This window comes from Spinacia oleracea, chromosome 2, assembly GCF_020520425.1.
Source record: "Spinacia oleracea cultivar Varoflay chromosome 2, BTI_SOV_V1, whole genome shotgun sequence".
In the NCBI taxonomy this organism is placed as follows: Eukaryota; Viridiplantae; Streptophyta; class Magnoliopsida; order Caryophyllales; family Amaranthaceae; genus Spinacia; species Spinacia oleracea.
The window spans coordinates 89,012,776-89,084,245 of record NC_079488.1 but is presented as its reverse complement, the minus strand read 5'-3'; the positions used below and the strand labels follow the sequence as shown (position 1 = coordinate 89,084,245).

Here is a 71,470-nt window from a genome sequence, read left to right as displayed (position 1 = left end):
AATATATATTTTCTTTCGAGCCCCCAAGCATTCGTGCTTGACGGTCATTTCTTGTCAAAGGGGTTCCTTGGGGATATGCATTCTGTAGTGTCCTTGATTGTGTTTGGGATTATGCTCGTAAGTGCGAGCGACCTTTGTAGTGGTGTGCTACTTTTGACAAAGTCGTGAGGTGCGACTTTCAGTAAGGAAATCGGCAATTCTCGAGTCGAATGGATACGGTAGGGCCCAATAGAAGTTAGGGCCTTTTTTGAGCCTGGGTTCATTTTCGGCGCCCATGCCTGGGCGTTAAAGATTTCGGCACCCAGCGCTGGGCGCCGAAAATGATTTCTGGCGAGGTTTCTTGATGACACAGTTGGCCTCTTGTTCGTTCGTTTTCTTTTTTTCTTTTCTTCTAGAGATTCTATTTTTGGAACGAACTGTTCATTTGAGATCACCGTTGATAGGTGAATAACAATTATTTCTCGAGAAACCGTAGCCGATTGGTGGACTACAGTGTTTGTCGTTTTTGGGCGATTATTTAAAGGGACTGTCACTCTTAAGGCGTGCAGTTATTGCAATAGTTGGGCGAGTCTATATGGCCCGAGGAACATACCTTGAGGCGTATATTTTGGTCGTTCGTATAGATTTTTCTTTTGAACGCGTTCGTGAATGTTCGATGATGATATGAATGTGCGAATGAGCGTTCATAGAATGGCCGTTGTGTGCGGTCCATTAATCAGTTTGTTTGAATCATTTTTTTTTAGCAATGACTGATTTTGAATAGTTTGCTTAGAAGCTTGATAGGGTTCAGGCCCATTCATGAAGTGGGCTCAAGCATCGTGCCCTTCTTGATCGTTCAAACATTTGCTTTGAGATTTTTATTTTGCTATGGTCGTTTTCGTAGCTTAGAGCCCCCAAGTATGCATGTTGGGATGCTTTCCTTTTGGCGTACGATTTTTGTAGGTTCTTTCGAGACATATGCCCTGGGGTTCCGCTCGTGTGGGTGCGAGATATCCCTTCCGTGGTAGGTAATATTTTGCTACCTTTAATCCTTAATGTAGAAGTCGTGTGGCTTGCCTTTTGAATTTGGGCGATAGGTAGTCTTTACCTCTTTTACACGTGCTCTTGGTCGTGCCTACATTAGTGCAATATGCCTTACTCTCTTTTTTTTAGACTTGCACCGTGGGATGGCTGAACTTATGGTGCAACGTAGGTTTGTGTGGCCTAACAACATGTATTAGAACATTTCTCCAGGTGTTGGGATATCATTGCATTGGAGTATTTCATCACGCCTCGTTCAGGTGCTCGAACAAGTGTAGCACCTTCTGCGTGGGTTTGCACGGCTTATTACTTCGTTCGATGCGAGGATTCATAGATGTTTATTTCTTGTTTTTATATCTGGGCAAAATTTGACAAGCAGAAAGATTCAGCGCCCAGGCTGGGGCGCTAAAGATATCGGCGCCCAGCTCTGGGCGTTGAAAATGATTTCTGGGTATATTTTGACAGTTCTTATCCTTGATTTTTTTTTCTTTCGCTTTCGCTTTGGAACGAGGTAGACTATGTAACGGGCGCTTGTAGGGCGAGCATTATGTGCATTAGTTTGATCGGAGTTTTGGTGACTCACGATTTTCCGTTACCCTTGTTAGCGGGGTGACTTTATATATTCTAAGTAGTTCTTAGAATTTGGGAGGGGTTGTAGCCATTCTAAGGTTCGTTTTACACGATTAAGCTTAGGATTGTGCCCCTATGATGTATGTATAGCATTAGCGTCGAGAATTTGCGATAAAATCGTCATTTCGAGCATTTTTAGAGTGTTTTTCTCAAGCCCCAAATTGTAGATACGGGATTGGCTTGGTGCTATAATGCTTGGCATACGTCTTTTTGGTTTCATGGTGACATGGACCATGAACAGTTTGAACCAGACTCGTTTAGTGCGAGGCACGTTCGAGTAGTGATTTGCTACTTCTCTTGTAAATGTCGTATTGTGCGACATTGCCATGGTCAAGGTAGTCACATGTTGAAGTGTGCCTTGACCAAAAGCTAGGTGCCTTTCTTTACCCATAATCATATTTAGAAATCCTTTTGACTCACTTGCAACATCGAGATAAACACATACTTAGCTTAAACCAACGACACTTTATTATGTTCGAAGAAGTCTTTTGAAAATTATTTGAAATCCGAGTCCTACTGTGTACAATCCGAGGTGTCCTAAGTAAGTTTGACTTATAGAAGGGTTCGTACAGGATTACATGAGTGAATACTGTTACGATTTTTGGAATGCTGTCTAAGGATTTGCTGGAAGCCAGGGTGCAGGCGTCAAGATGTACTTGTGCCCGTTTGGCATATGCTTTAGGCTTTTAGGGCCATCTTTTCCAGAATTGCGGGAATATAAACCGTTTTCAAATTTTAGATTTACTTGGTGTATGTCTGCATAAAAGGTCAAGGTATACTTAGTTCTTTCCCTAGATCTTTCATTTCAATTTTAACCCCCAGTTGCTGTTATGTCTTCCCATTAATGATGCTTTCAGATTTCGATTTTTAGATGCCCGTGTCATACGTCTGAGTAGGGTGAGCCTTGGTTAAGTTCCAAGTCCTATTGACAATGTCTGGTTTTTTTTTGTTTTTTTTTTTTAGGAGATTCGCAAGCATTTGAATTACCATGAACGGGTGCCCTGAGTTCGAAGGAACGATGGGGCGATGCCGTAGAACAATCCTCTTTATTGCAAGCTTACTGCCTTTATTATTTGTGGGCGATTATGACTGTGTCTAGTGGTGAAAGAAGGTCTTTAAGCGAACGACCATGTCTGGTGGTGAAAGAAAGTCTTTAAGTGAGTTAGTTCGCTTTTAGGGAGGGTCAAGTTGAGTATTTTAGAGGTCATGGACGCTTGCGCTAGCCCCCATTCAATTGAGGCAAAGCGGTCTTTTGAGTCTTGGCTAAGTGCCTAGGAGTGTGAGTGCTCCTTCTGGCAAGGGTACGTGCCCTTTATTATTTTTCGATGTGTGCTCATTAATTTGGGCATCTTGATGACTTGGATTCTTCCTTTGATTTAAATTTTTCTTTCGACTTGGATTGCAAGTAATTAAATTTCAATAAGGGACTCTATTCCTTATTCTTGTTATTCTATAGGCTTTAATATTTTTGCAAATTGGTTGGACCGAATCATGGATTGCCTACGTATCCGCCTTAAATAGATTTAATTTGGAATCAGGTCTTGCGTAGTTCTTAGCCTAGAAAATGGTTTCTTAGAATGCCGATTTTAAACAAGTACGTTCTGAGGTGGAAACATATTATTTGAAACGGTAGAATGAGTGAGGTTTATTATTATTTTAATTGCTGTCTTGCCGTAAGCCAAAAATTTGTTTTATATTTTTTTTTGAGTACATGTATTTCTTTGGTGGTACGTATATCTGAATACGTGTTGTACCCCCCCAAGTGTTCGTTATTGTTCCGTGTATGTGCGGATAAAATGACGAGCACTTCTGGACAAATTTTAGCAGGCAGAGAGATTCGGCGCCCAGGCAGGGGCGCTAAAGATTTCGGCGCCCAGCTCTGGGCGCTGAAAATGACTTCTGGGCGGATCTTTTTTGGTGCGCTAAATGATTCTTTTCCTTTTTAGACTAACTTTAGAGGCGCTTTGCAAAGTTTCTTTTTTATTATTTATTATTTTTTGTACTTTTCATTTATCTTTTTTTTTTTTTATATTCGTGACTCAAGACGGTTTGAAAGATGCATGGGTTGAATGAGATAGGATAATTTGTATAGGTATTGGTCAAGCATGAGGATTATATTTGCTAGGGCTCACAATTTGCAGCCCCGAACTAGTGTCATGAGTTTACATCAACCAATGCCAATGAGTAGCATGGGGACGGCTCAAGGGAATATCAACAGGATGCATTCAAACAAGTTATATGGTCATTATGCTAATGGTGGTGTAATAATGGGTTTGGGCTTTGGAAATAACGGGTATGACGCACGTGTCAATGGCCGTGCGTGGTTTGCGGTTGACAACAAAGTTCAAGAACAAGAGTCGAGGTAATGGTTTCTTGGGTTATGGCAATGAGAACATGGATGGGTTAAATGAGCTGAGCAGGGACCCCAGAGCGAAGGCGTCTAAGAGCATAAGGATTGGAAAGGGTAGATATCGTAGAATCTTATGATTTGGATTGGTTGACTCGATTCTTTTCCTTCGTTTACTTGGGTAAATGTTACACTTTGGGAGGTACGGGATAAGTATTCCATGGCTCGTTTTTTTCGTTCTCCCTTTTCTTTTTCTCTTTTTTCTTTTTGCTTGGGATTTCTCCCCAACATAAATCCTTCAAATTTTTTATTTGGGCTAAAAGGTAGATGGTTGTGGTCTTTGAATCACGAGGCGAGACTGAGTGAGCCTCGTTTGGTAGGCCTATAGTGGACCTTTAATTTTAGCGGGCCTAGGGTGGACCTTTAGCTTTAGTAGGCCTAGGATGGACCTTTTAAATTGTCTTACTTTGCAAGCGTAGTTAGTCGTTTCTTAAAATGTGCAAATAGCGTAGATTCAAAATGTTGCTTCTACCTTATTGAAATTTAACGAAAGAATTACATCGAAAATAATTTTTACTTCTTTTCAGATTCCAATTTTCGGGATTTAATTGGAAGTTGTGATTTAGACTCGAACTTTCATTAATCTTTCTGATTATAACCCGTGTATGAATACAAGGAGGTGGCCTAGACTCAAAATAATGACGTGGCGTAAGCCTATAACACTTGACCAAGCGACTCTCAGACTTAGGCTAATTGGACCATACCTTTCGTTGGTCGACACTTTAGATTTTAACCCTTGGGTGTTCATTTGTCATGCGCCATTTTGCTTAATGTTGGCAAGGTAGTTAATTGGGGATATCGAATTTTCATTTTTACAAGGCTAGAATCATTAGTGCGGCTTCTCTCTTAGTGTGTATTGCTTTTACCCTAATGGTAGCCTTATGGTATGCCGATTTGGGTATTTTCATGGTTGGTCATGTTGCATTCATGGAAAATTTTTAGTCCGTACTTAGGAGTATTTCAAGGAGCGAGTGGCTCGAGAGGACTATGATGGTCGTGACCCAATGTGATCATAAGCCTTGAGGCCATTAATTTTTCTTGCCAATGGTATTGACACCTTAGGTTCACTTTGGGGGTTGTGCGACTATGGGGGAATGATTTTCAGAATGTGACTGTTTCCATTTTGCAAATACTATAATATATTATTTTTATTGGTGGGAGAGAGTATTGAGACCGTAGATTCTTAGCAAGGGATGACAATTACATATGGGTGCTTATTGATTTAAATGTTAGGAAGGGAGACTAAATATGGTTTAACCTTTTAACTTGCAGAACGACACCAAGCATTAGGACCGATTCTATGGATAAGGCAACTAAGACTTAGGATTTAGATTGTACTTTGGCATAGCCTAGTCTAGACTCGGATTTATTTTTTATTCGAACATTATTTTCCCTGAAAACTTCATTTGAACATTATTTTTTGAATACTTTGCCCATGTGACATTCAAGGTTTAATTAGCATGCTCGGTTTTTGGTGTCGAACATCGTCGTCGTAGGAGGCCTAACAACGACACAAAGAGTTATTTATTTTTTTATAAGTCGCTTTTAGAATCGAGTGCTTTTTCATACGCCCTCGTAGCAATTTTTTTTTTTCACGAAAAGTTTTTTTTTGCTACATATTTTTTGCGCGGGCACCGAGGCTGCTGCGCCGGACCAAAAGGCCAGGCAGCAACTTCAGCGCCCAGCTAGGGCGTGAGAAACTCTGGCGCCCAGCCAGGGGCGTTGAAAATGCGTCCCTGGCTGGTTCTCGTTTTCAATTTTCGTCTACTTTTGTTTAAGCGACTTTGATTTTGCGTGCTTGCCTTATAACGTCCTTTACGCGTTGTGCAGCGTTTGTGGGATTCGTTACAGGTCATCCCGAGCGTCGCTTATTTTTGTGGCGATCGTTCGGGTCATAACACGTATTTCGGTATAACTCTTTGGCAAATTGGTTTATGAATGTTTGGGCAATTTTTAAGGTCGTTGGTTTTTCTAGGATAGTTTGTCACACACAATCATATATTTCGCTACACATAACTAACATTTCATCATGAGGCAATAATAATATGTCATGTAGTTTATGATAGGCTTCTATGGGTAGTTATTTGCGCCTGGCTTGGTACCGCTTCTATCGTAGATCCAACATATACCCCGGTCGAGGTAGTGTCTTCAGCAGACGAATTTCGCTCAAGAGGCCAACCCGCAAGTGCAAGCCAAGGGGGCATGCAGGCGAGAGGGACCTAATGGGCGAGCGATTGGGTTTGGGACGGGTGTACTACTAGCGAAAGTGCCGAGTGGACAACATTCGAAGAGTATGCACCCCCAAGTTAGCGATGGGTATCCTTAGTCCCAACTCCCAAGATGAAACACAAAGGGAGCCAAGATTCGTTATGCGGTTCTGTCCGTTCACATTAATATGTTGATTTTCAGGTCGTCCCAACTTGATTGGGAAATAAACGCGGGGTAGGATCGTTTCACCCTTCGGCTATTTTGATTACCTACAAGCACGAGTATTTCCTTCACTATCCCCAGTGGAGTCGCCACTGTGAGGGGGTCGAAAAAGCACGAGGCTAATGCGTGACCTCGTCCCTCGTGGGTGTGACGCTTCTTTTTGTCAAATCAAGTGTAATTAGATTTCCTGTGAGTTTACACCCAATTGACTAGTAATATAGGAGTCGTCATTCAGTTTTTAATGACAATGAGAAAAACTGACAAAACCCGGTTATCGTGACATAAAGGGAGTGCAATTATGTTTGACCACGATGGTCGTAGGTTCCCTTGTGATCCCTGGTGGTGGGGATCACTCAACGTACACCCGCAGGGTAGAGATTGAGGGTTCGGGGGACTGTAACTACCGAGAGGAGTACTCGCTCTTCGATAACTCCAGAGGCAGGATATCCTTACTAGCTCAGCATAAATAATTGAAGGGACATGCGTTAACTATTAAACTAATCTGAGTTGATTTTAACAATATGCAACATATAAGACTAGATCGAGCGCGATTATCTGATTTAGATTGTTTTAAGGGACCTAGCATGATAATCCAATTTCCCAAAAATATCATATTTATTAAGCGTGATCGAACAATCAGATTTAGTTAGTTTAACAGTTCATAAAAGGGCGAGGAAAGCAATTAAACCATGGAAAAGGGACACATTACGACGCACCCTTGAGAGGTGCGTCACGGTTCTCAGAAAACTAACCACTTTGACTTTGCTATTTCTCCTTTTATTTAACGAATCTCAAATTATGGGACGGGATACGTTCTGTTCGATTTATGGATCGATTGCGACAGAACGCGTGATCAGTTTTGCAGCGTGAGGCTTAGGCTTAGGGGTTTAGAGTCAATACTCAGAATATAATTGTGTGTTGTTGTTGTGTCCTTTTCACGTCGAACTTAAGGCCCTATTTATAGAAAAGAGTTCGTGGAAAGATAGAATTACAGAACTCTAATCCACGAGGAATTAGGAAAAAACACGTACCAAGTATTTTCAGCGCCCAGGCCTGGGCGCCGAAGATTTCGGCGCCCAGAGCCAGGCGTTGAAAATAGGGTCTGGGCTGTTTTTCTTAGTCAGATTCGGATTCCTAGAATCCGGAGTGTATGAGACTTTAATCGAGTCTTTTAGTGCGTATTAATTTTATGACGGAATGCGTCTGGGCCCGTTACGAACTCTAGGCTCGTTAGGATTTTAATTAATACGTGACTCTTACTTCCGAATCATATTAGGAATAGGATTCTCTCGCAATTTCTATCTCATTTAGGATTTATGTTGGAGTGCAACACCTAATTCTGACAGGTTTCTATCTTTTATGACTTGCCACTTTTAACAACTACCCAGTACGGCAGTTACTATTTTTAGCAGGTTTCCATAAATAGCAGGTTTCTATAAATAGCAGGTTTCGGGTGAAATGAAAAGGGGTAATGAGATTCGTTATTTTATTGGAGATGCGTTGTCAAGTGGAGATTTACGTTTTCATCATCGAACCTTCCCTTTCGGGAATGGGGACAAAAGTAGGTGTCTACAGGTGGCGCTCTAATATTTCAGCAAATATGCCTCCTTTATATATATATATATATATATATATATATATATATATATATATATATATATATATATATATATATATATATATATATATATATATATATATATATATATATATATATATATATATATATATATATATATATATATATATATTAGATTAATTAATTAAAATATCTATGTGGCACCTAATTAATTATCTACGTGGCACTCGGTTTTTTTAATTCAAAACTAGATTAGAAATCTTATTTTTCATTGGACAAAGCCATCTATACTAATATATTAAAAGGTGTTCTTGAGAACGTATACATGTCACGTATTTCCCTCCTTAATACGCCACATCACCATTAATCATCATCATGACATGTCATTGACAATTAAAAAACATGTAGCAAGGATCGAACACCATACCTCTTTGTTAAATGTTGCACTTCCTACCATCTTAACCAACTACAACTTATATTATATTTTTTCTATATAAACATATATGTTCTTTTTACAATAAATAACAAATTGAATACAAAAAAAGGGAATGATTACTTCATTTATAAATGTACAATTATTATTTTCCTAGATTAAGCCTCAAAAATAAATAAAAATCCTGGGGTAAGAGAAGAAACATTTACGGTGGTTGAGTAATTATAGAACAATATACATGCACACGGGTGCACCGTGAACTCTCTCTCATTTTCTCCTTATATGTGAGGAGAAAATGTGATAGGGACCACCAATGGGTATAAAAGTTCCATTGGGTGGACGATGTACTGATAATATCCAGAGTAATGAATCAACTAATGATGAAGAAAAGGATCCGAATTTGTTTTGATTTTCGGATGTGGGGTTTCAGCTTGGTAAGGTTGCTAATCGGCCACTAATCTTGTGTCACTCCCATAATTCTATGACGACATCATTTATGTGGGAACATATTTACAACAAATAAATCCGAATAAAAGTCAAAACCCGGGGCAACGCCCGGGCCACACACTAGTTAGTAATCCTATATGGCGCTCTAATAGTTCAGCAAATATGTCTCCTTTATATATTCTCTGTTTCGTAAATATCGCATCAATTTATTTTTTACATTATTTACACTACGACTTTGGCCGTCTTTGTGATTTATAAAGAAAATTGTAGTAACGTGGGGTCATATTAGATTCGTATAGATATATATTTTATAAATATTATTTTTTTATAATTTTTATTTACACACGATAAGATATAAAGGAGAGTTTTTTGGAGAGCATTCGGAGCGCCACTTAGAATTTCTACGTCATCAAATATATAACTAATATTATTATTATTAAAATAAAAATAGATAAATAAAGGGACCCGGTAAAAGATAATAAATATATAACTAATATTATTATTGATTTATTAAAATAAAAATAGATAAATAAAGACCCAATAAAAGATAATAAGAGGTGAATTTAATAGGAGTCAACTACTGGTAAAAGGGAATAAGAGATCATTTTTGCTAGAAGTCCAAATAGATAAATAAATACTGGAGTAGTAAATTAATAGATAATAAGAGATAAAAGTAATAAGAGTCAATTATTGGTAAAAGATGATAAGAGATAAATGTTGCTATGAGTCCAAATAGATAAATAAATACTTCGTAAAAGATAAAAAGAGATAATTTTTACTAGGAGTTAATTACCATGCTCTATATAATGCAACTACATTGCAAAAAAAAAAAAAAAAATCATTAACGAACGTCTTTTAAGGAAATATTCTACGACAGAATGAGAAGGGGACTTAAAATGAGAAGATTGAGAAGCAATCTCATGCGTTCAATTCAATCGGATCTAATGGCTCTTAATATCTAATTCAACTAGTCTTATATGCACGCGATATGTGCGGAATTATATAAAAAAACTTAAAATTGTATTACTATCAATAAATATAAATATTAGATTAAAAAAAATGTTCACAAAGTTCAAATGAATGATCTGCAATCATGACTTGCTGAAATTTAGTTTCATCTTCAATGTCGTATAAGTTTGGATGATTCTCTAAATTTTCTAGAAAATAAAATTACGTAATTAGTATAATTCATACCATAATTCTTAGTATTTACTAGGATTACAATATTACCTTCGTAGTTATGTTCGTGATTATATAGTTCTTCTTCAATTACACAATTTAAATCGATATTCAAATCAATTAAATTAGCCTCCATAGTTGAAGCTGCTGGAGGTAGATCTCTCAAAACGGTTACTCGAGTCGGGTCCGGGTCTGGTCATCTCGGGTCTCGGGTCATGATCTGGTCGGGTCGTGTCGGGTCATTTATCACACGGGTTCAGGTCAGGTTCGATCAGGTTGATTTATTGTCGGGTCATGTCGGGTTATTTTTTCATTTCGGGTATAGGTCGGGTTCGAATCGAGTTTTATTTTGGTTAGGTACAATTTGGGGTTCGGGTCATATCGAGTCGGGTTTGAGTCGGACATGTAGCAGTTACTTTTGAGTTCGGGTCAAGTTCAGATCGGATAATTATCAGGTCGGTTAACATTCAGGTCGGTTCACTCCTGGGCACGGGTTAAGACTGCGTCCGATTACTATTAGGTCTAGTTAAATTTTATCCTTGTAATTAAATTTTCTTATATTGTAAAAATTAATGATTAATTTATTTCAAATTTGAGTTTTATTAAACCAAGTCATTGTGTGTTTTTGTCAAGTCAATACATATAAAAAGTTAATATGGGATTACGAGTAACTAATTGATTTAGTCATCTCAACATTTTAAAGCGTAAATGTATAACTATACTATGGAGTATTAATTAAACATAGGTGAAACGCGTCTTGTATGATTTTACAAACTAGCAAATAGGTTAAGTTTAGTCAAAATTATTGTATATAACTATATACGTTCAAGTTAGTTTCTTCTAAAAAGAAGGGTTCGAGTTTATTTTAACTAGTTGTTGGGACCGTGCGCGCACGGTCCCCCAAGATATACAAATTCGTTTGGTTAAAATACTATGCAAAAGACAAACATTTAAAATTTTATGATAAACGCAAGAAATATAGTAAATGTTAGGAAAACTACTGAAGTACGATTGCATGTAATAGACAATAAGAAACCACAGATACGTTTGCAATGTAGGTAACATTAATTGATAGTTTTGAGGTACAATATTAAGCCAAAGGTGTATGGAATTTTCTATGAACATGAGATTTCAAACTCCTCCATGTTCCTCAAAAAAACCCAACCACAGTACCTAGAGTTACTAATAACAAGCTTTTTAAAGCAATGATTCAGAAAACCAAGGAATCCTTGCGAAAGGCATACACATGGTCGTTAAACACATTCGTGTAAACGATATATTTTACACTTGCATCTTAGCAAGAAGCACCATGGACAAAAGAGAGGAAGAAAACCTTCATTCCTCAGCGATGTCTTGTTTCAAAATTGCATTGCGCTTGGAGATGCGGAAAAGCTCTTGCCGACCTCAAAGGTTTGTTCATTAGTCTGTAATAAAAGATAACACCAACCCAACTGCAGAATCGGAAACCCCAATAAAAAATCCAACGGCAGATCATCATAACCTGCAAATTACAGGTAGAGAAAGCAGGACATCAATTCAACATAATCAGCAAGCTAGTCCAAGGCAGCTATGGCTAAAATTGAACCAAAACCAGAGAAATCCAATGATGCAAATATGCAACTGATTTATTTTTACAGCGGTAACACGTGTATCGGAAAAACTTAGTGGCCATGGAAAATAAAATATCTTTCCTGACCTTGAAAATCAATCCAGGAAAATAGTTATCACCAAACAGAGCAAACATTTTCATACTTGATAGCATACCTGAACTCAATCCAAAAAGTATAACAATTGGGAACAAAATGAGATTAAGAAAAACATACATAGGATTAAAGCTCACATGGAAAAAATGGTATGCAACATCTACATCATAATTGAGTTTGAAAAAAAAATCATAAAAAGCCACAACATAATGTGATATCATTGACCTGACTCCTCACTATTAATTGAGTTGTCATAAGTTTAATGTAATTCACTAGGGTCAAAATATGGCAAATGATCGATATTATTGTGGGAGGGGTTAAGGAATGAATTAGATAACGCAAAATCAAACAATAAAACCAATTCAAGTATTGGAACATCAGATAAGCAATGACGGCAAGATGACGATCAGTACCTCAATATATTTGAAAATGCATGTAGATCGACCATTCACCTTGCAGCAAGTAGATTTTTGCATTATGAATTACTCGATAACATTGGACCAAATCAAAACCCTTTAAAGATAAAATTTGATACACATGTAATAGAAGGGGGCGGGGGAATGATGGGAGGTCGAAACATTAGTGTTAGCTTTAAGTTCTACTTCAGGATTTTAATTCATTTCATTTTCCTTTACCTCAATATGTTCAAAACAAATAATAGAAATACTAATAAATACGACAGTACATAAGTACTTGTAATATACAGATATATCTTTTGTCTTAGAAAAGAAAGAGAATATACTTCAGGAGGGAAACTTGGGAAAATTGTAGCAGAATACTGATCTATTGCAGATTTTGACAGAAATTGACAGAAATTGGATAATTTTCGCAAAATTCTTCCAGCTTACAAACTGAGATAAATTGATTTGAGCAAATTCGATCAAATTTTCGATTAAATTAGGGGTTATTAGGAATTAAGGGAGAATCAGAAGAGAGAGAACAACGATTTATTTTGGGGTAAACAAATTAGGGATTGTAGGTTTTATCATTTTGGAAACAAATTATCATTCAAAAAAGAAAGCAGGATGTGAGTAGGAGGAAATAAGATCGAAGAAGATAAGTAAGAGAGAAGAGGATATGAGAGGTACCAATGCCATGGGAGAGAGAAGAGGAGTATAGGTACCAGGAAAGGAGAACTCGAGAAGCAACCAGAAAAGAGAAAGGATACTGAAATGGACAGTTGTCCGTGTTTTTAAAAAATGGGGAAAAGGGAAAAAGGGTGAAACAGTAATTACACTGTTCTTAAGAGAAAATGACTTTTTTCATGAAGGAATTCAAGGGTATGATGGTAACTCCACTATTCTTAAGAAAAATTGAGGGCAACTCTTGCTTTTTAAAGGGTTAGGATATAGCCTATAGGATATAAAAGGGCAAGTGTATAACTACCACTAGGTTTAAAACCGATACTGGTGATCAAGCCATGTGAGAAATATTCACCATCAAGATTATTAAGCTGTCAATTAGATTATATTCGTAGTTCGACTGTTGAAAGTATAAGGCTGCAACAGTATAACACTATAATGATTAACGTCTACAGGCCTATAAGTTTAGTAATAGTAGCTATACTAGTTAGTTATAAGCTACTTATATTAGTTACATTTTTAGGGGACTTACAACAGTTAACTAATTTGTAGTTTCTTATAGACTTTGTAGTCGTCTGTAATTACTAATTATAATATTTAGCTAGTTACTAGTTGCTTAGTTAGTTAAAATACTTATAAACTACTTAATTAACTTAAACAAGTTCAAATGATTATGAGTTGCGAGTTAAATAAGTTAAAATGACAATATATTATACTCACGTTTTGGTTAAAACATAGTAAATTCTATTTAGCTGGTTGAATATAAAGTAACGAATTAGATAATTAGTTAAACAAAGCAACTCGAAAGGTCAAACCATCAAACCAAACTAAACTCAATCACATTTAAAATTTTAAATCCAAGATTACAAAGTACTACGTATATTGCTAACACAATAACTTCATATATACTCTCAATATCAATCTAAGGTACTACGAATTATATTGTAAATGTCCTTTATACTCGGTTAATTATTATTTTATTTTTCAATTATATATAATACAAGTATATGTTTCTTACCTAAAATATTTTTAATAATAATAACACAACAAATTAATGTAAGTAATAATAACATCAACAATAAATTGGCCAAAAAACACAATAATCAAAACATTTGGGCCAAAATTTCACACAGCCCAACCATAAAACACAAAACAACCCAAAAAACCCTAATGATATAAATACTCCTTCTCTCAGACATTTCAGCATGAGGCATTTCTTACCCTAATGACCTAATCGTACATGCCTCTCATTTCCTAACAGAGGCTTCCTCTTCCTCTGCCTCCATCTCCATTCATACAAAAAGGCAGATACATCCATCTCCTTTCATACAAAAAAAGAGGTGTTGGGCTCCCACTCTCACACGATGCGCCTCTACGTAGTACTGGTCTCTTCTTTATTTAGGTAATTCCTCCATCTTCATTCCTTGATCTCGATGATTTTAATATTTTGATTGTAGGTCTGTCATTTTCACAATAGTTTAGATGTTTTTTTTGTTTTTATTTAACACATTTTTATCTTTTTGGGTATATTTTCTTGGAGCCGTAAATTCAGAGCCGTAAATTGGAGCCTCATCGCCCGCGGAATTCCAGGTTGCTCCGTCTTCTGTGGTATAATCAGCTTGACTCTTGTGTCTAATGTTTAACCTTTTTGTTTTTTTGTTACGTTTAGTGCTATTGCTTTTAAAATCTTCATAATCGATCTGGGTAATCTATAGTTATCCACCTTTAGGAGTAGATGTTATATGTCAGAGTACAGTGAAGCAACTATTGGTAATTATAGCAATATGATCGTTATTCTTCTTCCAAAGCTAACTATTCAACCAAATAATAAATCTGCAAATCTTAAAACCATGTCCGCGTAAAAGAACTCAATAAATAAATATGTATCAATTTTTTCAAAACAAAATTACAAGCTATGTAACTTGAGCAATATGCATATTAGTACAGTGAAGCAACTGAAAAGGATGAAGACTAGATGTTTGTTGCGTTGGGATTTAGATACAATGAAATTAACTTGATATGGTGGAGATGTAAGGGCCTTACAACTTCCAGGCGAATAAATTAAATTAGAAACATTAGACATCAAAAACTTGATTTATTTTGATATTTTGTGTTAAAATGCCTACTACTATTGCACCCTAGTTTATGTAAGTTTTCAGGTGAGCAAATAAGAGATACTAGCTTATAATTTTATTCCCTCTGTCTTCTGTCCTAGATAGTAGCAAATAAGTATTTATATTATAGGGTTGATTTATAATTGCTTCCCTTTTTGTTTCTATTTTATGAGGAATTCCATGATTATTTTGGTTGATGTACAACATGTCCCTACGTGAACTGAATTTGAAACAAGTTTGGTATTGTAATCTTTATTTGGTATGTATAATTTATTTCTCTTGTTCTGTGAAACAAACACAGAAGATAAGAATTTTTTCCATGATGGATAATCAAGAAGTTCCATCCGGAATATAGGTAATGTAAATATTTTCTTAAAATTTTCTTATTATTTTATGTTTTCTATGTATGTGATAAATGTTACTTTTTTTTTTATTGAAGGGATTGGTGACAATGTAAATGAGTTGATGTCTACCAGTAATGACATTGCATCTACAAAGCGAAAGTGTGCTTTTACTAATAAAGGAACATTAACTAAGAGGGGCAGACGTACTTCTTCGGTATGGGAGAACTTCATTTTCACTCCATTATCAGTAGGAGGTTTTGAGGTGCATTGTAAGTATCGCATAACACACTCCTTTATTTATGCTAGTGGTTGGGGACTTCTAATGCTAAGAGACATTATCTAAGTCGTCCTCCTTATTTAAAGTACATATTTAATAATCCAAATGGATTTGCTGGTACTAGTTTTGATTAAAAAAAAAAAATCTGAAACTGTTTACTCAATCGATAATAGCTCATGGATATCCATTCGAAATGGCTGAACATCCTAGGACTAGGAAGTTGCATGATTATTTGAATACAAAGGTGAAAACTATATGTAGAAATACCATTACTAAATGTTGTATGTCCGAGTATAATGATTTAAAGAAAAAATTGTTTGATACTTTAGGTGCATCAACTTCTAGAATTTGTGTCACCTCTGATTTATGGCAAGCATGTACCATAAATTAATATTTGGTCCTCGCTGCCCATTATGTAGACATTAGCTGAAAATTGCGTTTTAAAAATATTAAATCTTCAACATTTCACATCTTCTCATACTGACAATGAGATTTATGAGTTTGTGTAAGCTTTGATTCGAGAGTGGGGTATTGAAAAGAAAGTTTTAACAATCACAATAGATAATGCTACTAATATGGATTTGTTTGCTGTAAAATTGGAGTGTGATTTGCAAGCTTGTTCTCCTTTTCCAATTGATGGTAAATATTTTAATATTAGATGTTGTGCACATATCTTGAATTTGATTGTACAAGATGGTTTGTGTGTTATTGATGGTTGTATTGTGAAGGTTCGTGAGGGCATGAAGTGCATTACACTCACTGAATGTCGGAAAATATTTTAAGCAATGTGTTGTGGCTACTGATTCTGATTTTAAATTGAAGTTAAAAAAAGATGTGTCCCCTAGGCGGAATTCTACCTTTTTAATGCTTCAAAGAGCATTGTTAGCCAAAGAAGCTTTAGATATGTTTGCCAAACGAGAAAATAATTAATAGTTTGATCTTTCTCCACTTGAATGGCAACATATTCAATCGATGTCTGATTTTCTTGAGCCATATCTGATTACAAAACTTTTTTCTGGTTCTGATTATCCTACTTCAAACTATTACTTTGCTAATATTATGAGTATTGTAAAGATTTTACACGATGCCCATGTTGATGATGATCCAATGATAAGAATAATGGTTGGTAAGATGCAAGATAAGTTTGACAAATATTTTAGCAATTATTCTGTATTTTATCTTTTGATGTGATTCTTGACACTCGTTTCAAGATTGATTTGGTGAAGAACTTGTACTTTATCCTATACGTTGATGATGCAACTAATGGTAAGACACAATTTGTGCTTTCTGAATTTATTGAGATGTACAATTTTTATGCCAAATCTTCAACATCGTGCTCTTCATCTTCATCTTCATTACAAAGCATATCAACATCTATTTTGCTTTTTGCCCCTCCTAGACCATTTAAGACCAGCGATATCTACAAGGTTATTTTATTCTCTATTTTCTATTTAGTTAACCAACACTATCTTTTGACCATCGTTATGTTTTGAATCTCATATTATTTGTTTTTTTTTTTAGAATTTCACTTCAATTGTAGCTTCCAGTAGAGTTGACAGTTCCACACCCGAAGTTGATGCCTATTTGGAGTTTGCCATTGAGTTCCAATTTTCCGGGTGAAGAGTTTGATATCTTTAATTATTGGAAAGACCAATCTGCCTCTTATCCAATCCTCTCTCGAATGGAAAAAGATGTACTCGCCATTCCTATAACCTCCATTGCCTCTGAATCTTCGTTTAGCATTGGTGGTTGAATCTTGACCAAGCTAAGGAGTTGTCTCTCGGATGAACACCTCGAGCATTTGGTTACTTCTAAAAATTGGTTGGATGGTTATGATGAAGAAGAGATTGAAAATTGAGAACTTGACACCAAGCCTTCAACTGATTATTAGTGGTAAGTAATATTAATAAAACCAACATAAGTTGGTGGAGTTGGTGTGGAACTCACATTGTGACTTGGAGGTCACAAGTTCGAGCCCCATAAACTGCGAAATGCTTGGGAGTGGCTCAAGCGATGACCTGCGGAGCTGGGCTGGTTCACCTGTGCTAGGTGCTGGTTCAGTTAGGGTCCCTTCTTCTTACCTATTAAAAAAAAAAAGTAATATTAATAAAAATTTATCATTATTTTTATAACTTTAGTTGTTTTATTATCTGATTTCCTTATGTCTTTTATTTTTTTAATTTTTTTAAATTGTTACTGTGTTATATTTATCTTGCTAAAATTCTTGTTGAGTTACTTGTGACCAAGAGCTTTGTAGTCGTGGGACATGTTCATTGTGGATAGAGTGTATCGTCATATTTGTATTCACATAATGGTTTATTTTTCTCTTTCAACTGCTGCTTCTCTCAAAATTATTGTCTTTCTCTGCTACTTTTAGCTACCTCTTGCTGCCTGATTTTTTATTGTATCTCCTTATCTCCATATTCTTTTACTAATATGATTTTAATGGTAGATGTAAAACAAGAGGATTAATATGATTTTAATGGTTCATATTTTTCTTAGATTCTTCATGTAACATTATAGTATCCCTTTAGTTTTGAATATTCTCGAACATACAACCTGAAACAATATTACTAGAAGTTGGAGTAAAGAACTCACTTGTATATTTTGGCTTTTGTAGGGAAGCACATTAGTAGAAGTTAAAGTTGTTGGTAGTTGGTAGTGATTGAGCCATGGAGGTGATGCTTTCCTTTGGTATTAGTGGTAAGTAGACCTGGTTATCGGGCGGGTCGGGTCAGGGTCGGGGCGGGTCAAAAGATGGTCGGGTATTAAAAGGGTCATTTTTAACGGGTTGATAATGGACGGGTCAAAAGCGGGTTGCGGGTCAATAGCGGGTCATTAGTGGGCGGGTCAATAAACGAGCAATGAAAAATGAAAAACAAAAGAGCCATGTGCAAGTACAAGTGAATACGAAGCTATACACGTAATTTTTTGTATCATTACTATTTTAATTTTTAAAATAATTGTAGTATAAGTTTGACCCTATAATGACCCTGTCCAATAAAGGCCCTGTCCAATAAGAGCCCTGACCAATAAAAGCCCTATTAACTTGACCCTAACCCTATATCCATTGGACTACCATGTCCAATAACCAGGTCTAGTGGTAAGTAATGTTAATTTACTTATTATCAATATTTTTATGACTTTTTAGTTGTTATATTATCTGATTCCTTCTCTCTTTTTTTTTTTTTTTAATTGTTCATGTGTTACAGTTATCTTGCTCAAATTCTTGTTTTGAGTTACTTGTGACCAAGTGAGCTTTTGTTTGAAGGCCATAGAGTGTTCTGGAAGGTCTCACTCGCTACCTTCCCTATGTTTTTGTTAACTAAGGGCATTTTGGATAAATGATTTTCTTCTACATTTGGGGTTTAATGGCTTGTTGTGCAAGTTGTTCTAATAATCTCCTTTGGTTATTTATTTCCTTTGTTGTACTGTGAAGGATTTTTGCTATGTTTTTTTTCTTCTAACTTCTAAATTGTTGCTTTTATGCATCAGGTGCGGCCCTGCTTCTCTTTTGTGCTCATTTGAAGTGGTGTTGTCAAGAACGATTTTTTTTGATGTAGAAATGACTTTAACTTTTTAAACTTAAACTTGTTATGTTGTGTGTTGCGTGCAATGTGTAGTGGCCCTTTAACTTCTAATCTAAGCTTTGGATAAATGGTTGGTCTTACAGCTTTGCCAATGTGTATCCCTTGTGAGCTATATCTTTTGGTACATAAACTTAAAATCCTCTTTTGATGTAATATATGGAACCAACGGTGTCGATATTTTCAACATTATATATAACTTCTTAGCTCCTTAATTTATGGGTACATAAACCATTTTAAAACCCAAAGCAATTCTTATTCGATTATGCTTATCATTCTATTTTAGTTGAAATGATTGTTACATTTTGTCCTTCCAATTATAGAAAATATTTACATGTACCGTTATTCTCTACAAAATGTGATACACCGCGTACTTCTATTAAAATGGTTTTTCTTTGCAAAAAATATTAGGATGGACGAGTTTTTAATACTCCTAATTATACAATTATTTAAGAATATATACATTTAGTAAGGGTATACAAATTATTTTATTTGAACATCAAAATACTAATTTTTTTATATAAAATACAATGTAACTAAAAGTTGTAGGATCAAAACAAGACATCTGTTTTTTATTATTATTAACCAAATGAAAGGTTATAACAAATTACAAAAAAATAACTCAAAAGCATTGTAGGAACAAAATAAGAGCGTTTGTTTTATTTAAATAATGATACTCCCTCTGTTCTCGAATGTTAGTCACTTTTGGAATCTTGACACTATTCACAATTGAAGAGAATCTTCTAATTTCTTTCCAACACGTACTTCAAAACATATTCATGTGATATCGTATTTTGTTCGTCTTAATGCGTAGTTTAACAATATCAAATTTTTATATTTTTCTAACATACGTATTTGGAGATATTTACGTTTAAATATTGAGTTGAAACGATTTGAAAAGTAAAAACAGGACTAATATTTAAGAACGGAGGGAGTACTTAGGTTAAATTTGTTTTAACGCTTTCCACTTATTCTAGATTAAGTATTTATGAAAAATAATATTAACTTGATTTAAATTACTATTTAGTTATGTCAATGATAAATCGGGTTGTCAACAGGTCGAATCATGTAACGGGTTGTCACGGGTCGGATCAATAACAACTTTTATTGGGTTATAATCAATTTCGGGTTGACATCGGGTCGGGTGTTAGATCGGGTTCGGTTATTTTCTGGTCGGGTCAGTTGACTCAGTTCTGTTATCGGTTATATTTCAGTCGGGTGCCAGGTTCGGGTTCGGGTCATGCATTAACGGATCAAAATCGGTCGTCGATTTTAACCGGTTGGATACGGCCGGGTGACGGGTTTCCATTTCTAACAAAACTAGCTTTTGAGCCCGTTCATAAAACGGGCGGTTGTATAATGGTTGTTCAGCTGTCTTTTAAAGTTTTAATTAGTGATGACTTGTGATTTTTGGTAATATATGAATTAAATAGAGGTGTAATTTGAAGTAGGGGTGGCAATGGATCGGAGGTGGATCGGGTGGAGATTCATCCGCCTCTACCGTCAACTTTTCATCTATGATCCAACCCAACCGTCACTCCATTTACCCTCCATCCACATCCGACTCATCCATCATGCATCCGCGGATGAATTGGGTTGGTCGGATGATTAACGGTAGTAATTCAAAGTATCGTCCACTTTATTCATAATATCAATCAATATAAAGTAATATGTGTTAATATAGTGGACAATGAATTATAATTTTGACATCTACATTATAAAATAACCGAAAACTAATAATAAAAAATTATTAGGTAATACATACATGATTCTATTAATAATTAAGTAATTGTAGTAAACAAAATTAATAATTTTAACGGATGGATGGATGGATCAAATGATGGATCGGGTGACGGGTTGGATGAAGCTCCACCCGAATCCAACCCGACCCATCACCCGATCCACGCGTCACCCGTTTAACATCAGTGTTTTATCGGGTTTCAACCATATGTGCGGTTCGGGTTGTTCAAATATCCGTCGGACTTTGATGAATTTGTCATCCCTAATTTGAAGGTTGAAAAAATATAAAAAATATATGTTGAATTAATATTGAATGTTAAAGGGGGTGAAGTGGAAGAGATTAATGTGTATATTGGACTATTGGTAATTTATGTTGAATAAGGAAGATGAAGTGGAAGAGGAGTTAAAGTTGTAAAACATAGAAACAATAATAATAATAAAAAAAACTAATAAACTAATGAATGAAATGAGAGATGACACATGATTTTCAATAATATATGGTGACACACGGCTTCCAATAATCTATGGTTATCCTTTTAAATACTCCCTCCATTCATTTCTGTTCTTCCCGTTTCTATTTCGGGCGTTCCTATATGTTCTTCCCGTTTCTATTTTTGGACATGACTTTTTACCATAAAATTCTCCACCATCCCTTATTTAATTCATTCACATTTCCTTATTCACCAACCCAACCCCACTTTTATGATTTTTTATTACTTTATTAAAAATATCTTCTCTTTCCTTCATTTCTTTATTACTTTCCTTTACTACTTTATTACTTTCTCTTACATTCAATCATTACTCTTACACCCAATCATTACAAGATTCTGTACGGGGTGTCCTACCGGCACCACCTGGTACCGGCAGAACTCCCCGTATGTAAACTTAACCTGCAGGTAATCTGGTCATCTTAGGTAAATATCCTCTACCGGCATTATTTGCAAGACAACCTACCGGCATTATCATGAAGACAACCAACCAAGGGTCACTATCAACAGGTCGCTATCTAACCACAAGGGACCTACCAGATCGTACCCTTGGATTGGTCTATATAAGGAGCACCTCATTTATTGCTATGAGGTACACAAACACTTAAACACACTTCTTTCTTACTCTCTAATCATCTCTTAATCATCTCTTAATCTCTCAGTAATCTTACTTAAGCATCGGAGGGGGGATCCTCGAACCACCCCCGAGGCTAGTTAATCCATTCTGTTGTGCAGATATCAATCGGCAATCTCGACATGAATCCAGTATCCCACAGTCAGCTGTTCTCATTCCACACCCGGAACAATTGGCGCTAGAAGGAGGGGACCTTATCCCTTGAAACGGTAGAACAGTCAGCATGGATTTCTCACAGAAAGACGGTAAAAAATCAAAGAAAAGTCAAGAAAAAGCAACAACCCCACAACCGGCGACAACCTCCAAGTTCCAACCCTCACTTCTAAACCCCGTCCATCCGTCACAAGCACAATCAGTTATCAGCCCAATAACAAAAAACACCTCGATACCGGCACAAAGGGAATTTACAGTGGAGGACGATGATGAGTTAGAAATAGAAAGCCCTGCCAGAGAGCAACCGAAAACTCCGCTGGAACAGACGCTGCAGGAGCGCCTGTCTCCCCTGTCGGAAGTATTCACGGGAGAGCAATTGAAAACACTGTCAGCGGTGATGGCCGCTTTGTCAGAGCTACCAGCCTCGCAGCAGCCAGGGTCAGTCGGCAGTCTAAGAAAGACCAGGTCGACGGTTCCCCAGTTACCTGTTAGGGATCTCCTAACCGCCCTGAATCAAGAAAACACCCCAGAAAAAAGAAAGCGCTCGGATCCGGCGGAAACAGAATGGCCTGAAACAGAGCAAGTCCCAATCGCGGAATACGAACGAAGAGCGCCGGTTCTACAGATAGCTAGACGGCAGACAATCCAGCCAAAGGATTCTCCCCTGTGCCGAGAAATCCTAGAAGAAAGGATGGAAAGGATAAAAATCCCGACAGGGAGATACGATGGGACGACAGATCCGGAGGATCACTGCACCACATTCGAACAGCACATGATGCTGTACACTGATTCTGATGCCATGTGGTGCAAAGTGTTCCCATCCACACTCCTAGGAGTTGCAGCGAGCTGGTATAAGGGCATAGAGGCACACTCCATATACAGCTTCCGACAGCTGCAGGCGTCGTTTTTGTCACGATTTGTGAGCAAACAGAAGAGAAAGAAATCATCGGGAGAGTTGATGTCGTTCGCTCAAAGAGATAGAGAGCCGTTAAGGGATTATCTCACCCGCTTTAACAACGAGTCAATCACTATCCCCAATTTGCAGCAGGAGGTTGCCGTTCTGGCTCTTATGAGGGGAATGCAAGAGTGCGAATTCAAGAAATATCTCAGCCGAAAGTCATACACCAATCTGGGTGACGTCCTGCACAAAGCCAACAAGTACATCAGGGGGGATGAAATGATGAAGATCTCCAATGTGGTAGTGGCAACCGGCGGAAATGTCGGGTTCAATCCAGGCTATAACCCACAGACGGGAAAAGGAGGAAACAATTTTCATCAGAGCAATAATCAGCAAGGGGCAGGGCAGAGAAACCAGAATAACAGAAATGCCAATCCACAAGGGCAGAAAAGCCGGCAAGACAGAAGGGAGTCCAGAGGACTCTTTGATAACTACACTCCGCTGAACACACCGCGGACGGCAATTTATAACATAAACAACAAGATGGATGGCTGGAGAAGGCCGCCACCAATGCAGAGTAGGGAAAGGAATGTCAAGAAATTCTGTGACTTCCATAATGAGCACGGCCACCTAACAGAGGACTGCAGAGACTTCAAAGACAACATTGAGGATATGGTCAGAAAGGGGTATTTCTCACAGTATAGGGCAAGGCAGGGCAATGGTAACAACAACTCGGTGGGAGGAAACCCTACCAATTCATACCGGCCACAACAGCAAAATCAACAACAATACCCTAGAATCGAGCAACCATATCAGCCGCCTAGAATCGAGCAAAAACAGCCGGAAACCAGTGCCAGAGCAGAACAGAGGGATGGCGGGAAAAAACCACCCGTGTATGTAATTTCTGGCGGCCCAGTCCACGGAGGGACAATAAGCGGCGCCAGTAGAAGCTTGGAGGAACACAGGCACATGGTAAACTTTCATAACACAAGAGTGTGGCCTAACCCACCCAGCATACCAGTGATGACATTCTCGGAATCGGATTGCAGAGGCATCATTTTCCCGCATGATGACCCACTAGTTCTTACAATTGATATAGCAAATGCCGATGTGAACAGAGTACTGGTAGACGGCGGCAGCTCAGCAAACATCATCTTCTGGGAAGCTTTCAAACAATTGCACATACCAGAGGACGAACTTCAAAGGGTAAACTACCCAGTAATCGGTTTCTCAGGATCTACAGTGTACCCAGAGGGTAGTATAAGGCTGCCGGTGAAAATCGGAGAAGGATCCGAAATGCGAGATCTCATGGTGGATTTCCTAATCATTAAAGTGCCAGCGGCCTACAATGTGATCATCGGTCGCCCATTCATACATGACGTGCAGGCGGTAGTCTCCACCTATCACTTGACAATGATATATATGTCGAACCTGGAAAGGCCGGCAAAGATAAGGGGAAGTCAGTTGGCGGCAAGGTCCTGTTACTTGACTGCTTTGAGAACACCGGGAAGAATGGTCCCAGAAGTGAACTTGACTACTGAGCCGGCAAGGCAAGAGATACACTTGACTACTAAGCCGGCAAGACAAGAACAACTGTCAAAAAGAAAGAGCTGCACAAAAAGGGGTCGAACCGACCTAAACATGGAACACTTTGATGAAAGGCCGGTATCAGCACCAAGACCAATGCCAGATGGTCTGACAGAAAATATCGAGCTGGAGGCTGGAAACATGGATAGAACAGTCGTGATCGGTACGGAAATGGGGAGTGACATGAAGGTCAACCTCATAAGCTTGCTGAGAGAGCACGCTGACATCTTCGCATTCTCGGCGGATGAGATGCCTGGTATCGATCCAGAGATAATGGTTCACCGATTAAACGCCGACAGAAATGTTAGGCCTGTACGGCAGAAAAAACGTAATTTCTCCACGGAGAAAATGACAGCAATACAAGAAGAGGTGGATAAACTTCTGGCGGCAGGTTTCATTGAGCCATGTGACTACCCCGAATGGTTGGCAAACGTGGTAATGGTAAAAAAGTCAAGTGGGTCATGGAGAATGTGCGTAGATTTCACCAACCTTAGCAGAGCATGTCCGAAAGATTTCTACCCCCTGCCACGGATTGATAGGCTGGTAGACTCCACTAGCGGTCACGCAATGCTCAGTTTCCTAGATGCTTTCTCAGGGTATCATCAGGTCAGCCTGCATAAATCAGATAGGAAGAAGGCGGCCTTTATCACAGATGCAGGAGTTTTCTGTTATAAGGCGATGCCGTTCGGGTTGAAAAATGCAGGGGCAACATATCAAAGGCTGGTTGACAAGGTGTTCGCCGACCAAAAAGGCAGAAACGTGGAGGTCTATGTAGATGACTCTATCGTAAAAAGCCGGAAGGAGGAGGATCATGTTAGCGACCTCCGAGAAACTTTTGAAACTTTGAGAAAATACAGGATGAAATTAAACCCAAAAAAATGCGTCTTCGGAGTAAGGTCGGGAAAATTCCTGGGTTTCTTGGTCAGCGAGCGTGGCATAGACGCCAACCCTGAAAAAGTAGAAGCAATCATCAGTCTGCCGCAACCCAAGAGCGTAAAAGACATACAGCGGCTGACAGGAAAAATGGCCGCCTTAAACAGATTTGTGAGCAAGTCGGCAGATAAGCAAATGCCCTTCTTCACAACCCTGAGGCAAAACAAGAAGTTCAAATGGGGGCCGGCAGAGCAAGAGGCCTTTGAAGCTCTAAAAAGTCACTTAAAAAACCTGCCAACAATAGCAAGGGAAAAAGAGGGCGGCAAATTACAACTGTACATATCGGCGTCGCCAAAAACAGTTGCAGCAGTACTGGTAGCCGAAACAGAAAACAAAGGGCAGCAGCCGGTATATTTTGTGAGCCATGTGCTAAACGGCCCAGAAACAAGGTACACGTTGGTGGAAAAAATGGCATACGCAGTCCTCATCGCGGCTAGAAAGTTAAGACCATACTTTGATGCGCATACAATCGAAGTGCTAACAAACTTTCCTCTCGAAAAAGCCATCAGCAAGCTAGATACATCAGGCCGGTTTCTAAAATGGGCAATAGAGTTGTCCGAGTTTGACTTGGAATTCCGGCCAAGAACTGCAATCAAAGCCCAGGCATTGGCGGACTTCATAGTTGAAGCGTCATACCAAGAGGATGAAATACAAGCTGAAGTATGGGATGTGTCAGTGGATGGTTCAGCTGCACAGACAGGCAGTGGGGCTGGAATAATCATGAAATCGCCAGCAGGAGACATTTTTGAGTATGCTATAAAGTTTACGTTCAACGCGTCAAATAACGAGGCAGAATACGAGGCAGCAATTGCCGGCATCCAAATGTGCCTCGCAGCAGATGCCAAAAGAGTAATACTGACAACAGACTCCCAGCTGGTAGCAAGTCAATTCAGCGGAGAATATGAGGCCAAAGAACCTTCGATGGTCAAATACCTGGAGAAGTTGAGGTCGGTGTCGGCTTAGCTAGAGAAATTCAGCATTAATCTGGTACCCCGAGCAGAGAACACACTGGCAGACGCCCTATCAAAGTTAGCAAGTTCAAATGTCGCCGACTTGAAAAGAACAGTCATGATGGAAGTCATGAATAAGCGAAGTACGGAGTCGGAGATAATACGGGTCATGGCCATCACAACTACCTCAGAATGGTACGATAATATCCAAACATACATATAGACTGGAGCGCTACCAGCAGATTTTGCAGAGGCCAAAAAGACAAGAAGGGACTCGGTTTGGTACATCATCCTGTGGGGACGGTTGTACAAAAAGTCATTTAGCCTGCCATTCTTAAGGTGCCTAACAGCATTCGAGTCAGCAAGGCTAATCGAAGAGATGCACGAAGGAACATGTGGGAACCATGCCGGTGGAAAACCCCTTGCCATCATCTGTCAAAGGCAAGGCTATTACTGGCCAACAATGTTAGAAGATTGTCGAGCTTATGTAAAAAAGTGCGAGAAATGTCAAAAGTTTTCAGCTGTGATAAACTTGCCGGCCAATGATTTGATGCCCATTCTGAACCCAATCCCATTCGCACAATGGGGAATGGATATTGTTGGACCATTCCCAATGGCGGCTGGAGGGCGCAAGTTCTTAATAGTAGCAGTGGACTACTTCACCAAGTGGATAGAAGCAGAGCCGGTAGCAAAAATAACGGCAAACCAGGTGAAAAAATTCATATGGAAAAATATAATAACAAGATTCGGGCTGCCGCAGGCAATAGTTTTTGACCATGGAGCACAGTTTGATTGTGCACCCATACAATGCTTCCTGGGGTTATACAGAGTAAAGTTAGCTCACTCGTCAGTATGTCACCCACAGAGCAATGGGCAAGCAGAGGCGGCGAATAAGCAAATCCTGGCTGCACTGAAAAAGAAGCTAGAAGACTGTAAAGGCAAATGGGCAGATCTTATGCCAGAGATTCTGTGGTGCAACAGAACTGCTATCAAGGAGGCTACCGGCGAGAGTCCGTTCAAATTAAGCTTCGGGTCTGAGGCTGTTATACCGGCAGAAATGGCTCTGCCAACCATGCGAATCCAGCATTACGATGAGGAGAGAAACGATCAGCTGCTGCGACATCAGTTGGATTTCATGCCAGAAATCCGCATGAAAGCAGAAGTAAGTTCGGCAGCATACAAAAGCAGAATGAGCAGAGCATACAACAAGAAAGTGAAACATCGGCCTCTAGGAGTAGGAGACCTGGTACTGCGGAGAACGGCGGCAACAGGAAAAGGAAATGCTCAAGGAAAGCTGACAGCCAATTGGGAAGGACCATACCAGATATGGGAGGAAATAGTTCCTGGATCATACCGGTTAATGCAAATGGATGGTACCACGCTCAAAAACTCCTGGAACGCCAGTACTCTGAGAAAGTACTATGTTTGAAAAAAAACTGTAATGATGATGTATGAGCAGGCTGATTGCAATAGCAGTCTGCATTTTGCTGTTATGTATAATTAGGGCGGTCCTCAAATACGACCAGTCCATAAATGAAGGAAGAAAAAAGCAAAAAACAAACGCTGCATAAATCAACACGCAAAGGTAATGTATGGATGTGATCAGTAACAGTAAAGAAAATAAATGCCGTTTGGGCACTTTACTGCGAAGCGTAGCAGTCCATAATAAAGTTGTTGTGATTAGTAGCTTTGGAGAAAATAAATGCCGTTAAGGGGCACTCCATTGTGAAGCGTAGCATTCAACGAAGTGTATGAATGTGATCAGTAACAGTAAAGAAAATAAATGCCGTTTGGGCACTTTACTGCGAAGCGTAGCAGTCCATAATAAAGTTGTTGTGATTAGTAGCTTTGGAGAAAATAAATGCCGTTAAGGGGCACTCCATTGTGAAGCGTAGCATTCAACGAAGTGTATGGATGTGATCAGTAACAGTAAAGAAAATAAATGCCGTTTGGGCACTTTACTGCGAAGCGTAGCAGTCCATAATAAAGTTGTTGTGATTAGTAGCTTTGGAGAAAATAAATGCCGTTAAGGGGCACTCCATTGTGAAGCGTAGCATTCAACGAAGTGTATGGATGTGATCAGTAACAGTAAAGAAAATAAATGCCGTTTGGGCACTTTACTGCGAAGCGTAGCAGTCCATAATAAAGTTGTTGTGATTAGTAGCTTTGGAGAAAATAAATGCCGTTAAGGGGCACTCCATTGTGAAGCGTAGCATTCAACGAAGTGTATGGATGTGATCAGTAACAGTAAAGAAAATAAATGCCGTTTGGGCACTTTACTGTGAAGCGTAGCAGTCCATAATAAAGTTGTTGTGATTAGTAGCTTTGGAGAAAATAAATGCCGTTAAGGCGCACTCCATTGTGAAGCGTAGCATTCAACGAATTATATGGTGTGACTAGTAGCCGTACAGAAAATAAATGCCGTTTGAGAAAATAAACGATGTCAAGATGCACTCCATTTCGAAACATAACAATCATTTCGAAGTGTATCATTTCAACAAGATAGAAATATAGAAAGGCCGTCAACAAATAAGAGTTCATGCTAATAAAATGGAAGTATCATACACAAAACGAAGTAAACATACAATCAAAAAACTACTTGTTATAAATGCATGATTACAGCAGAAAAAACACTAAAAATCGACAGCCATCACCAAAAAATCTTGCGAAGTGATTAGCTGATCACAAGGCACAAAAGATGTCGATTAAAACCGACACCCCTACAATAAAACGATGTTCTAAGATATGTTACATCAACAATAAGTGCCCTAACAGCATCTGGCAAAAAGTCAAAAGCCATCCGCCTAAGCTAAAAAACCCTAACATGTACGAGGCCGGCTGGGAAAAGTAGAGGATCCGCAAGAAGAGGAGGGTGATGACTGCCAAGACCGTCAAACGGCACGCTCATCACCAGACCAGTAGGCATCTTCTGGAACTTGCAAGGGGGGCAAGGTTCTTTGATTGGCATTGCAAATCACAGCCTCGGGTAGCTCCTGAGGCTCAAAGCCGGTAGCAACCTTGTACAGCTCCTTCTCCTCATACCCAGCCTCAAATTCTTGCCACCCATCCTCATCCAGCTTCTTCATATGGCAAACGACCCGATGAGCAGCGCACCAACCACCGTTATGGCGCAGAGTAAGAATATCATTAAACCAGTCAGACTGGAGAAGCTTATCAACAGCCCTCTTGGCGGCAGTCTTCTTCACCACAGGCAAACTCTGGTTAAGATCAGTCAGCTCCTCAGTCAGACCGTCTGCCCTCTCAGTTTCAGCCTTCAGCTTCGGCTCAACCTCTTCCAGCCTTCGGTTCGCCGCCTCCAAATTCGAAGAAGCACTCTCCAACTTCTTCTCATTAATCTTCAAAGCAGACTCAGCCGCCTCAGCCCGCTTCTTCAGCTCGGCAATATCAATGTTATTCTGCGTCAGCTGCATCTGGTTCCAACGATAGACATAGTACAAATCCATGCTGGATTGAACAGCCTAAGAAACAAAACAAAAAAATAAAAAAAAACATGTAGCAAGTGAGTAATCAAAAAATAGCCGGATAGAAAGTTGTAGCAAACTAAGCAAGAAATACCTTGTACAAATCGTTGAAATGCTGAGCAGCAGGGGCGTCAATCTGACCCTGTGGCCTGTCAGCAGGAGTAATCAGATCCCGAAAAGCACGGTAGCCCAAATCCCCACCGTCCTTAGCAGAATCCGTCGCCACCGACTCCCCACACAGCAGATCAATGTTTGGGTAGAACTGATCGGTGGGTTCGCCGCCAAAAGACCCGAACCATGATTTCATTGCTTCCGGGATCTTAAAGGGGGTATCTTCAATCCAACCGCCGGTACGAAGCGGCAGATGATAATTCAGTCGAGAATCACCAGACTTGTTCTCGCTGCGACTGACGGGAGGCATACTAGAGTTACCACCGGTAACAGCAGCAGAAGTAGCTTGCCGGTGGAAGTCCTCAATAAAACCGCCGACAAGACCCTCGTCCAAAATCTCAATAGAAGCTGGTGGAGACGGCTGCGCCTGAAGGGCGGTATCAGTAGTTTTCTTGGCGGCAGACTCCAAGACCGGCTCATTTGCCTCGTGATCGGCGTAAGCATCATCCTCACCAGTGGACCTTGCCCTCTTAGTCGGATTAGACCGACTGGAATTAAGAGACGACCTTTTTCGGCGGGTTCCACCTCGGCCTGTTGGATTGGATTGCATTGTGGATGAAGGCAAAGCTTGAGAAACAACGACAGAGGAGGATTTGGATTTGCAGGCAGCACTCACACGATTCTTTGCAACAGTGGCAGTAGAGCGACGAGATGAAGCTCGGGTCGAATACGTTGATATGGTGTCGTACTTTCCCTTAGGCGGCGGAGGCTGCGTACACACAGGTCTCCAATTCTCGTCAAATCCGAGAATTTCTCTATCCAATGTTCTAGTACCTGCAAAGGCAACGGCTCAATTAAAACCGGCAAAAAACTTATGCAATACACAAAGCTATAAATAGCAATAATAAGTACATCCCATTCGGCTGAAAATATGTTTACCAAAGCAGTGGGTTTTGCAAAGGCCGACAGCGGACAAGGGCTGATTACCCAAAATATAATAGGCATTAGGGAGCCAATTTCGATTAACAGCCTGTTTTTTGCTGAGGCCGACATCTAAAATGTCACACGCCAAATATTCAAAAGCCTTTCTCTCCCGCCGGCCCAAACCACGTTGGTCATACTGCTCCATTCGAGGCCGGGGTTTAGAAAATGTCCGTCGGAGCAAAAAGCCGTCAGGAACTTGAACGAAGTAAAAGCGATCCTGCCAATCTTTACAGCTCGACAAAGGAGGATGCACAGTCTTTCTCTTCGTTGCGCTATACGCCGACATCCACCCCGTCTCTCCATCCTTCTTCAACCATAACAGCCGCTTGAACAAATTCAACGTCAGCGGCCATTGTTTAAACAAACACAACCAGACATATGAGATAACAGTTCTGATGGTAGTAGGGGTAACTTGGGCCAAGCAGACGTTCCAAGCCCGGAATATTTTCTCAACAAAGGGGTGCAGAGGAAAGCGAAGCCCAAAATCGAAATGCTTCGCATACAAAGCAATATGGCCGGGAGGACAGTCGAATATAGTTGCACCTTCATCCGGCACTACCAGCTTATACTCAGCCGGCAATCCAAGAAAAGTCCCTCCATGAACCACATGATTCTTCTTTACGATCAGATCGCGCCAAGACGTCAAAATCGCGGTTGTACGAGGAAGACTTTTTAAAGGAGGGAGTTCTTCTTTCCTATGAACATCCGTGGAGTCGTCGGTAAAATAAGGCTGTTCTTTAGCCTCATCCGCAAGAACTTCAGCGACTATCACGTCGGCCGGATCGTCATCATCTGAACCAATACCGTCGTCTCCAATGTCTGCGTCATCCCTACCAGAAACGCCAGCATCTTCACCATCATCACCCCCATGAGCATCAACATCCTTGCCGGCGGAATCCTCAAAGATGGAATCACCATCGGAGTATTCGCCGGTAGCCATATCAATATCATCATTAACAGGCTCTTTACCAGGGCGGCGGCCACTAGTGCTAGCCGGTTGTTCGGAAGCCATCCTATCAGCCTGACCAAAAGAAACACCGAAGTTGCCAGTATTAGTTCCATACTGCCCGTGGCCACTGCCGGTGGAATTCAAGAATTCCCGGTAATCACGAATATAATACCGCACCGAAAGGGGAGAAACATCTAAAGCAGGCTCAGAAGCCGGAATAGGATGCTCGCGAGACCTCATTTCCCGTATCATTCGAGCCCGCAGATGGATGTAGGGCATAACTACGCTCTCTCTCAGCCTGATTCAAACCCTCGTCATAAACCTCACGAATGGCAGTCCGTCTTAAATTAGATTGAGAGCACGGCTCCTCCCGGGCCCAACTACAATTACTCTCTTGAGGAACACTCCAACCGGTAAACCCAGAAGGCTGAGAAGAAGGGTTGTCCCCACCCACATTTTTGGTCATTTTGTTTTTAAGGCGGCGGATAATTAAAAACAAGAAAAAATTTGACACCACAGAAATGCAAAAACAAAAATATATGTATAGCAAAGAGTAGCAAAATAGAGGGGTGGGTACCTACTGTTTTTTCTGGAGTTTGAAATACAAATGAAGCACGCGAAAGAGAAAAACAGGGAGAACCTACAAAAAACACAGAAACGAAAGAAAATCAAGCACAAAAATAAGAGAGGAAGAAAAACCCGAAATTCGGTAACAACAAAAAGGGAGGCTAATAAACCTTGGAAAATTCAAACCACAACAACAGCAAAAGCTTGAGAATCAAACAGCAACAAAGTTCAGCGAAAAACCCAGGGGAAGAGAGAGAGAAAGTTCGGAAGTTCAAGAAAAAAGTGGATGAAATAAAAAATCTCGAAGAGGTTAAGTCCTTTTATTGGTCAAAGGGGGGTATGCAAAACGTCACGACCCGTAAGTCAAGCAGTTAAAAGGTCAGTTACATTCAGAATCAACGACCCAGATTAAGCGCACCAAATAACGCTCGGGATGAAGGCCACGTGGGAGAACGTGGGTAACAATCTCCCGCCACTTGCACGACGAAAATTCAAAATAATGTCTAGTCATCAAAACCTTTTTCAAGGGGGCTAGTCGTCCAAATCTTTTTTTTCAAGGGGGCTAGTCGTCCAAACCTTTTTCAAGGGGGCTAGTCGTCCAAATCTTTTTTCAAGGGGGCTAGTCGTCCAAACCTTTTTCAAGGGGGCTAGTCGTCCAAATCTTTTTTCAAGGGGGCTAGTCGTCCAAACCTTTTTCAAGGGGGCTAGTCGTCCAAATCTTTTTTCAAGGGGGCTAGTCATCAAAACCTTTTTCAAGGGGGCTAGTCGTCCAAATCTTTTTTCAAGGGGGCTAGTCGTCCAAATCTTTTTTCAAGGGGGCTAGTCATCAAAACCTTTTTCAAGGGGGCTAGTCGTCCAAATCTTTTTTCGAGGGGACTAGTCATCAAAATCTTTTTTCAGAGGGGACTAGTCATCAAAATCTTTTTTCAAAGGGGCTAGTTGTCAAAATCTTTTTTCCAAAGGACCTAGCAACGGATCTCTTCATTCAGAGAGAAGGCAGTCGCCAAACTGATTCGCGGTCTTTTCTCAGAAATACTCGCAACACAGTCAGCGCCCGCGCTTCACTCTGAGGGGGCTAGTTGTACCACCAGGTATCAAAATAATACTTATTTTTTCCCATTAAACTCAGAGCAAGCGCAACAATTGTCATATATGCACTTACTCTGAGGGGGCTAGTTGTACGGGGTGTCCTACCGGCACCACCTGGTACCGGCAGAACTCCCCGTATGTAAACTTAACCTGCAGGTAATCTGGTCATCTTAGGTAAATATCCTCTACCGGCATTATTTGCAAGACAACCTACCGGCATTATCATGAAGACAACCAACCAAGGGTCACTATCAACAGGTCGCTATCTAACCACAAGGGACCTACCAGATCGTACCCTTGGATTGGTCTATATAAGGAGCACCTCATTTATTGCTATGAGGTACACAAACACTTAAACACACTTCTTTCTTACTCTCTAATCATCTCTTAATCATCTCTTAATCTCTCAGTAATCTTACTTAAGCATCGGAGGGGGGATCCTCGAACCACCCCCGAGGCTAGTTAATCCATTCTGTTGTGCAGATATCAATCGGCAATCTCGACAGGAATCCAGTATCCCACAGTCAGCTGTTCTCATTCCACACCCGGAACAGATTCCATTTTTTTAATTTCCACACCATTTCCCAAACGGGAAGAACATAAAAGAACAAAGGGAGTACTAGATATAGACTAGGTATAGATTTCAGGTCTCAGATCGAATACGGATCCTTATAAATACGGGTCGATTCAGATCGATTTCTCGGATCGGATTAGTTTTTGACATCTCTAGCTGAAGGAGAGAAATTGCAGAGATTTTTGATTGTAGCGATTCATTCCAAATGTGGACCTTAGTTTTTTTTTTTTCTTTTTTCTTTTTTCTTTTTCTGTTTTTGTTGGATCACGTGAAAAAAAACCTAGTCCAAAGCTGTAAAATGACTAAAACACTCCGATCCACCGGGTCCACGCCAGTGGGGTTGGCCGGTTGCTTCTAGGTTGGGGTTTCAATTGTTGCCGTATGGACATGAGAGCTCAAAGCCGAAGAGAAAAATGGATGTGCTAAGCGCAACCTACTGTTTAACCGCCAAAGTTGATACACAATTTCAATTTCTATCATCACTAAATCCAAAATTTGCTCTTCAAACACCACCCTCCTACCGTTCCAAACCTAAAATCCGATCAAATTTCTGCTGCAGAAACAATGATCACGAGCAAACTGTGCAGGTAATACACTAATTTTGATAATTAACTGGGAAAATCTATAGATTTTGCTTCAACCCTTTTCTGATTTGTGTAATTAATTTAACGAATGATTGTTGGATTTTTCAAACAGGGTTTCTCGGTACTGGAATCTGACCCACCATGGGAAAATGGGAGTGTTTGGAGCACCATGGGTCTGTATTTTTTTAGCTTGCATATTCCTCTGAGTTTTGGTGGATTATCTGTAGTTGCGCACTTGTTGCATCAGCCTGATCTTGAGCCTCAGATTAAGGTAAAGGTGTTTTGAATTGTTGAAGTGCTGATTCCTTGTATTTTAAAGATGAGTTATGTGTATTAGGCACCTATTTTCTGCTTTGAATTATACTTTTATAGTTATTACCAGGGCAATGCCTTAAGTTGTCATCTTGTCAGGTTGTAACACAGAATGTTGTTGTCATATATAATCAGTAGTCATGTTATGGAGAATTGGTTCAACTTCTCTAATTAGATGATGAAACTGTTGGAATGAACAATGATATTGAATCTTAATTTGCTTCATTGGAATGAACAATGATATTGAATCATAACTTCCTTAATTGCTTTCCCCTTTGTTGTGTTGCATAGGCAGTGGCAATACTTGTAATCGAGATTCTGGAGCTGTTTTCTGCTGTCCTGCTTCTGCAATTCACTGCGAAGCGTAAGCCTGTTAGGTTCTTTGAACAAGGTGAAATGCAAATTGAGAGAAACTGGATGTTCACTGCTCTTCTGGGTTTCACACTTCTTATTCAAGCCATGTTCTTTATATCATTTCTAGCTGACAACTTGGTTGCTACTGAGGTTGGTCTGCTAACTTCATCTTAATATGCTTGTGTAACTTGTCAACCTTAGCTGACGAATATTGAAATGATTTTCTAAGGCCTATTTGATCTTTTCAGCAATACTAATGTCACATACACTACAAGACTCTGAAACTGGATCACTCATCACTGTGTGGACTTTTGACTCACTTTAGACTGGATGTTTAGGATGTCAAGAAGTTTGACTTTTATTGATAAGATGATTACTCCATATGTTACTAATAAACTGATCATTAATCTTGTTTCACATGTTCCCTCCGTCTGAGTCCTGAATTATCTGTAATCCCCATGTTACCCATATTCTTCATTCTAAATCACATTTTACAGTACTTCCACCTTGAATTTCGGACTATAGGTAGTTTATCTTAGCCAAATCGGCCTCGTGACACATTGATCTACAGCAGTCTAAGACCACTGTCGAAAAAAATATGAGGGAACTCAATGCTTGATGCTCTACTAACATTCACAGTTCACAGTTCCAAAGGAACTTTCTAAAAGAGCAAGATTTTCTTTCCTATGAAATTTTCTTGGTGAGGTTTTATTTTCCTGGCAGGCTAAATATTCACACCAGTCTCAAATCACTATCCCTGAAAACATGTAACCTTAGATTCTCCATATACCTGTTCAGAACAGATGAGAGGGAACTCAATGCTTCATGCTCTATTAATAGTCACATTACAAACTCACTTTCAAAGTGAACATGATTTTCTTTCCTTACATCAATTTGGAAAAATTGATGAGAAAAAATCAACATTTGATCCATCTATTACTCCGTAACAAAAAGTCATACTTTTAATTATATCTGATTAAGTCTACTGTATCACCAATGAAGTTGAAACAAGTCGAACCAACTTGTGACTTGTTGTTACAGGTTATGTAATAGGTCACTATTTTTTTTAACTTTAAAAAAAAGTTGACACGCTCTTCAAATAAGCTTAAAAACCAAAAAATATTAGCTGAAAAGTATTTTTAAAACTGCTTTTTTTTTTTTTTTTTGATAGCTCAAAACAAGAACAAAGCAAACTAAGGCACTTTCCTAGCAGTAACAGCTAGGTTGTGAGCCCTTAGAACAAAAAGTTTCTTAACTTTAACAATTTTACAGTAAACAAAGGATAAAGTCTGTTTCTTGATATCCCTAATAACCGGTTTGCACTCCATCGGTGAGGAAGCTTCATCATGAAGAGCGTGAACGATTTGGATGGAGTCCGTCCACACTATAATGTTCCTAGCCAGGCTAGGAATGTTTTTTAATGCCGTAAGAATCGCCAAAGCTTCTGCTTGCGCTGGGGATGATGCGAAGACTTTTGAGGCACCTTGCGCGAGAGTGTCTCCCTTGTATAAGATAACCCAGCCTATTGCCGCATCCCAATCCCGAGCTTCCCTTCCTTGTCTTTTCTTCCATGCCCCATCGGTGATGATAACCACCGGGTCCTCATCGCTGCACTCTCCCACAATCCACGCTTGGTCCACACAGGGAGTGACCTGCTCGCCTAACAAGGATGGCAGCCCTCCATGTTTGGAAAACGCCTTAACCCATCTTTGCTTCCATAATCTAGCTAGCTCCATAATAGGGGTAGGAGTACATTGCGTAGCACGAAAGCAACACTCATTCCTATGGAGCCAAACACTCCATAACGTGGCTACCAATTCCGCTACTCTCTCTTCCTCCTGTTTATCTTCACGCATAATGTAGGAAAGGATGTTCTTGAGCCAGACCGCAATACCAATCCCCTGGTTCCCCTCTGTTCTTATGCCCAAACTACCAGAGCTCAAGACTCTTTTGACCACCTCACACTCCAAAAATAAATGTGTTATGGATTCCCCACTCGATCCACAAAATGAACACACATTGAGGGTTATGATTCCCCTTTTAACCAAACAATCACGCACTGGCAGAGCATTATTAACAATTTTCCAAACAAAAAGTTTCCACTTTGGAAATATTTTCCTTTTCCACCAACTAGACCAGAAAGAAGAAAGAGGAGAAGGGAGGGCTGTAGTACCTTGAACGCACCAATACCCAGAGTTAGTAGAGTAGGTTCCCGTTCCCGAAAGACCCCAATCCCATTCATCTGGGCATTCATCTTCTTGAATATGTGTTGCTAGAATATGTCTTGATGTGGTCGAATCAAACAAACCCCAAACTCTCCTTTGATCCCACTCCCTTGCTGGAGTAATAAGCTCTGCCACCCATGTTGGTTTGATAGTTGCTCCTGTGATGTTGTTTCTGAAGTTGATGCAGGCATCACCCACCCAGTGATCCCCTGTAATTTTTGTGGTCTTGCCATCGCCAATCGACCGCCTTAGGCCCGCCTTCATGGTTGCCACCGATTTCATAATACCCCTTGCCGCCCAAGACACTTTGTTAGGTATGTCATTACTAACTGCCTTGTCAAACCAATCATCCCCATATTTGGCTTTGAACACTCGAGCAGACAACAATTTGGTGTTTGTTTTGAGGCGCCAAGCCTGTCTGAAAATAAGGGCATGGTTGAGAGAAGTGAGATTGTGTAGGCCTAACCCGCCCTCTTGTGACACTGCAGTAGTCTTTGCTTCCTCCACTAAATGGGCCTTTTGTCCATGGAGGACGTCCACCAAAACTTGAGCATAAGGGAATTAATTTTCTTCAAAACACTCTTCGGGATGAGACACAATGCCATAATGTGAGAGGCCATGGCTACAATTATACTATTGAGAAGTATAAGTTTCCCTGCTTGTGCCAATTTAACAAATTTCCAGGATGAAAGTTTCTGACTGATTTTTCCGCCAATGGACTGAAAACTTCCTTCGAACGACCGGCAACCTCTATAGGACAACCCAAATAGGTGCCCGGTTTAGGTTGATCATGAACTCCAATGATGCTTCGTAATACACATTTGAACCTATGATGCATATTTTTGGAGAAAATGAGATAAGATTTTTGTAAGTTGATCATCTCACCCGAAATAACACAAAATTCAGCCATTATTTCCCCAAAATTCTTGATGGTTGCATTAAGGAAAAAAAGTGCAAAACTTATCTGCTGACACAAAGGTTAAAATAAACAAGCAAGAAAATCAGGGCTCTGACAAGGGCATATCATATTATTTTAAAGTTAGAGTTCACGATTCACTTAGATAGTTAGATGTGTTCTTGATCCTTGACCTTTTAGGACTTTGGAACATCTCTAGGTTTGTGTTTTATTCTTTGGTATTTCTTTTCATTTTTTGCACCAACAACATGAGGTAATTAAAGAGGCAAATCTAAGTACTGTAGTGTCTCTAAAGCACTTGCATGTCAATCTTAACTGCCTATTCCATTCTGATAGGCGTTGCCCCTTTTTCAATATATGTGCCCATTGCTGTATTGTTCTGATTCATTCAGGATGTGAAGAATCAAGTAGTGAAGGAGATTTTGTTGAGCGGTAGTGTCGCTTCGGCTGCTTGTACACTTGTATATTGTGTAGTTGCTCCCCTGCTGGAGGAGATTGTATACAGAAGGTTTTTGTTGACCTCTCTTGCGCCTAGTATGGAATGGTATCAAGCAGTAATTATAAGTTCAGTTATCTTCAGTGCAGCGCACCTTTCTGTTGAGAATTTTATCCAATTAGTTGTAGTGGGAATGGTGCTTGGTTGCTCTTATTGTTGGACTGGGGACTTGAGATCTTCCCTTGTTTTGCATTCTATGTATAATGCTCTGACTCTGTTGATAAATGTTTTTGGTTGATTCTGGAACGAAAGCTGAAGTTCCGTTTTTCCGGTTGGTTTACCGAGTCATTATCATCATTTTTGCAATTTTCCATGGAAATCTCTTTGAACAAAGTATAACAATGCATTCTTGATTGATGTTTTGAATTTAATATATAGCGCGGGAGCTATAAGCTATAGGATAAGCTGGTACATGATGATTTTGGGTGATGAGGGTTTCCAGTTTTATGGTACATGGCAATTATTTCAATGATCTCTTGGGAAGCAGATTAACTTCACCACATGTTCCATGTATTCCTGCCAGACTTTGGAGTACTAATTGTATATCTTGGGCTATATAGTGGTCTGGCCATGAACTAAACTCTTACATTGCTCGGCTCAGTTTAACATAACTTATGGAGTTTGAACTCAAGCTTGTCTGGAATCAGAAACACTAGTTCGGCCTTTTCTTGATAACTACAGTACATTATTACGTTAACGATGTTGAAACAGCAAGTATATTGTCGTTGTTGTCTCCATGGGCTATATACTTATATAATGGTCAAGTCGTGTTACCTATTAAGTTATCTTCGAAACTAAGTTGAAACATGAGCCTAGGTGACGTGAGGGACTCGAGTTTGATTCATATTGTAATTTGTAAATGTGGAACTCCTCGTATTATGGACAATGGATATCATGTACTTTGGTGGGTTTTGGTTGTTGCTCGGGGTGTTTTGTTCACCTTATTTAATGATCTTATTATTCTTTTTGGGATGGTACTATATGTACACTTGTACACCAAGTTTCCTATTGGCTGATATGGTATATTTAAAGATACCATTCTTTCAACTTCCTCTCAAAAATTTCAGATTTGTTTTTTGAATTTCAAAATTATTGCAACTTTCAACAACATAATTGATGACAAATTTTTTGCTGAATTTTTGTTTCTTAGGAGAGCTATTTTTTTTTTCTTCCCTCATTTTTTTCACATGAGAGAGAAGAATCAGAAGATGTTTTTGTTCTTTCTCTTCTAAATTTTTTACGTGATATTGTTGTTCATGACAAAATTTTTAGCGGGTTTAATCGAGTTTATAACGGTGATGTCCGACATTGTTGTTGATGACGAAGCTTTCAACAGGTTTAATCGAACTTTTCAATGGTGATCGAGGACATTGTTATTGATGAAAAAGATTCATTACTTTATCAAATGATGTAATACGATTAATTAAGAAATCGCAAATTAAATTAAGATTTAATAAATTTGCAATTGAGAAATACCAAATTAAGTTAATTGGATTTATTAAACTAGCAATTTTTAATCCCAATAGAAGTTCAGATTTAATAATTAGCAATCTTTTACCCTAATTGAAATTCATATTTGATAAACTTGGAAATGATGTTGTTTTTCATCCTTCAATGAAATATTGAATCATATTTTAACTTCACCTGTGATTGATAATCTACGATTTTAAGGGATTATTTTAATTTTAAGAAAATAAAAAAATGTAGTAAAAGCGTACTCAATCTAAATAGATTAAAACAATTTTCAATTGCAAATGTTGATGTGCTGAAATCCCTTTACTACTACATTGTTTGAGCTTCTAATAATTTGAGTGCACATGTGTTCGAATCCTAACAAGAGAAAAAAATAATGTTTTTTTTAACTTTGACTATGAAATTATGGGTTCATTTTAGTTTTAAGGGAATCAAAAAATGAACTAAATCATACGCAGTCTAAACACAAGAATAGATTAAAACAAATATGTTGCAATTGCGGATGTGTTGATACTTGATACCCTCTTGCCATAATGGTCACTGCAACGTTGCTTGAACTTCTAATCTAATTATGCAAGCCCATGTTCTAATCTTACAAGATAATTTTTTTTTTTTAAAAAAAAAACTTTGACTAGTAATTTATACATACGTCATGAAAATTTACCTTCAAGATTGATAATCAATTTTCTGTTATCGTTATATTTTATTATTAATCCGAATAACAATATATTATAAAATACAACCAATTTTATTATTCTAATATATCATTTGATAACATGGATAACAAATATTCTAATAGTCCCCATAAAAGTAACGAGTTCAATAAAATCATAGTTAAATTTGAAAAAAAAATACAACCAATATTTTGTTTCCTTATAACTGAAACGATCCATAAAATATTAGTTAATAGTTTTTTTAAAAAAAATTCGTTGTTGTCGAATTCGAACACAGGTATGCACAAATAGGGTAGAAGTTCAAGCATATCATAGTGTCCATAGTGTCAAGGGGTATCAACACATCATCCTTTGCAACAAAAACTTATTTGAATATATTTTAATTCAGTTTTATTTTGTTTAGGTATATATGCATTTCTCTAAAAGTGAAATGATCCTATATAATCATACATTGTTAATAAAAATTGTTTCGTGAATAGATTTGAAACTCAAGCATCATATTTTTCTATCTTTGTGGTGGAACATCAATTTGTGCTATATAAGATGTAAACAACTTAGATTATTAACATCCCATACAATAGTGTACTTAGCTTGATGGTGGGTTGAAATTTTTTGCTTTAACATGAAATAAACAACTTTGATATTTGTGAAAATGATAGGAGTTACGCATCTATTTTACATGAGTTTGGTTTTATTTAAATTTAATTATTTTAAAAAGTCAAATGATCCCGTGTAATCCTAGCCACTCTTAGTAATTAAAATCTAACTTTGGGAAGTTATGTTCTAAACAGTTTATTACAACGTATAGAGTTATTTATAATTTCACGAGTTTATAAATACGGTAATAAAAAGATTATTTGGAGATCCATAAATATTTTTTTGTTACCGTTAAGTTCTACTCTAAACTCTTGTGTAATCATAAAAATCTATAATACATAATAAAGAAAATAAAAAAATTCAATTTTATGTTTCCAACAACCAACTCATTGTTGATAATGAGACCGGACAATTAATTACCTAATAGTCCCCATAACGGCAACGAGTTGCCAAAAAATCATATTTTAAAGGTTAAAAAAAACATCCAATTTTTTTATCTTTTCATTATTAAATTGATCCTCTAAATTCGTTTGTCACAATTAAAAAACTTTTGTTAATTTTGGCCTTGACAAAAATCGAACACGGGTGTGCTCGCAGTTAGAGTAGACGTTAATATGTTATAGCAGTGTAGTATTGACCATTGAAGCAAAGGGGTATCAGCACGTAAGTCATGACAAACAAATCTCTTTTTAATCTAATTTACCAAGTTTTAGACTACTTAATATGATTTCGTTAAAATTATAATGATCCTTTATAATCGTGTGTTATATTATAAGACGTTGTGTTCTAGCTACTTTTTCCAATCTTGGTGGTGGGTCGTAATTAATACGATGAAGTAAACAACTTTTATGACTATGAAAATGTTAGGAGTTACGCATCTATTTTACTTGAGTTTGGTTTTATTTAAATTTAATTATTTTCAAAAGTTAAATAATCTCTTGTAATCCTAGACACTCTTAGTAATTACTCTCTCCGTCTCTTTTTGTTTTTTACGTTTGTTATTTTGCACGTTTATTAACGATTAATTAATCTGCATTGAGATTGCTCTATTTTTTTATTTAAACAAGGAAAATTACGTTTATTTATAACGTTTTCACTTTTATCAAAATTCTATTATTGGGAATATGAAAAAAATTAATGTCTTAATAGAAAGATGTGATAAATTAAATAACCCAATAAATTTAATTGGTTAAAATAATCATTTGACACAAATTTTGATAAAATATTAAAGCATTTATGTGATAATATAAAAGGAAATTTAAGAACATTTTGAAACACCCCAAAAAGAAAACGTAAAAAACAAAAAGAGACGGAGAGAGTAAAAGCTAACTCTTCGAAGTTATGTTCTAAACAATTTATTTACAGCCTAAGAAGTTATTTATAATTATACATGATTGGAAATACGATAATAAAAAAATTATATGGAGATCAGTAAACACTTTTTGGTATCTTTAATTCTACTCTAAACCCTTGTGTAATCATAAAAATCTATAGTACATAATTAAAAAAATAAATCAATTTTATGATTCCAACAACCAACACATTTTTGATAATGAGGTCGGACAATTAATTAGCTCACAGTCCCCATAAAGGCAATGAGTTGCCAAAAAATATTTTTCAAAGGTTAAAAAACATTTAATATTTTGATCTTTTCATTACTAAAATGATCCTCTAAAATCGTTTTTCAATCTTCAAAATTTTTTGCCGCCCAAGATGTAACACCCTAATAATTCCTTGCATTTATAAACCATTTTCCAACTTAAAATAAAGGAATGACTAAAGTATTACTGCCACCGAGATAACGGCTAAGGCTAGTACCAGAATTACACAGCGGAAATAACTTTCAAAATAATAAATGATAGTTAATGGCCTCCATACAAGTTGGAACATAACGGCCCAAACCGAAATACTTTAAAACAATCCATTAACTAAACTTGGAATAGTTATAGTCTAGACTAAATAAAATAAATAGTGTTTAAAATATTGCAAGTAAATAAACGCTCTCATTCAATCCCGTCGCTAGATAACTTCACTTACAAGTCACCTCTAAAACCTGTTATTGAAAATCTACTCCCCAACAATATGAGTGCAAATGATGGATCATCATATATAGGGTCATTATGGCAAAGGCCATGACCAAAACACGAAGCACGTAATCAGCAAAAGCTGAGTACAACAAGCTAGAACGAATCCTAACTAACATACCTCATTCCAACAATAATAAAAATTAAAACCACATGCAAAAGCCAATTAATAAACAATTAATCATTAAGATAAGACTCGACTCAAGACACGACTCTTGACTCATAGATTAATTGGAATAAGCATCGAACGAGTCCAAGAGAAAAGTACATTCAGACGGGTGTTGGGAGCCCACCAAACACCAAAAGATAAAAGTAACCCATATCGGACCATGTAATACCTCATATTTTTCGGAATTTATAAATATATTTTAATGTATTTATAAAGGATTTTACGAATTTAATTACATTTAATGTGATTTAAATGTATTTTATTTTAAATAATTTAATAATTAATTATTTACGAAAACCGGATTTTATTAAATAAATTAAATGTATTTATTTATTCGGGTTGGCTCGCATTTCAAAACTATTTTAATTATATTCCGATCCAATTCCGTTGGTAAACTCAACTAGGCTTGCAAGCAATTAATTCTAATTAAACCCAATTGCAAGCCCAACTCAATTTCCTAAAACCTAAGCCCACTAGGGATTGAAAAACTATAAATATAACCCTCCCTTTATAGTTTGCAAATTCACTAGGGATTGGTTGATCGACGGCGACGGCGCAGCAAGAGGAGGCGCAACAACAAGGGGTATGTGAATTGAGGGTTTGTAGATTCACTTGAAGGAGTTACGTGAGTTTGTATTTGTGGGTTTGTGAGTTGAGAGGAGAGAGAATAATTGTGAGTGACGTTTGGGGGTTTGGGGTTTATTTACTTGTGGGCTTTACCAATTGGGCTAGGATTAGAATTTCTATTAGTGTTTGAATCCAAAGCCGATTAGAAGTGTTTTTGTAATTCAAATTCTTTTCAAAGTATAATTCTAAAAATTATTTTTGATTGCATAAATCGTTAAAATATTTAGAATGTAATTAAATAAAATAAATATACATTAATTATATATTTATTACTAAAATTCGTAAATTCTATTTAAATACAAATAACTATACGTAAAAATATGTTAATAAAATTTATAAATTTACGGGGGATTACAAGGAGAATCTTAGCTAACATTATAGATGAAAACTCGAGCAATAGCAGAATGAGGGAGGAGGTGCACGTAACTTGGAAACTCCCACCCTTTTGGTGGTATGCTCTTAATTCAGATGGAGCGGCCAAGGGGGCGCCTGGCCCTGCAGGACGGGGTGTAGTAGTGAGAGATAACCAAGGAGTGTTGGTCTCTGCGTTGATGTCAAACTTTGGAAGCTGCACGACATTTTGAGCTGAAGTAATGGCCCTCTCTCGTGGTCTTGAGTTAGCCCGTAACCTTCAGATAAGCAATATTGTAGTGCAAATTGATAACCTCTCATGTGTACAAGCCCTCAAAAGTTCAAACTCAGGAAGGGGTGAGTGTGCTCACGACCTCACGTAATTGATCACTGTCGCTCCTTGATAAGTAAGGTGGATTGGAATGTTAAAGTAATCCACGTCTATCGAGAAGGCAACCGCGCTGCAAATTGGCTAGCTAATCATGGAGTTGTTCAACCTCACATGATCTTGATCTTAGAGGATATTCCCTTTGCATTTAATAATATTTTAGACGAGAATATTCGGGGTGTGGCTTGGCCACGGCACATTCCTCAGTAGCTCGGCCCTGTTCGGCAAAATTAGCGGTAGCGGGTAGCGGTTAGCGGTTGAGTAGCGGGTAGCGGTTGAAGTAGCGAGTAGCGGTGAATAGTAGCGGGTAACGGTTAGCTGTCAAAGTAGCGGTAACTAATATGAGTGTTCGGTAAAAATAGCGGTTGATATTATAAAAATAAAAATAAAAGCAAGAATATTATTTAAAATTTTATTATAAATTTGTCAAACGCTACCCGCTACCTTAAACACTACTAATTTTAACGTTTGACAAAAGCTACCCAACCGCTACCTCAATCGCTAACCGCTACCTCAATCGCTAACCGCTACCTAAATCGCTACTTTACCGAACACTTACAAATTTTACAAGTAGCATCTTGACTAGGTCAAAACGCTACCCGTTAGCTCAAACGCTACCACCGAACGCCCTTAGTTTCTAGTTTTGGTTTGTTTTTAAGTTATTTCCTCAGTTGTTTCTCTTTCATTGTATTTTCTATTTCCTTTGGATTTATTCCTCCTAAGCATTTAAAAAAGAAGAAGGTGACTAAATTTATTGCATAGCTAATTGAGAACCTTTTAAAAACTCAACAGTCTCATTTCCATGTGAATCACTCGCATTTTCTCTCTCCTACCCTGCAAACAATTTCCCCCCTTTCTATCTGTCTGATTTTTATTTCCATTCTCTCTCTCTCTCTCTCTCTCTCTCTCTCTTTCTCATTCTTCTTGTCTTCCACAACCTGAACGGAGCTTCCTGAATATTTCATAATCTTCTTTTATCTTCGGAGGTATCAGCGAGATGGAGATGGTGATGGAGCTTTCTCTGTCCTCAATCGCATCTCTCTCACATGCCGAACCTTTCTTCGATCCTCGACTACCTCAACCGTCTCCTATAACTTCTATTTCCGTCAATCCTCGAAGCTGTAAGTTTCGACGCTTTTAAGATTTCGCTTCTAGTATTGAATTTCTTTCAACATTTGTGTTGCAATTTCGCCATCTGTTGAAGCTGAGTCTTTTTCAAGAAAGTAGAAACTTATATAATTTTTCTGCAAGCTGTGATCATTTTGGTGTTACTTGTACTTCGTATTGGGGATTTATGTTGATAAAATTGTGTTTTAGTTGTTCCGGTAAATTCTAGGGTTTGTGCTGTGGAAATTTAGTAAAATCACGATTTCTGGTTGAAATTGAGTTTATGGTGATGCCGGATATGGAATTAGGGTTTATGAAGCCGAGTGTGCCGAACTTAAAGGAACAGCTTGCTAGAAAATCTTTAAGGAATGTTAGATTACAGGGGCATACATATGTTGATCTTAGAGAAGATGGGAAACGTTTTATCTTCTTCTGTACATTGTGTTTGGCGCCGTGTTATAGTGAGGATGTGTTGCTTCAGCATTTGAAAGGGAACCTTCATAAGGAGAGGTATGCTGCTGCTAAAGCCACATTGATAGGAGAGAACCCTTGGCCTTTTGATGATGGCATTCTTTTCTTTAATAATAACTGTGATGATGAGGAAAAAGATACTCCTTCTCAAGGCAAAGCGAAAATTAACTTGTTGGATGATCGTGAATTTGTGGGGGATTTAGCTATTGTTGTTCACAATGATGTGTCAAGAACAACTGGTAATGGGCATACAAATGGGAATGAAGACAGTATGGATGACTGTTTAGGTGATGACTCTTATTCTCATGATGAAGAAATTGTTAATGAGTTGGTGATTCCCGGAGTTATTGGTAAGGAAGAAGTTTCAGACCTACATGTGAGGCTGATGGGATATGGGAAGATTTCTGCAAGGTTTTTGGAAAAGGACGGGGTTCGTAATGGTATGCAACGACTTTGGTGTGGATGGTTAGGGAAGGTGGATGCTGCAAGTAATGACATTCATTCTAGTCTGCCCTCTCATGACTTCGCTATTGTGACATTTAGTTACTTTTATGACTTGGGAAGACAAGGGTTGTTTGACGACATGAAGACATTGTTACTTACCGGTGGAAAAGATAGAAGTTATGGTGATGGCTCTATGAAGAGGAGAAAGAAATCGTTTTCTGATTCAGAAGATGCTAACGAGGCGCTGAGTCATCAGTGTTATTCATCTGGGGAAGATTCTCAAAGTTCATCTATCACAAGTTCAGCTTTGCTTTTGCAACGTTATGATGACCAACTTCTGCAGTCTAGAATCATATCTAACAAGACATTGAGACGAAAATTGAGAAAGCAGCGTCGCGCAGCATCTGAAAAAATGTGTGATATCTGTCAACACAAGATGTTGCCGGGAAAAGATGTTGCTACTCTCCTGAATATGACTACTGGAAGGCTTGCTTGTTCCAGCAGAAATGTGCATGGGGTAAGTTCACCTTTTGTTTGTCTTTTATGGATTTATCATTATCTATCTGAAGCAGTGTTACCTAATCCTCCAATCAGCGCACGAACCGCGAACCGAAAAAGCGAATTACAACATCAAAATGGTATAATTTTGGTCTAATTTAGCAAATTAGGTATCGAATTGCGAACCCGTACCCAATCTCATACTAGCGAACCAGGTAACACCGATCTGAAGGTCATGATGTAATATGGTACAAACCAAAATTCAAACTAGGTCGTAGATATTTTTGACTGATTGACTATTTATTATCTTGGTATCTTTTTTTTAATAATTGAAGTTGAACTGTTGGAGACAAAATTTTGGGGTGTTATTTGCCTTGTGTAGCTATTATCTAACAACTTCGAGGACAAAGAACTTCTGAGGATGTTCTAAGTCAGAAACCTCCTCCATACACCCCCCCCCCCCCCCTCCAAGCTAAACAATAAGGATTAAGGACAGACAAAAAGAAAGAGGTAAACTTCACAGTTGACACGCTACTGAATCTTCTCCATTATGAATTCATGTAGGCATTTCATGTGTTCCATACTTCATGCCTCATACACTGGATACTAGTGTGTGAGCATGAAATGTTCATGAAGCCACCTGTGCTTCCCAAAGTGAGACGCAGATCCAAGAGGAAGATGAAATCTAAGGTTAATCAAATGGGGACAGATTGCAGACCAGGTACTGGTGTCAAGCGTAAGCAAACTAGGAAGGAAGTTGAAGGAACCTTATGTCACCAAATCAATTCGGTGTTCTGCCCTGACTGTCAAGGGACTGGGTTGCAAATTGAAGGAGATGAACTGGAAAACCCGAATATACCACTTTCAGAGGTTTGGTGTCTACTTATATTGCTACACATGTTTATGCTTCTTTCTTTCTTCATCTGATTTCTATTTCCTGTTTGTCAGTGAACTCACTGTTTAGATTTTAATCTGTTCATCAGTGGGAAGTTTAGAATATATTGCAGATCAATTATTTTCCATTTCTAAGCTTCCTTTACTTTCTTAGATGTTCAAGTATAAAATTAAGGTGAGCGACGCACATAGAGCATGGATGAAATGTCCAGAAGAGTTGGAGATTTGCTCAACAGGATTTGCCTTTCCTATCCAGACTGTTGACGCAGAGGTATTGAGTGTGGATAATTTGTACTTATAGCAGTATTGGCTATTGACAAAACTAAAAAGTTGATGCCTGTATTAAATTATTCACTGTCAGGGAAAGGTGGACGACTTGAAGTTGCTACATCTTTACAGGGCAGATGAAGATAGCTGGTGCTAGAGTTTCAGAGATTTACATTTTGCTATCGACCAGTTTGTAGTTCTTGGTATGAACAAAATCAGTCTCCGCTTTTCTGTAGAATTTCCTGGTTTGGTATGGTCAGCTGTACATTGATAAATTTTAGTAGGATGTAAAGGTTAGCTGTTGGAAAACATAGTAGATTTGTAAAGAATTAGCTGTGAGCCTCTGTAAATGAATGGCCATTTGGTAGATTGTGACAGGTTTTACTCCAAATCGGTGGAATTCTTAGCTATCGATCACTGAGAAACATTGTTATATACCCCACTCTGGTGTTCAGCCAATTCATCTTATTTTGGCATTGTGTAAGCAGTAAAATGTTGAATCAAACATCAATGAAGATTAGTTGACACCATTGTAGCCAAACGGGCTTGTACTTTACTAAATGTTCTTCAGTTGACACTTTACCCAACAAAATCTTGTGGTCTGTTCATTCTGCCAATTTGTACTATGGCAGATCATTCTTGCGGAAGTGTTTTGGCTACTTTTAGATGATGCTGTCTCTTACTTTCGTTGTAAGTGTGCCGTGGTCGGTGAGTATATTCCAGAATCGTTGTTTTATGACTAAAATTTTCCACTCATTTATTCGTAGCTCAACTCATCTAATGTTTGATATCCGGACAAGGTGGAAAAAATGCCTGGAAAATTTGAGCTCTGGGGTTCTTCGAGGGAATCTTCCAAGCTAGCTTGGTGAAGTTGGTACCAGGCATCTGGGTATCCCAACTAAAAGTTGAAGAGTTAGCTATATATAACCGGTTAAATATAGAAATTGCGCTATGTATAAAGCGAGATTAAAGTATGATTAATAAGCAGCCCTCATCTAGTCGGATCTTCTGATCTTCTGTAATAAGAAGTGGTATTTTCTCTTTAGGATTATTCTTGTGTGGACTTGATCCACACTAATTTTAGTGTGAATCCAAAATCAATAGTTTATTAGACACAGTAACCATTTTTTGCATAATAACCCTATGTTTTTAAACGCGAAACGTGATCACATTATTCAAGCATAACATGTATCAACGACACTAATTTGATATTTTTTTTCATAATAATTCTAATAAAATACCAAAATAAATTAGGAACAAGTTATTGACTTTATTTTAAGGACATGATCCACAATAAATTTAGTGTAGACCAAATCCATTTAAGAATTAGGGTATCTCTTATACTCCGTATTCACCAAGTTGTGTTAGTGTGTTCGTTAAAATAGCAAACAGGTTTAGAAAATTCCTTACATAAGAACAAAAACCTTCAGTAGAAAATCAACTCAAGAAAATAAAGGAATGAGCATTTATCAGTTATTGTTCCGAGTTCGTAGTATAGACAAAGTATAACTCAAGCAGATTGGAAAAGCTTAATACTTTACAATTAAGTCAATATCATACCCGGGACACGACTATGCAAGTCTGTATACATGAGATATCCCAAATGAAGTTGAATTCTTAGCACATCCTGACAGTCTTCTGTATGCAAGAAGGTCATATACCAGTCGTGCTCATTTATAATATACACAGTAACAGTTGTATAATATGGATACATTGTGGCAGGAAGACTCAAAAGAGTAACAAGCACAATATAACGCAACAGCAGAGGAAAAAAAAGACTCTGCTCATTGACCTATCAACCTTGATGATATGCAATCTGCCTCTTGCACTACTGGTGGTCACAACACTGTATGTGTTTGGATAAGCATAAAGTGGGTTCCCAGAGATCTGAGTATCGATCATCTCACCAAACATCTCAATCATAGGATTATATGTGGTTGTCCCCGCTAGCCTAAATGCAGCAGGTGACTGGGAGTTGTATGGATGTAGTTGGTGACGGTAATCAAGTTGTTGGCCAGGATGTTGTGAACTACTTCTGGATGTAGTTGCGGTTACAACTGCGTGGACCCCACACCCAGGTCCGTTAGGCCTCCGAGGGACAACCACATCAAGCTTAGTTCCCCTGTTACTATCTGTTGGTTGTCCCCTGCCATAGAGGGGTATCAAGGTCTTTTCTGACACTTTAGCTTTGCAAACAGGACACTCAGGTTGTTGATCAGAATTGTTGTCAAAGCATATTCTCTGGGAATTCATCCATTTATAGATGCAAGGCCAGCAGTAAAGGTGACCACAAAATGTTACTACTGGGTCTTGGACAATGTCTAGGCAGATGTTGCAATCAAATCCACCCGGTAAATTATTATCCTTCCCACCACTTTTGGTTATGGGAGATTTCCATTTATTCATGTCTTCACTGCAATCGCTTTCTGCCACAGCTTCTTGACAGTACTGCGCCATGGACAATGTTTCCTTAATGCCTCTGAGAAATATAATCATTGTGTCAGATTTATGTGCAAATATTTTCAATTCGAAAAATATAACTCAAATACAAACATTATACTTCAGTTCTTGTTTAGTTGATACAACTCGTTGATCATGTTTGCCAATGTAATATTTCAATCATTCATATCTTTAAATATCAATCAGTAAAAATCATAAAAAGTTGATATTATAAATATATACAGTTAGACTTATAACCAGACCCCACATATCTATATTTCTTAAGCATAAATCACAATTGATAGTCAAAATAGATATGAATAGTGTTAAAAGTCAAATTGTGTAATCTAAAAAAGAATGGAGGAAATATGAAGAGGCAAATCTGAAACCACTACACAATATTATATGAACTAAATGTTGTGACTAATTACCACATGCTTCGGAAACTCAAATCACAACAATTCACAAAGTCAATCAAACAAGAAAAATATCACAAAAAAATTGATACCATAAGTTGAGGCTGCTGTAAAAGTTGTTAAGCACAAATAGGTCCACCATAAGGAATCTTCAAAAATAAGGATGGGGAGATCTTATCCGAAACAAGATATGATAACAACTTGGAAACAATCAATCATTTTTTTGTTTGGTAAGTTCATTACAAAGACTTTGAGCAACAGGGATAAAAAAAAAGATAATACTTTATACTAGCCCGTATTAAATTAATAAAAGGCAGCAAAAAAAAAAGGTTGTGTGTCAACTGTCAACAATTAGACAAACAAATAGTAACAAAGAAAATTGATTATCTGACCTATTCAGATATAGAACTCTGAAGTCATGTAACAGAACATATAATAGTATTTCCCTGCTTCAGTTAATAATTAATTATATAGCAATTATCTAAACAGAGTTGGGGAAATAAACAAATTTGAAACATAGTGTACATAAAGCTTCCAAGCTTAAGACCTCTTCGAAGCATCAATGCAACTAAAAGAGATAAGCTGTCACTCGAAAGATAAGCTTCCAATCTTGACTTATTCAGGCATGACGTCAACTAAACTTAAGGGTTCGCAACTGCAATAATGAATCTCAGCCTCCGTTCTTTATGCTAACATTTCAGAATGCAGAACAGATTTAAAGCAATCTATGTCAATCGTTCTGCAGATATGCTGCCATATATTCATTGTAATTTGGCAACCAGGTTGTCCTACAGCCTAGGGAAAATTTGGGGGGGAGGGGGGGGGGGGGGGGGGGGTGGATGGCGAAATAAGGCAAAATGATGATTATTGATGTAGAATCAAATAGTTACACCACGAAAATTATGTTACTTTACCATCCAGAAATTACTTTTTTCAGTCACAAAGTAGGTTAGTATAAATACAGATACAAAAATGCAGGAAGAGATGCAAACTTAAAGAACACACACTTGATGTGATCAAACCCCCTGCGAGAGGCTTCAAACCTACCATCCTCTAAATCTTGATTTAGGGAAAATAGGGCACCTAACTTGGAGACATCATTAAATAAATCACAAGAGCGTAATTCTCATTTTATATCCCCTCCTCCTTTCTATGAGTGGTTACTTTGTTAGACTTCAGAAGCTATTCTTTATGATTGTTGTTACTAGTTTTAATCAAAATCTATTTATTTCCTTTCACCTAAAGTTTCGGAAACATAAGTACTGGTGAACAAGTACCACATTAGGACTAAAAATGAGTTCATCAGAGTTCTCGCAAGATCAAATAAAGGAAATAAGGTGAATGAATGAATGAATCATACAACTACCACTAGAGCTACATTATTATTGCATCCCTATTAAATATTAACTATCTCTAGCTTAAAAGTTACTCCTTTTAGGTTTCTTGATAATTATGGTTAGAAATCCAAAATGTCACATTTCAGATTACACAATTACAGAGTATCTTTTTGTTCTTACGGAATGTATTTCTTTTTATAGTCGACAATTTAGCATTTAGCAACAACCAAGGACTAATACAGGATGATTCCAAACACCCTCGCTTACATCTTTGTGGGACCATAATCAATGTGGGAGGTTCGTAAAGTCATAAATTTTATAAAGTTATACGAAGTAGCTGGGAAATCTACATCATTGAGCCGCCCACAAGTTTACATTCACCGGCCACCAGGCCCCCCCACCACCTACAGAGACAAGAAACTTGCTAACTACATAAGATAGAAAATTCCGTCTTCTAAACACAAAACTGATCAAGATCCAAACTCATCACTATCACCAATACAAAGAAAAATTAATGGGATACGAACTAGTCGGGTTGCAGACGAAGATTAACGGATTAAATAAATTAGAAATTTAAGCAAATTTACCAGTTACCACCACCAAGTCAAAGATACTGAACAAACCGCAAAATAATACGGAGTAAATTCATGGAACTTCATTTCACAATTATTATCCCGATTAATTTGGCTTTATTCCATCAATCAAGGTTCAAAGTTCAATAACAGGAAACAAACCAAATCGTCCAAGTAAAGAATAAAATATTCAAAACAAAAGTAAAATGGAAAGTATACGTTTCTGAGACTCAAATTAAAGTTTTTTTCCATTTAAAAATAGGTGAAATAGAGGAATTCAATAAAGATAAACATGGAAAGGAATCCAACAACACATAAAATAAAATTGCAGTAAAATATCAACATTAAATTAAAAGCATTCACTAAAAATTAACAACACCTTAGCCCTTACAGTTGCATACATAAAAAATAACATACCAATTTGATAATACAAGATTCTCGTGGTTGTTTTTTGTTTTCGAACACAGAATTTCTTGAATTATTAGAATTGAACTTTGGGAAGAGAAGAAGTTTTAGTATGAACGCTACAGTAACAGAGGAGAGAGAAAATATGTGAATGGAGAGGAGGAGAATAGGAGATTAGGGGGAAGGTTCTATTTGTATATGATGAAGAAGACGCGAACTGTGGGGTGTAGAGGAGATTTTTGGATAAACCGATAAACTAAAGGAGTTATCCCCACAGTTTATACTTTTCTCAACTTTTGTACATCTCAAAATTGTTCTTATCGACTTATCCTTTCCTCCAATTTATTAATTTAAGTATGGAGTTTTTTTTTTATTCGTGTGATGCTATATATTCACGCTCGTGTATGCCAAAATTGCCTGTATTTTTTATATGAAAAAATGATTTTATTCTCATAAAATTACATCCTAATAATAATAATAATAATAATATTACCGGGTAATAATATTATTTCTTTGGATAAATTAATAATAATAATAATAATAATAATAATAATAGTAATATCATTTCCTCTTATCGCTACGCATGTTGTTGTTTTGGACCGGATTAGGAGTTTTCCACGTGGCAGATTGTGGGAGGGACAAGTTGCGAGCTCAACACCTCATGGATGGCTTGTGTGGTGTTGTTGTGGTAGTGTCAGATGAGTTAGTTGACTCTATTTCTGGGGTTGTTAATCTCTTTTTAGCTGGAAAATGTGCTATATTTGGGAGTGCATATTGCTAGTGCTCCTCTCACACCTCCAGGCCCGGTGGAGGCCCTGTGCATCCTGGTCAATAGCACAGGGCCACCGAAAAACAAGGGGCCCATTTTTTGCAGCCCAGTACTAATATTTAAAAAAAAAAAAAAAAAAGTAAATGCTGCTTCAGTTAACCGTGCATTCATCTTCCCCAAATAAACTCAATCAATTGTTGTGGGTACTGTTTGGCGGCGTCTGATTTCAAAGGTAGGTGTTGTTATGGTTGGTCCGTCTTTGGAAAGTTATTTTGATGGTCTACAATTTGGTGTTGGGGACTATGTAGGTGGCGAGGCCATTTTTCATGTTGTGAATCGGTTCTTATGTGGGTCTTTCAATGTTGTTGGTGGATTTTCAAAATGCATTCAATTTAGTTGATCGAGCGGTAATGTTACGTGAAGTTCGTCATCGTTGTCCGGGCATTTCGCGATGGGTTGAATTCAACCAACCTAGTGCCATGATTAGGATTTCACAAAACAATCCTTGTCTTGTATAAGTGGTTCGTTCCCGTACCCGAATCTCACATATTCGGTTTCAAGATTCACTGCCTTGTCCAAAAAAGAGTCAACTTTGGTCCTTCCAAACGGGACCCTTAATATGTTTGGTGGCAATTCTGTCAAAGTTCAATATTTGAAAGTCGTAGGGGTCTTTACGTAGACTTTTATATATTGAGTTTTGATACTTCAGATGTTCAAAACCGATTAACATCATTAGGACGACTCTAGATTTTGGCTCCCTTTGATCGGGTGGGGTTGTAAAAAACCAAGTCAAAACTACAAGTTTTCCTCTTCGATAAACCGGACGAAGTTTAGGTCTTTGATGAGTCTTAATCGGGGTTCATCAAATTCCCCTAACTTGCATTTCGAAATTCAAAAATACAACATATACAATTTTACGAAAAGTAAAGTACAATGTACCAAAAAAAAAACCTACATCTACCAACTGCTAAATTTGAGCAGCATCAGTATTTAAAAGAAAAATATTGTGTTGTGCTCTACTCGTGAAAATGAACAATACAAATTCTTCTCTAATTAATCTTGGGAGAGCCGGAGAGGTGTTTCTTCAATTTGTAACTTTAGAAAATTGAACGATACTTGAAAATAGAGTAATTTATATAAAGATCTTCAATTGTAACTTTAGAAAATTGACCGAAACTTTTTCAATTTTTAAAAAAGATAAGGAGAAAATTGAAGGTCGTTGCTGAAGAATTCAATTTTCTAAAGTTTCTTCTCTAATAAACAAATTAAAATGACCTAACATAGACCAGTGGCCGAAAATCAGAGAGGAGAGAGATGAAGATTGGGGGAGGTGAAGTGAGGAGGGGGCATAAACGTCATTTCACCCTAAATACACGCATGTTTTTAGCGAACGCATAAGTCGGTTAAAAATCCCCTATCTCTATTTGTCCCATAATATAATACCTATTTGACAATTTTTACATAAATTTGAAAAATTACATAATTAACAATTAATATTATTGTACTTTAAAAGTACACAACTTATTTTAATTTTTGAAAAAAAAAACAATAAATGTATGGAGGAGAGTGGGGGAAGATTTTTTAATTAAAAAACTATCAGCAACACAAATTTCCGTGGTACAAACATTAATTATGGGCACATATATTGTAGGTAAAAGTAAGACAATTTGGATATTTAAATTGTTGAAAAAAATTGATTATAAAAATACAATCTTTAATCGATCTGCTTAAAAAGGATTTGACTTTTAATTTAACTAAGAATAATATAACATGGGGACGACTCTCCTCTACAATGTCTTGCTACAATTTGGAGACAATAGCATTGGGCATTGTCTTCGAGCTACCAAAGTTAATCCACTTTGGAAACTTAGCAAGTTCTTGCACAGATCCTCGCATCACAAGAATTCGAAAACCTTAACATCGAACATTGCCCTCGACCAACTGAACTTAATCATTAAGCGAATTTTTGTCCAAGATCTTTAGATCGCAAAATTCAGAGGTCTTAACTCCAGAAAATCGTGTTCGGACAACTGATGTTAGCAAACTGCATCCTTGCCTATGATCATATTATAAAATTGGGAAATCCTAACTTAAGAACTACCAAAGTTAAAACACGTAAACAAAAATCCAAAGCCAAATTCCAAGCTGAAGGATAAAATCTGAATTTGAATTCCAGGCTTAAGGATAAAATTCGAAGTAGAAATTGATTTTCACATTACCATAATCAAAATTAAAACTCAACTCATTTTTCAAATAGAATTGGGTATGGGGGGCTTGTTGTTTGGATGCTAATTTTACACCAAATCTAATAAGACCCACTCAAGCCCATATCACTCATAAAGTTTAAAGACCCTCAAAGGCCCAACATAACCACTATATACACTCCATGGGGCATGGTAAAAAGAGCATTAACTAACGTAGGAGAACCCTCCCTACTCTCTTTCTCCCCTAAACATTCTCAATTATACATCAACTAGATTAAATCCCGTACATGTACGGATTTTGATATTTTTTTTCACAAAATATTTAACTGAATATCCCCAAAATACTGCATAGTTATAACATTTTTAACATACTCGTTTAAATTTATGCATCTAATATGCATATTTAAAATGATAATATAACAATTTGACCAAAATATTGAGTGATATATTTTCCATTATTAATATAGCGATTTGACTAAAAGATTACAAATTTAGAATAATTATTATTACGTCGTATCTATTATTTCTATAATTTATAAACTAAAATTTGTTTCCATACATAAATAGTTATAAAAAAAAGGTGGAAATAAAAATAAAATAAAACAGATATTCTTTTTTGGCGGGAAAAAATCGCACCAGGAATTGACACGTGTAATTCCCGGTGTCTCTTTTTAGTATATAGTAGTAGATTGTACTAACGTGGGCGTCGAAGGCTCCGGCTTGAGAACTCACCCTGGGGACATGGAGTTCATCATATGGCATCTTTTCACACCCGAACAGATTCAAATTTATCAAAATCAAGAGAAGTTGATTCGAAAAAATAAAGAGAAAGATGCACAGAAGTAGCGCAGAGAAACATAGATAAAGAAGCACAAATTGGAGAGAAAGTGGAGACTGTTTTATCCTTTCAAGTTTCAGGAGCAGGAAAGCACATAAAAAGATTATTGAAAACAAAAAAAGAAATTTGATTCCTCATTGGCTAGTGGCATAAATAATTCAGCGTTAACATTTGTTTGAATGAGCTGGAAGTCTGGGACAAGGAAATCAAAACAAATACATCGTCAAGAAAAAATGACAGCCCTCAAACAGCTCATTCGAGTATAAATTGTAATTTTGTAATAAAGTCTTAAAACATGTAGAACAGATTAGAGCGTAACCATACAATCGACAACAAAAATTCTACGTGAAAACAATATACTTGGATCAGCAACCATTAAAGTTAAGGACAAATATCTGAGAAAGAATGAACAAACTATAAGACGTGCAGCATCTTGGCCTTCAGAACATACAAAACAAGGAGACCAAAGAAGTAGCCAATATCAGCACCATGGCCATGGCTGACAAAACATTGACTGTGTGAGCGCTGTTTGATTTGGAGTTTTTGGACACTGCATTTGTTGTGTTTGCATCACATTCAAGCCCATTCTTTCCCTCTTTGCACTCATTTGCAAATATCCCTGGTGGGTATTTACCATACAGATTTATGTAACTAAACATCGTACTTGCACAGTTATTTGACATGTCATTCAGATCCTCTACGAAAGGGCAAGCAAATTCCTTGAATGCCTTACAACAGGTGTCTGCCGAATACTTTGGTCCTTTGCATTGGCTTGTAATGATGGTGTAGTTTTGGCTCTCAAAATTTACTGGGCAACCTGCACATCACACCAAATGGGTTAATAAAAAAATAAAGGCACATGCTACTAACAAGAATATACATTCCATTCTTCTTCCACAACAACAAAAACATCGCAGACCCGTTGGAGTTTCTCAACAACAAGAATATATTTGGAATTTTTCAATACTCTAATACTCAAGGATAGCCTGCAACGCCTGATAGCCCTTATTTACAGGTGCCAAACACAAGGTATCAACGAAAATGTGTAATGCTAGCGGGAATAACACATCATATTCTCTCTATCTTAGAGAGTACCAGACATGATGCCCAACAATAAGAATGCTTAATCAAAAGCTGGTAAGGATTATCACATGGTTTCATGCAACAAAATCTCGAAATGAATCAACTTATCAAGCAATGACGTTTGTTTAACTATATTCAGTCAGCGTTGGTGGTGAAGTAAACTCCCTTACCACAATCCAATGCAACATCTGACCCATAATGTTCTGCAACACAAAATCTCTCAGCTACTTTATCATCGGCCAAATCTATCTAATTTTTTCAAACATCTTCAGTAGCACATCCTTTATTCCTTCCATATACTAATTGACAATATTTACTGTTTAAGAGACAAGTCCACATAATTTAGTCTCTTTAAAATTGACAAACTTTCTCATTTATGCATTCCCTCTAGTCTCTTAAAATGTATATCAGTCAGGAGCCACATCCAGCAAATTTCAGCTTCAAATGATACCGCCACAAAAACAACTTCCCAGAACTAAAGGAAACTTCATCCCATTTGAGATCACATCTTAAACTACCAGATCTAGAGTATAAATCCAAGAAACGCCGACGGCAACACCAGCTTAAACATTCTAACTTAACCTTAATACATACATTCAGGCATACAGCTATACATAGAAACAATGCGAGAATGTAAAAATGGCCCAAAACCTATTCAATTTTATCAGTGAATTAACATTAACATAAATTTTCACCCAAAGCGAAATCCAATCATCCAAAAATGGGAATCTAGCTAAGGGCGTTTGGAACATCATCATTAATTCAACAACATGAAATAAAACGATTTTTTTTCCTATCCTTGAAAATCTAACACAAATATCATTTTCCTAAATTACCAATAAATAAAATCTAATTGAGGAAATTGGAAATTAAAAAGACATTAGTTAATTATGAGAATAAAATAGAGAATTGTTTTTGTACTTTTTTGGGTCTGAAGCAGAGAACGCCCGGTAGATCTGTGAGATTCAAAAATGGAATCTGCAAAAAATAAAAACAATGAAATCATCAACAACAACAACCAAAAAAAACCATGGAAAATTTTGTAGGTTTAATTAATAACAACATTCGATCACATAGGAAAAACTTACCAGAAATGAAGCTAGAAGACGCCAAACCAAGAAGAAGAAAGAAAACAATGAAACCCAAATTTTGATTTATCGACATTTTTCAGAAGAATTGCAGATAATTGAGGTGAGTAGTTCAAATTATAGACCGATCAATCAGAAAATTAATTGATCGGCAATATTTGATTTTTTTGTCACGTCCTTCAATCTTATCAATAGCTGCTCTTCCCTCCCTTTCAATTTTATTTTTTTGTTTTCTAAATTTTTAATTTTTCTGGGAATTTTTTTGGGTTTGGTAGTTCCTCCTAAAATTGGATGAAAGAGGAGAGAGAAAACCGCGTATAAAGGGAATCAGCTGTCAGCTGTGTCAAACTTGCAGTCTCTCTCAGGCCTCAGCTCTTCCTCTGTTTTCTTCTCTCCACGATAAATGGCCGCCAAAAATATTACTTAATTAAAACAAAGTGTTCCGGTGTTGTAAATATGGAAACAATGGGCTTCGAATGAAGGCCCTTTTGTATGTGTTGAAGATCTTGATTGTTTGAATGAGTAGAGTCCGAATTCACCTGCACAAGAGCAAAGTCACTAGCCTCGGGGGTGTTTCCGAGGAAAGCCCCTCCGATGCCTAAGTAAGAACGATGCTCGGATTCTAGAGAGAAGTTCTCTAGAAGAGTAGTCTTAAGGCGATAAATTGGACGTACCTTGAGGTGTGAGCCTTGGCGGCCTATTTATAGTGTTTGCATAATAAATGCCCATAGGTCATTTATTGCTTTTGGGCCTTGGGCCTTGATGGATGGCTGACTAGCCATTGGTAGGTTTGATGCTGTTTGTTTAGAGCCATTGGGCTTTGGACTTAGTGGCCCAATTGAGAATCAATTGGGAGCCCAAACAACATGCCCCCCAGACCCGGTCCATTTAGAATTAAATGGGTGGGTTTCCAGCTGTCAGAAGTCCGAAAGTTCCCTCTCTTTTTCGAAAAGGGATGATTTGCATTGATGACAAGTGTTGGGAGTTGTATTGTGTCGTGGAGATCGTGGGTTGAGGAAGTTGATGCGCCCCTTTTCTTTTCTATAAATACGGGGTGCTTTGCTCTTTTCGAACTTTTTACTCCTTCTTTCAAACCCATTCTCTCTCTAAATTCCGGCGATCGCAGTGCAATTTGTCTCTTCAGATCTACGAAATTCGGCCAACTTTAGACTTCGGGAACTTGTGTCGTTCGTTTTATCGGCGAATTCCGCTTCGGAAAAAGGTAATTTGTTTCTGAATTCTCCTTTTTTCTTCGTTTTTCCTTCTACCCCTCAATCTCAACCCTAGACCGAGAATTCGCGGCCATTGCAAAGAATAGGGGCAAGAGCAAGTTCGTCGTTGGCTCCTCTAGTGAGAGGGAGAACGTGCCTTCGGGAAGGTTACCGAAAACTTCGAGGGGTCGGCCTTCGGAGAGGCCGGTGGAGAGGCGTTCGACTGGTTGGGATGCTTCCAAAGATGATGTTGTTGGCGGGTCTAGCGTGTCTGAACGCGCAACTTCTGGTAAGAAAGCTGGTTCTTCGGGTGTGCGCTGCTCTTACCCTGAGTTTCCAGTTCATTGGACTGAAGCTGATCCGCAGGGCAAGTATGCCCCGATTCTGCATGAGACCACTAAGATCGATGGTCCTTTGGAAAAATCGGTCAGTGGTGACTGGTTGGTGGAGGCGAAGCTGGGGAACTACCATCGGAGGGCCGAAGAGTTATACGGAATCCAGCACGCCTTGGGGTACTGGTGCGAGCTTCCCGACCAGGAGCGTCCTCGGGTGACTCATCCGCCGAGGGGGTTCATCTCTGTGTATACTCATCATTTGGAGAACGGTCTCCGCTTTCCTTTGGATCCCTTCGTTTCCGAGCTCCTGGTGTCGTACAACATCAGTTTGGCCCAGCTTACCCCCAAATCTATGAGGCACATCATCGGATTTAGATGGGTGTGCGATTTTATTAACTTTCCATGCTCTGTTGCCGTGTTTCGGGATCTGCACGATCTGTCTTTCAACCACGCTTCCAAGGGGGATGGGTATGGTTGGTGGACCATCATCAACAAAAGATCCCGAAGGAAGGGGGAGCCGAACTACATTACGGCCTACCCTTACCTCAGCTCTGATCATAATTGGAAGACGGAGTGGTTGTTCGTTCGTGTGCCGACAGATCCGAAGCATCCACATTTTTACCGCCCTCCGAAGTGGTTTGTGACTCCTGATCCTGATATGCGAAGCGTGGCTGCTCCGGATCGGAACCATCACCACTACGTGGATCTCCTCCAGTGGTTTTTGGCTCGGGAGGACAACTACAAACTGCCGTCCAACTGGCTCCCGAACCTCAACTATATCTTGCGGGAGGACATTCTTGCTGTTGCCGGTCTCAGCAGGATTTTTGACAGGGGTAGGTGTCTTTCGGCTGGGACCGTGCTTTAGTAAGTTTGTCCTCCTCCTTTTTGTCTCGTTTTATTGACTTTGTTTTGTGCTTTGTTTCTGCAGAGTACGGCTTTAGCTGCGTTGATCCTGTGGTCTTGGGCATTTCTTTGGATCTGAAGACCATTCACGACTCGGCTCCTGATTACAAGTTCGGAAAAGAGAATCCTCGTAATCCTCGCTTGAAGGATTACGTGCTGTCTCCGTCGGGTGTCGCTCGGATATCTGAAGTTCGAGCTGATCCGTGGGATTCTGCCTCTTCTCCCGAAGCTGTTCCAGTGAAGGTCGTGCTCCCTGATTTGAGGACAACCTCGGATCCGGTGAGTGTTTCTATATCTCGAAGTCTTTTGTTTGTCTTTCTTTCTGGTTGGCCGTCGGCTAACGTCTTGGTCCTGGACCATCTTTTTAGGGTCCTGGGACTGACGCTGTGCCGCGTGCCGTTCCTTCGGTTTCATCTCCGGCTCGGATAGATATCTCTTTATCTAGGAACCGGGTACTTCACGGTTTTTTTCTTTATTCCTTCCTTTTTCTTCTTTTACATTTATTGACCCTTGGTCTCCTCTGTTTAGGATCAGCGCAAAAGGAAGGGTAGCACTCTTTTGAGGCCTTCCGCGCATCCGAAGAAAGCGAAGGCTTCTCAGTCCTCGGAGAAGGTATTTGTTCTGACTTGGAGCTTTTTGTAGTCCGTTCTCTCTTTTTCCGAAACTGACCTTTGAGCGTTTGCCCTGTAGGAAGCGGTTTCGGAAGTCATGCCTCCTCCCAAAAATCTCCTTCACTTCATGCCCTTGCCAGGGCAGAAGTTGAAGAGTGTGGTGGTTGCGGAACCGCCGCCCGTGGACCAACCGTTGGCTGAGGAAGATACCATCCCCTCTCCGCTGAAGCCGTCTGCTGCTTTAGGGATCGAGATCCAGGATATAACCAAGGTGATGGAGGCGATTGAAGCCGACCTTGTTCCTGGCTCGGATGTCCCTATTGTGGCCGAGCAGAAGGAGGAATCTGCTGACGTTTCTCTCGAAAGGGAGAAAAGTCCAGATAAGGAGATGGTGGATCTCGCCGAAGCTCACATAGAGGTTCCCGAAGCTGAGAAGGAGGTCCCTTCTGCTGAGGAGGAGCAACCCGAGCAGGGTCTGACGAGGAAGAGGCGCCACTCGACTTTGGGCTCTACTTCGACCTCGGCCCTGGATAGACTGATCCACGCTGACCCTTGCTCGGATGTTCCGCTGAAACGGATCCCCGAGGAGGTAAGGGAGGCGATGGCTCGCTATGCTAGAGCTCCGGTTTTGGGGGAGAACCCCATGGCTCACGTGGGATCTTTGGTGGGTCCCGAAGCTGCACGGGAGAATCTTCTTCGGGCCAACCCGCAGTGGAGGGTTCCTGGAGCTGAGGAGAGGAACCCAGCTATGATGGCCCAATATTATCTGAATGAGGTAAGTGTTGGAAATTCTGTTTTGAGTTCCGTTTTTGGTTTGTTGTTTTCTTCTTTCCTCATCTTTTCTCATCTTTTCTTCTTTCCCAGGCTGTTTTCTGGTCCTCGTTCGCTTCCGAGTGTAGCTCGGTTGAGGAGAGACAACTGAGGAGATATCAGGAGGCTTATGCTCGTGATATCCCTATCTTGGACCAGAAGGCTGGGCAGCTCTTCGCCGAGCTGGTGGAGGTCAAGCAACTGTACCTTCAGTACAGTCGTGAGGCTAGGGAGTCGGCTGAGAGGATCGGGGCCGAAGTGTTAGGTTATGATACATATGACATTACATAGATCATGCGGAAACAACCATTAACCCAGGACAACATATTATTTACACATAATCATATAGCATAATTTAGATGCATACTCTTTGTTGCGTGCCCTCCCTAGCTGCGCCCGAACCGAACAAGAACAAGTCTTTAGGACTCCAAGTGTCGTCCCTCCGTAGATAGTCCACAGCACGTCCGGATCCGCCTTAAGATTGACCAACTAGAATCGCCCTTAAGGTACTAGAAAATTTCGGCAATTTGAGCAAGATGTGTGTTTGAATTTTCTCTCAAAAACTCACTTTGAATACTTTGAAAACTTGTTATAAATTGTGAGCCCTAGCCTCATATTTATAGGGGTATGGAAAGGGAATCGAAATCCTATTCAGATACAAATTAATTAAACCTAGAATCCTACAAGAACTCTAATTTAATTAATTTATCAAATAGAAATAGGAATTTAATCATTAACCGAACTCTGCATGTTTTAGGAAACGTGCACGAACACAAACACTTGCACACACACGCACGGCTGCCACGATGGACCCCATGCGTGCGCGCGAGCAGCAGCCCACGCAGCGCCCGCGCGCGCTGCGCGCTGCGCGTGCTGTGCGCGCTGTGCGCGCTGCGCAGCCTGCTGGGCCTGGCCTTGCGCTGGGCCTGGCGTGGCTGTTTGTGCGGCGCACTTGGCTTGCTGGGCGATGGCCTGGCTTCGTGCTGGGCCTCGTCCGGCAGGCCTCGTCCGATGCTTATTCGTACGATGCGCTTCCGATTAAATTTTCCGATTCCGGAATTCATTTCCGATACGAACAATATTTAATATTTCCGATTCCGGAATTAATTTCCGTTTCGAACAAATATTTAATATTTCCGTTTCCGGAATTATTTTCCGATTCCGGTAATATTTCCGATTCTGACAATATTTCCGTTTCCGGCAATATTTCCGATTCTGGCAATATTTCCATTTCCGATAATATTTTCCGATACGTACCATGTTTCCGTTTCCGGCAACATCTACGACTTGGATAATATTTATATTTCCGATACGATCCATATTTCCGTTTCCGGCAATATCATCGTTTCCGGAGTATTCATTTCTTGCCTGTGACGATCTTAGCTCCCACTGAAACCAAGATCCGTTGGTTCCGAATATTCATAGATGGAGTATTTAATGCCATTAAATACTTGATCCGTTTACGTACTATTTGTGTGACCCTACGGGTTCAGTCAAGAGTAAGCTGTGGATTAATATCATTAATTCCACTTGAACTGAAGCGGCCTCTAGCTAGGCATTCAGCTCACTTGATCTCACTGAATTATTAACTTGTTAATTAATACTGAACCGCATTTATTAGACTTAACATAGAATGCATACTTGGACCAAGGGCATTATTTCCTTCAGTCTCCCACTTGTCCTTAGGGACAAGTGTGCATTTCCTAATTCCTTTGTCGCTCGATGCTTGCTCTTGAACATAAGGTAAGAGTTGTCATCCTTATTATGTCCAGAGGTGTTCCTCGGTTTCAGAGTTCAACTGATCAAATAAACAGATAATCATAGCCTATGATTCATCCGAGCACGGCCATGCATTTCACAGTTTCTAGCTCTCCGAGTGGCCTTGTACAACTTTTAAGCATCTCATCCCGGTTTATGGGAGGACAATCCCAATCTTGCGATCTTGAGATTAGACTTCGTTTGATAGGTGATTACCTGAGCGTTGCCTTTATAGCCTCCTTTTACGGTGCGACGGTTGGTCAACGTCAAAGCAACCAGTTCTCAAACAAGTAATCTCAAATCACTCAGGTATTGAGGATTTAGTGTCTAATAATTTAATGAAATTTACTTATGACAGATTTTCATCTCTTACAGTAAAGTTTCATAGGTCTTGTCCGATACTAGTCTTCCCAAAGTAAGTATTTATGCAAATGATTATGACATTGCCATGTCCACATAGTTCAAGAAACAGAACTACTAGTCATCTTGCATTCTAATCGTCTAACGTTTTCTATGCGTCCAATTTTATAGAAAACTCCGATTAGGGACCATTTTCAACCTTTGACATTCAAGTTCACTTGATAGACATTTCTTAGTCACAGGACTGGTCCTGACAGTCTATCTTGAATATATCGTCAAATTGAAGGGACTCATCATTTAATAAACCACAAATTAAATGGAAAAATGAATTCTTTTCATTTATTGTGAATGATTAACCAATAATGTTTTACAAAGATTTAAACTCTAAAACTTTAAAACATTAAACAGAGACATCAAAGCCATTCTCCAATATGCTTGATTCCCATAGCTGCAGTATGCGAGTTGTGCTTCGCCTGCGGCAGAGGTTTAGTTAATGGATCTGATATGTTGTCATCAGTTCCATATCTCGACTTCTTTTCTTTCAACGAACTCTCGTAGAAGGTGAAATCTACGAAGTACATGCTTGACTCTCTGGTGGTGTCTAGGCTCTTTTGCCTGTGCAATAGCTCCGTTATTATCACAATACAGGGCTATTGGTCCTTTAATGGAGGGGACTACACCAAGTTCTCCTATGAACTTCCTTAGCCATATAGCTTCCTTTGCTGCTTCATGTGCAGCAATGTACTCCGCTTCAGTTGTAGAATCCGCAATGGTGCTTTGCTTAGCACTTTTCCAGCTTACTGCTCCTCCGTTGAGGCAGAAGACAAACCCAGACTGTGATCTAAAATCATCTTTGTCGGTTTGGAAACTTGCGTCCGTATAGCCTTTAACAATTAATTCATCATCTCCACCATAGACCAGGAAGTCATCTTTGTGCCTTTTCAGGTACTTCAGAATATTCTTGGCAGCAGTCCAATGCGCCTCTCCTGGGTCTGACTGGTATCTGCTCGTAGCACTGAGTGCGTACGCAACATCCGGGCGTGTACATATCATAGCATACATTATTGAACCAATCAATGATGCATATGGAATCCCATTCATTCGTCTACGCTCATCAAGTGTTTTTGGGCACTGAGTCTTGCTTAGAGTCATTCCATGAGACATGGGTAGGTAGCCTCGCTTGGAGTCCGCCATCTTGAACCTATCAAGCACCTTATTGATATAAGTGCTTTGACTAAGTCCAATCATCTTTTTAGATCTATCTCTGTAAATCTTGATGCCCAATATGTACTGTGCTTCTCCTAGATCCTTCATCGAAAAACATTTCCCAAGCCAAATCTTGACAGAGTTCAACATAGGAATGTCATTTCCGATAAGCAATATGTCGTCGACATATAATACTAGGAAAGCAATTTTGCTCCCACTGACCTTCTTGTATACACAAGATTCGTCCGCGTTCTTGATGAAACCAAAGTCACTGACTGCTTCATCAAAACGTACATTCCAGCTCCTGGATGCCTGCTTCAATCCGTAGATTGACTTCTTTAGCTTGCATACCTTTTTAGCATTCTTTGGATCCTCAAAACCTTCAGGCTGTGTCATAAACACAGTTTCTGTTAAAACGCCGTTTAAGAAAGCAGTTTTGACATCCATCTGCCATATTTCGTAATCGTAATATGCAGCGATTGCTAACATTATTCGAATAGACTTTAGCATTGCAACTGGTGAAAAGGTTTCATCGTAATCCACACCGTGGACTTGCCTGTAACCTTTTGCGACCAATCTAGCTTTGAAAACTTCAAGTTTCCCATCCTTGTCCTTTTTCAGTTTGAAAACCCATTTGCTTCCAATGGCTTGGTAGCCATCTGGCAAATCGACCAAATCCCATACTTGGTTTTCAGACATGGAGTCTAATTCAGATTGCATGGCTTCTTGCCACTGCTTGGAGCTAGGGCTCGTCATAGCTTGCTTGTAAGTCGCAGGTTCATCACTTTCAAGTAATAGAACGTCATAGCTCTCGTTCGTCAAAATACCTAAGTACCTTTCCGGTTGAGATCTATATCTTTGCGATCTACGCGGGGTAACATTTCTAGATTGACCATGATTCTCACCGGATTCTTCTAAAGATCTCTGAGTTTCATCCTGAATGTCATCTTGAGCATTCTCTAGAGTTTGTTGTTCGACTCGAATTTCTTCGAGGTCTACTTTTCTCCCACTTGTCATTTTGGAAATGTGATCCTTCTCCAAAAAGACACCATCTCGAGCAACAAACACTTTGTTCTCAGATGTATTGTAGAAGTAATACCCCTTTGTTTCCTTTGGATAGCCCACAAGGATACATTTGTCAGATTTTGGATGAAGTTTGTCTGAAATTAATCGTTTGACGTATACTTCACATCCCCAAATCTTAAGAAAAGACACATTTGGAGGCTTTCCAAACCATAATTCGTATGGAGTCTTTTCGACAGCTTTAGACGGAGCTCTATTTATAGTGAGTGCAGCTGTATTTAGTGCATGTCCCCAAAATTCTAATGGAAGTTCGGCCTGACCCATCATTGACCTGACCATGTCTAGCAAGGTTCTGTTCCTCCGTTCCGACACACCGTTCCATTGTGGTGTTCCAGGAGGAGTCAACTCTGATAGAATTCCACATTCTTTCAGATGGTCATCAAATTCATAGCTCAGATATTCACCGCCTCTATCAGACCGCAGTGCTTTAATCTTCTTGCCTAATTGATTCTCTACTTCACTCTGAAATTCCTTGAATTTGTCAAAGGATTCAGACTTATGCTTCATTAGGTAGACGTAACCATACCTACTGAAGTCATCAGTGAAAGTGATAAAGTAGCTGAAACCACCTCTAGCATTTGTACTCATTGGTCCACATACATCTGTATGGATTAAACCCAATAGTTCATTTGCTCTTTCTCCAACTTTAGAGAAAGGTTGCTTTGTCATTTTGCCAAGTAAACATGATTCGCATTTACCATAATCCTCTAAGTCAAATGGTTCTAGAATTCCTTCCCTTTGAAGTCTTTCTAAGCGTTTCAAGTTTATATGGCCTAATCGACAATGCCACAGATAGGTGAGATCTGATCATCCTTTTTGGCCTTTTTGGTATTTATGTTATATACTTGTTTGTCGTGATCTAATAAATAAAGTCCATTGACTAATCTAGCAGATCCATAAAACATCTATTTAAAATAAAACGAACAACTATTGTCTTTTATTAAAAAGGAAAATCCCTTAGCATCTAAGCAAGAAACTGAAATGATGTTTTTAGTAAGACTTGGAACATGGAAACATTCTTCCAGTTCCAAAACTAGCCCGGAGGGAAACGACAAATAGTAAGTTCCTACGGCTAATGCAGCAATCCGTGCTCCATTTCCCACTCGTAGGTCGACTTCACCCTTGCTTAACTTTCTACTTCTTCTTAGTCCCTGTGGATTGGAACATAAGTGTGAGCCACAACCTGTATCTAATACCCAAGAAGTTGAATTAGCAAGTATACAGTCTATAACGAAAATACCTGAAGATGGAACGACTGTTCCGTTCTTCTGATCTTCCTTTAGCTTCAAGCAATCTCTCTTCCAATGCCCCTTCTTCTTGCAGTAGAAGCATTCGGATTCAGAAGTGGGTTGACTGACCTTCCTCTTTGCAGATTTGGCGCCAGTTTGCTTAGTTGGGCTGGCCTTGTTGCCACCTTTCTTAGCATTCCTCTTCTTTCCAGATTTCTTGAACTTGCCCCCACGCACCATAAGCACATCCTGCTTATCACTTTTGAGTGTCTTTTCAGCGGTCTTCAGCATACCGTGAAGCTCAGTGAGCGTTTTGTCCAGACTATTCATACTGTAGTTCAGTTTGAACTGACATACCCGCTATGAAGAGAATGGAGGATGGTGTCTATAGCCATTTCCTGAGAAAATTGCTGATCCAGCCGACTCATATTCTCAATGAGTCCAATCATTTTGAGAACATGTGGACTTACGGGCTCGCCTTTCTTAAGCTTGGTCTCAAGAATTTGCCTATGAGTCTCGAATCTTTCGACTCGAGCCAGATCTTGGAACATGTTCTTCAACTCACTGATGATTGTGAAAGCATCTGAGTTGATGAACGTTTTCTGCAGATCCGCACTCATGGTGGCGAGCATTAGACATTTCACATCCTTGTTGGCATCAATCCAACGATTGAGGGCTGCCTGAGTGACCCCGTCGCCTGCAGCTTCGGGCATCGCCTCATCTAGGACATACTCCTTTTCTTCCTGCATAAGAACTATTTGCAAGTTCCTTTGCCAGTCAAGGAAGTTTTTCCCGTTCAACTTCTCCTTTTCGAGAATTGATCGAATGTTGAATGAATTGTTGTTTGCCATATTAAAAACTACAATTGAAAAGAATAAACAAATAAATAACCATTCACAGTTTCTCTTAATAAACTTAAATTCTAGCATACATGCATAATTCAATGTTTATTAAGCATTTTATTCAAATTATGTGTTCCGGCAGGTGTGAATAAAATGATTCCAAGATCCTAAAATCATTGAAGAACTAAGCACAGTTTGTCGACTTAATCCTAGAACATCTTAGGTAAGCAAAAGCCTTTTGCTAATAGTCTAGAAACTATTCTTGGTTGATAGGTACGTCTAAGAACTTATTAGGTAAACCTATCGAATTTGCCACGACATAAAAGGACTCCTTACTTATATCGTTGAGTTTCACCAAAACTAACATGTACTCACAATTATTTGTGTACCTTGCCCCTTTAGGACCAATAAGTAACACCTCGCTGAGCGAAAACTATTACTAGATTGATGTAAAGGATATCCAAGCAAGTGTATATTTTGGCATGGCACCTTTTAACTCAATTTTTAAGTTTGGAACTTAAGGCTCTTACTATGTTGGTTAGATTTTAAGTGAACTAAAATCCTTAATCATGCAACATAATCAAGCTTTTGATCTCATGCATTTTAAGACATATTTAAAAGCAATAAATAACTTAAAACATGCATAAGATATTTGTGATCTAGTATGGC

At 38.6% G+C, this 71,470-nt stretch overlaps 5 protein-coding genes across 7 annotated transcripts; 3 read left to right on the top strand and 2 right to left on the bottom strand.

Moving 5' to 3' along the window:
- The first annotated feature begins 22,317 nt into the window (after positions 1-22,317).
- LOC130467617 (uncharacterized) lies at positions 22,318-26,628 on the top strand. The gene has a single exon (XM_056836177.1). It carries the CDS (start codon positions 22,318-22,320, stop codon positions 26,626-26,628), a length of 4,311 nt encoding a protein of 1,436 aa, XP_056692155.1.
- An 8,045-nt stretch (positions 26,629-34,673) lies between these two features.
- Positions 34,674-40,178, top strand: LOC110793273 (uncharacterized). The gene is made up of 4 exons (XM_021998135.2): positions 34,674-34,958; positions 35,068-35,226; positions 35,559-35,771; positions 39,155-40,178. The coding sequence occupies exons 1-4, from the start codon at positions 34,785-34,787 to the stop codon at positions 39,494-39,496; spliced, it is 888 nt and encodes a 295-aa protein (XP_021853827.1). The 5' UTR covers positions 34,674-34,784; the 3' UTR covers positions 39,497-40,178.
- A 6,204-nt stretch (positions 40,179-46,382) lies between these two features.
- On the top strand, positions 46,383-49,669 carry LOC110793272 (uncharacterized). The gene is made up of 4 exons (XM_021998134.2): positions 46,383-48,160; positions 48,706-49,011; positions 49,190-49,306; positions 49,397-49,669. The coding sequence occupies exons 1-4, from the start codon at positions 47,012-47,014 to the stop codon at positions 49,457-49,459; spliced, it is 1,635 nt and encodes a 544-aa protein (XP_021853826.2). The 5' UTR covers positions 46,383-47,011; the 3' UTR covers positions 49,460-49,669.
- A 1,075-nt stretch (positions 49,670-50,744) lies between these two features.
- On the bottom strand, positions 50,745-54,737 carry LOC110793271 (E3 ubiquitin-protein ligase RMA1H1). 3 transcript variants are annotated; one of them, XM_021998132.2, is made up of 3 exons: positions 54,484-54,737; positions 53,762-53,898; positions 50,745-51,781 (listed from the first exon to the last, which is right to left on the bottom strand). In XM_021998132.2, exons 2-3 carry the CDS (start codon positions 53,803-53,805, stop codon positions 51,031-51,033), a joined length of 795 nt encoding a protein of 264 aa, XP_021853824.1. In that variant the 5' UTR covers positions 53,806-53,898; positions 54,484-54,737; the 3' UTR covers positions 50,745-51,030. The 3 variants fall into 3 exon arrangements, with proteins under 3 accessions (XP_021853824.1, XP_021853825.1, XP_056693233.1); XM_021998133.2 differs by lacking the exon at positions 53,762-53,898 and having other exon boundaries at positions 54,484-54,732; XM_056837255.1 differs by lacking the exons at positions 53,762-53,898; positions 54,484-54,737 and adding an exon at positions 52,705-52,976.
- Positions 54,738-58,537: 3,800 nt separating this feature from the next.
- Positions 58,538-60,846, bottom strand: LOC110793270 (GPI-anchored protein LLG1). The gene is made up of 3 exons (XM_021998131.2): positions 60,454-60,846; positions 60,287-60,343; positions 58,538-59,099 (listed from the first exon to the last, which is right to left on the bottom strand). The coding sequence occupies exons 1-3, from the start codon at positions 60,527-60,529 to the stop codon at positions 58,723-58,725; spliced, it is 510 nt and encodes a 169-aa protein (XP_021853823.1). The 5' UTR covers positions 60,530-60,846; the 3' UTR covers positions 58,538-58,722.
- Between the last annotated feature and the right edge of the window lie 10,624 nt (positions 60,847-71,470).

What these genes read in the sequence shown, in the direction of transcription:
- LOC130467617 (XM_056836177.1), top strand. Translation starts at nt 22,318, where the DNA reads ATGGATTTCTCACAGAAAGACGGTAAAAAATCAAAGAAAAGTCAAGAA.
- LOC110793273 (XM_021998135.2), top strand. Translation starts at nt 34,785, where the DNA reads ATGGATGTGCTAAGCGCAACCTACTGTTTAACCGCCAAAGTTGATACA. An exon ending in ATCACGAGCAAACTGTGCAG is followed by an intron (nt 34,959 to 35,067) that starts GTAATACACTAA and finishes TTTTTCAAACAG; the next exon opens with GGTTTCTCGGTACTGGAATC. An exon ending in ATCTTGAGCCTCAGATTAAG is followed by an intron (nt 35,227 to 35,558) that starts GTAAAGGTGTTT and finishes TGTGTTGCATAG; the next exon opens with GCAGTGGCAATACTTGTAAT.
- LOC110793272 (XM_021998134.2), top strand. Translation starts at nt 47,012, where the DNA reads ATGGTGATGCCGGATATGGAATTAGGGTTTATGAAGCCGAGTGTGCCG. An exon ending in CCAGCAGAAATGTGCATGGG is followed by an intron (nt 48,161 to 48,705) that starts GTAAGTTCACCT and finishes GAATTCATGTAG; the next exon opens with GCATTTCATGTGTTCCATAC. An exon ending in CGAATATACCACTTTCAGAG is followed by an intron (nt 49,012 to 49,189) that starts GTTTGGTGTCTA and finishes TTACTTTCTTAG; the next exon opens with ATGTTCAAGTATAAAATTAA.
- LOC110793271 (XM_021998132.2), bottom strand. Translation starts at nt 53,805, where the DNA reads ATGACTTTACGAACCTCCCACATTGATTATGGTCCCACAAAGAT. An exon ending in GATTATGGTCCCACAAAGAT is followed by an intron (nt 51,782 to 53,761) that starts GTAAGCGAGGGT and finishes TATATTTCTCAG; the next exon opens with AGGCATTAAGGAAACATTGT.
- LOC110793270 (XM_021998131.2), bottom strand. Translation starts at nt 60,529, where the DNA reads ATGTCGATAAATCAAAATTTGGGTTTCATTGTTTTCTTTCTTCTTCTT. An exon ending in GTCTTCTAGCTTCATTTCTG is followed by an intron (nt 60,344 to 60,453) that starts GTAAGTTTTTCC and finishes TATTTTTTGCAG; the next exon opens with ATTCCATTTTTGAATCTCAC. An exon ending in TCTGCTTCAGACCCAAAAAA is followed by an intron (nt 59,100 to 60,286) that starts GTACAAAAACAA and finishes TGTGATGTGCAG; the next exon opens with GTTGCCCAGTAAATTTTGAG.